This window comes from Triticum urartu, chromosome 6A (genome assembly GCF_056163025.1).
Source record: "Triticum urartu cultivar PI428250 chromosome 6A, HENAU_Tu73, whole genome shotgun sequence".
NCBI classification, from domain to species: Eukaryota; Viridiplantae; Streptophyta; class Magnoliopsida; order Poales; family Poaceae; genus Triticum; species Triticum urartu.
In genome coordinates, this window is record NC_141878.1 from 29,124,783 (window position 1) to 29,196,871 (window position 72,089).

At 43.3% G+C, this 72,089-nt stretch overlaps 1 protein-coding gene, 1 long non-coding RNA gene and 1 pseudogene across 11 annotated transcripts; 2 read left to right on the forward strand and 1 right to left on the reverse strand.

Moving 5' to 3' along the window:
• Positions 1 to 23,828: 23,828 nt before the first annotated feature.
• LOC125513893 (uncharacterized) lies at positions 23,829 to 36,434 on the reverse strand (annotated as a pseudogene). Its single transcript, XR_007286219.2, has 3 exons — positions 35,875 to 36,434; positions 35,556 to 35,619; positions 23,829 to 35,454 (listed from the first exon to the last, which is right to left on the reverse strand). The product of XR_007286219.2 is annotated as an uncharacterized LOC125513893 (transcript).
• Positions 36,435 to 40,561: 4,127 nt separating this feature from the next.
• Positions 40,562 to 53,598, forward strand: LOC125516128 (uncharacterized). Of its 9 annotated transcripts, none has more exons than XR_015608928.1 (14): positions 40,562 to 40,865; positions 41,438 to 41,988; positions 42,467 to 42,652; positions 43,071 to 43,216; positions 43,333 to 43,437; positions 44,450 to 44,537; positions 44,622 to 44,728; positions 49,261 to 49,344; positions 49,481 to 51,112; positions 51,202 to 51,260; positions 51,337 to 51,701; positions 51,806 to 52,194; positions 52,420 to 52,529; positions 52,661 to 53,598. It is a non-coding gene; the product is annotated as an uncharacterized LOC125516128 (long non-coding RNA). The 9 variants fall into 9 exon arrangements; XR_015608930.1 differs by adding an exon at positions 41,211 to 41,265 and having other exon boundaries at positions 41,438 to 42,652; positions 52,661 to 53,595; XR_007287244.2 differs by having other exon boundaries at positions 41,438 to 41,480; positions 41,565 to 42,652; positions 52,661 to 53,595.
• Positions 53,599 to 54,860: 1,262 nt separating this feature from the next.
• On the forward strand, positions 54,861 to 56,540 carry LOC125531990 (uncharacterized). The gene has a single exon (XM_087529407.1). The coding sequence runs from the start codon at positions 54,874 to 54,876 to the stop codon at positions 55,684 to 55,686; it is 813 nt and encodes a 270-aa protein (XP_087385533.1). The 5' UTR covers positions 54,861 to 54,873; the 3' UTR covers positions 55,687 to 56,540.
• The last annotated feature ends 15,549 nt before the right edge of the window (positions 56,541 to 72,089 follow it).

The following is a 72,089-nucleotide window of genomic DNA, read 5'->3' on the forward strand; positions in this document are numbered from 1 at the left end:
GTCAGATCAGCGTTCCACTTGCCTTTGCCAAAGGCAGCAAATTCTTCCTTGGCAGAATGTTTGGATAAAGTGACAGGATTGCTTGGCTCAGTATGGCCAGTGCCAGTAATGACAACCTCATCATCCTGGGTACCGCCGGTTTGCACTGGGGCTGTTGGCTTGTTAGTAGGTTTTGCTGGACCGGTGGAGCTTTCAATCCGGATGGAACCTGTGGGCTGATTGACAGGACCTGAGGCGTCAGTAGGTCTCTCTTCAGCAATAAGATCATCGTCTTGCTGCGGTGGATCGTTGGGTATATCCTCAGGAATAGCCGTTTCAAGATTGGGTGTCTTGCCTGGTTCAAGAACGACATCTTCTTCGGCCGCTTTGTCCAGGCGGGCCTTCTTGCTTGGCCTAGGTTTGGCCCTGAGAAGAATAACAAATCAAGTACAACATATGTTCTAAGGCGATGTACTACAAACATCACAATAAGTATAGCTTACCCAAGCACCGTTTTGATCGGTGGGAGCTGAGTAGCCGATGACTCGCCAGAAGATGAGTGGGAAGTAACCTGGTAATCAGAGTCAGACGGATTAAGAGGTTGACGAAAGCAGCCCGCTTTAGGACAAGCACTGACAAGCAAATTAGAGACCTCTGAATGGCGTTTCCGAACCGGACTGTTTGGTAAACCGGCGGAGGTAACTACCTGGCCGCTGTGCCGGGTTGTGCGATGAGCTTCGTGTTGTTGGGTCTTCATAAGAAATTTAGGATCCAAATAAGCAAGAGGATGAGAAAATTTAACTTCCCGGTTTGCCTGACGGATTTTTTGTGAAGGCAAAGTTTTTGAATCGGAAGAGAGAATAATTACCTCTGCAACATCCGCGTGGCTGGCTTCGGCATCATCCTGACAAATATCATCATCAATAAGACGCATGAAAAATAAACCAAGTGAGTCAAGCTCTACCTCAAAGTCCGGATTATCCACATCATCATCAGGGGCCGGATTAGAAGATGCAGTGGTTCTTTTCCTGTGGGCAGTCTTCTTCACAGCTTTAGTCTTTTGCCGAGTTGCTCTTTCCAGTTTGTCTGGTTTTTCTGGTTTCTCATGCGGCAGTTTCTTGCTCCAAAACGGATCATTGCCCTGATTACACAGACACTGATATTAAACAAAGACCAGATATATCATTAACAGATTCAGCAAAAAGAAAAATCAAAGTCTTACAGCTGGCGGTTTGTTGGTGGCACAGAAGGGAAGCAGGCCGTTTCTAGCACAGGCGTGTTCCGGTTCATTCAGCATCTTATTCACAGCCTCTGTGATTTCTTCATCGGCGAGCTGGATTTTGGAATGTCGCAGTGGGTCATCAACACTGCCAGTATACTCGCACATCAAACCAGAGCGTTGACTAAGGGGCAGTATGCTCCATGATATCCAACAGCGAGCGAGATCAACCCCTGTTAAACCGTTGGCCATAAAGGCTCTGAGCTTTGACAGTTGAGGAGCATATTTACTTCTCTCCTGTGCAGTCAATCTTTGTGGAAAAGCGTGTGTATTGCTGAGCCGCTCCGGACGAAAGCCAGGCAAGGGATTCTCACCAGCAGGGGAGGTGTCTTTGCAGTAGAACCATGTCTGATTCCATTCTTTGGGGTGGCTATGCAGTTTGGCGTGAGGGTACGTGACCTCTTTTCTTTTCTGAATCGCCACGCCACCCAACTCCGTATTGGAGCCGTCAGTAAACTCAGTATGGCGGTTTAGATGGAAAAGGTCTCTGAACAATTCCACTATGGGCTCCTCTTGAAAGAACGCTTCACAGAGCACTTGGAAGTGACACATATTTGTAACAGAGTTGGGGCCAATATCTTGTGGATGGAGCTGGAAATCGGCTAAAACATCCCGGTAAAATTTAGAACCGGGCGGCTTAAAGCCCCGGGCTAAGTGATCTACGAAAACAACAACCTCTCCTTCTCGAGGTGTGGGAGGGCATTCTTTGCCAGGAGCCCTCCAATGGATGGTATCTTTGCTGCCTAAAGCGCCAATTAGGACTAAATCGTCCAGTTCAGCCTCTGTGACGCGAGAAGGAACCCAATTGCACTCATACACTTGCTTGGCCATGATGGAATCTACAAGGTAGAAGATCCCGGTTCAAAAATGCAGTTGATCAAGATACATTGGTATGGGCACTGTTAAACCAGAGACAGAACTATCTGAACCGGAGTTTTATGAAGCAACAAGCATCTGGCGGTTCAATAAGGGGACTAATGGCATATACCGGTTTGGAATTTTTTTCTATAAGGTTAACCCGCCTAATCTAAGCATTGTGGATGGACAAGTATGCAGAAACAGGTTTCACAAGATTTCCTTATAGCATTGGATCTCAAGCAAGTTCAGAAAAAGAGATAAACACTTAGAGGTTCAAAGGAGCAGTACCGAACCAATGAGCAAAACGTTCATATAGATCTATGGTCTGAGATGCATAAGTGAAGGCGAAGGTCAAACAACTATCATTGCACAGAGTAAAGATTTGTGGATTCATCTAAAGATCTATCATATGAGCAAGAGGCAGACGATGAACACCGAAGAACTGCGAAACCCTAGGTCAGATCTGCGGGGGAAAGGATAGAAGATTTACCGGAGCTGAGGAAGATGCGGAAGGTTGCCGTGATGTTCTGGTGCGCTCTGGTTGATGCAGCGGCCAAGGATGAGGCAGAGGTCGACGACGGCGGCGGAGCTCTGAGGCTGGCGACGCGAGGAAGACGAAGAAGGCACGGAAGGAGAAAAGAAATGACCCTTCGGTCCTATTTATAAGGCGAAAGAACATGAGTCAGGCGCGACAATCAAGGGGCCACAAAACGAAGCTGTCGCCTCAATTTCCACCGATCTATTAAACAAAGAAGCATAATGGATAGCTTCGTTATGACAGGTGACGTCACTCCGGTTTACAGCAATCAGAGAAGATGACATCATGGCAGTTTACCAATTTATAAGAAGATGTTGAAGATGAAGGTTTTATTAAAGAATTGACATGAACCCGTTCAAATCAATCTGGGGCCTAATGTTGGGGATATTACTACTGGGCGTAAACCGGCCTATCTGGGCCGGGTTAACTTCGTCAGTAGTTAAGTATGTTAAAGCCCAAGAACACAGAGGAAGGCTCAAGGCCCATGGTCGGTTCAAGGCCTGTAGCCGTAAACCGGCGTTGGTAGTTAACTTGTATTGTAAGTTAGGAATAAATAGAGACCAAACCGGACACATCTATGAGCCGGTATTGGGACTCCGTAAGCCGACGGGAGTCACCCGTGTATATAAGGGGACGACCCGGCGGCGGTTCAAGGACAACAGACAACAACTCGAGACATAGGCGAAGCTTGTTTGCTCCCTAGTCATTGAAACCCCATCAATTCCAACACAACTAGACGTAGGCTTTTACCTTCATTGAAGGGGCCAAACTAGTATAAACTCTCTTGCGTCCCTGTGTCTGCTTTAACCCCTTCAAGCTAACCCGTCGCGATGGCTCCACGACTAAGTCCTTTCTCTAGGACATCTGCCGTGACAAAACCATGACACTTAGCGACAAGCCGAGCTTTATAGATGGTCACATTTCCATCCGCGTCTGTCTTCTTCTTAAAGATCCATTTATTTTCTATGGCTCGCCGCTCAACGGGCAAGTCAGTCAAAGTCCATACTTCGTTTTCATACATGGATCCTTTCTCGGATTTCATGGCTTCCAGCCATTTGTCGGAATCCGGGCCCTCCATCGCTTCTTCATAGTTCGAAGGTTCACCGTTGTCTAACAACATGATTTCCAAGACAGGGTTGCCGTACCACTCTGGTGCGGAACGTGTCCTTGTGGACCTACGAAGTTCAGTAGCAACTTGATCTGAAGTTTCATGATCATCATCATTAACTTCCTCTCTAGTCGGTGCAGGCACCTCAGGAACATTTTCTTGAGTTGCGCCACTTTCCGGTTCAAGAGGTAATACTTCATCAAGTTCTACTTTCCTCCCACTTACTTCTTTCGAGAGAAACTCCTTCTCTAGAAAGGATCCATTCTTGGCAACAAAGATCTTGCCTTCGGATCTGAGGTAGAAGGTATACCCAATAGTTTCTTTAGGGTATCCTATGAAGACGCATTTTTCTGACTTGGGTTCGAGCTTTTCAGGTTGAGTTTCTTGACATAAGCATCGCATCCCCAAACTTTTAGAAACGGCAGCTTAGGTTTCTTCCCAAACCATAATTCATACGGTGTCGTCTCAACGGATTTCGACGGAGCCCTATTTAAAGTGAATGCGGCAATCTCAAAGCATAGCCCTAAAATGATAGCGGTAAATCGGTAAGAGACATCATGGATCGCACCATATCTAATAGAGTGCGATTACGACGTTCGAACACACCATTACCCTGAGGTGTTCCAGGCGGCATGAGTTGTGAAACTATTCCACATTTTCTTAAGTGTGTGCCAAATTCGTGACTCAAGTATTCTCCCCCACGATCTGATCGCAAGAACTTGATTTTCCTGTCACGTTGATTCTCAACCTCACTCTGAAATTCCTTGAACTTTTCAAAGGTCTCAGACTTGTGTTTCATTAAATAGACATACCCATATCTACTCAAGTCATCAGTGAGGGTGAGAACATAACGATAGCCACCGCGAGCCTCAACACTCATTGGACCGCACACATCAGTATGTATGATTTCCAATAAGTTGGTTGCTCGCTCCATTGTTCCTGAGAATGGAGTCTTGGTCATTTTACCCATGAGGCATGGTTCGCACGTGTCAAATGATTCGTAATCAAGAGACTCTAAAAGTCCATCTGTATGGAGCTTCTTCATGCGTTTGACACCTATGTGACCAAGGCGGCAGTGCCACAAGTATGTGGGACTATCATTATCAACCTTACATCTTTTGGTATTCACACTATGAATATGTGTAGCATTACGCTTGAGATTCATTAAGAATAAACCATTCACCATCGGAGCATGACCATAAAACATATCTCTCATATAAATAGAACAACCATTATTCTCGAATTTAAATGAGTAACCATCTCGAATTAAACGAGATCCTGATACAATGTTCATGCTCAAAGCTGGCACTAAATAACAATTATTGAGGTTTAAAACTAATCCCGTAGGTAAATGTAGAGGTAGCGTGCCGACGGGGATCACATCGACCTTGGAACCATTCCCGACGCGCATCGTCACCTCGTCCTTCGCCAGTCTCCGCTTATTCCGCAACTCCTGCTTTGAGTTACAAATGTGAGCAACTACACCGGTATCAAATACCCAGGAGCTACCACGAGTACTGGTAAGGTACACATCAATTACATGTATATCACATATACCTTTTGTGATGCCGGCCTTCTTGTCCGCTAAGTATTTGGGGCAGTTCCGCTTCCAGTGACCACTTCCCTTGCAATAAAAGCACTCAGTCTCGGGCTTGGGTCCATTCTTTGGCTTCTTCCCGGCAGCTTGCTTACCAGGCGCGGCAACTCCCTCGCCGTCCTTCTTGAAGTTCTTCTTACCCTTGCCTTTCCTGAACTTAGTGGTTTTATTCACCATCAACACTTGATGTTCCTTTTTGACTTCTACCTCTGCTGATTTCAGCATTGCAAATACTTCAGGAATGGTCTTTTCCATCCCCTGCATATTGAAGTTCATCACAAAGCTCTTGTAGCTCGGTGGAAGCGACTGAAGGATTCTGTCAATGACCGCATCATCCGGGAGATTAACTCCCAGCTGAGTCAAGCGGTTACGTAACCCAGACATAGTGAGTATGTGCTCACTGACAGAACTGTTTTCCTCCATCTTACAGTTGAAGAACTTGTCGGAGACTTCATATCTCTCGACCCGGGCATGAGCTTGAAAAACCATTTTCAGCTCTTCGAACATCTCATATGCTCCGTGTCTCTCAAAACGCTTTTGGAGCCCCGGCTCTAAGCTGTAAAGCATGCCGCACTGAACGAGGGAGTAATCATCGGTACGTGTCTGCCAAGCGTTCATAACGTCTTGTTCTGCAGGGAGAGCAGGTGCTTCACCTAGCGGTGCTTGTAGGACATAATCTTTCTTGGCAGCTATGAGGATGATCCTCAGGTTTCGAACCCAGTCCGGATAGTTGCTGCCATCGTCTTTCAGCTTGGTTTTCTCTAGGAATGCGTTGAAGTTGGGGACAACGTTGGCCATTTGATCTACAATACATGTTGTAAAGATTTCAGACTAAGTTCATGATAATTAAGTTCATCTAATCAAATTATTCAATGAACTCCCACTAGATAGACATCCCTCCAGTCATCTAAGTATAACATGATCCGAGTTGAATAGGCCGTGTCCGATCATCACGTGAGACGGACTAGTCAACATCGGTGAACATCTTCATGTTGATCGTATCTTCTATACGACTCATGCTCGACCTTTCGGTCTTCTGTGTTCCGAAGCCATGTCTGTACATGCTAGGCTCGTCAAGTCAACCTAAGTGTTTGCATGTGTAAATCTGTCTTACACCCGTTGTATGTGAACGTTGGAATCTATCACACCCGATCATCACGTGGTGCTTCGAAACAACGAACTGTCGCAACGGCGCACAGTTAGGGGAAACACTTTCTTGAAATTATTATGAGGGATGATCTTATTTACTACCGTCGTTCTAAGTAAACAAGATGCAAAAACATGATAAACATCTCATGCAATCAAATAATAGTGACATGATATGGCCAATATCATATAGCTCCTGTGATCTGCATCTTGGGGCTCCATGATCATCTTGTCACCGGCATGACACCATGATCTCCATCATCGTGTCTCCATGAAGTTGCTCGCCAACTATTACTACTACTACTATGGCTAACACGTTTAGCAATAAGTAAAGTAATTTACATGGCGTTTCTCAATGACATGCAGGTCATACAAAAAATAAAGACAACTCCTATGGCTCCTGCCGGTTGTCATACTCATCAACATGCAAGTCGTGATTCCTATTACAAGAACATGATCTCATACATCACATATATCATTCATCATTCATCACAACTTTGGCCATATCACATCACAAAACACTTGCTGCAAAAACAAGTTAGACGTCCTCTAATTGTTGTTGCAAGTTTTACGTGGCTGCAAGAGGGTTCTAGCAAGAACGTTTTCTTACCTACGTTAAAGCCACAACGTGATTTGTCAAATTCTATTTACCCTTCATAAGGACCCTTTTCGTCGAATCCGCTCCAACTAAAGTGGGAGAGACAGACACCCGCCAGCCACCTTATGCAACTAGTGCATGTCAGTCGGTGGAACCGGTCTCACGTAAGCGTACGTGTAAGGTTGGTCCGGGCTGCTTCATCCCACAATACCGCTGAAGCAAAATAAGACTAGTAGCGGCAAGAAAGTTTACAACATCTACGCCCACAACAAATTGTGTTCTACTCGTGCAAAGAGAACTATGCATAAACCTGGCTCATGATGCCACTGTTGCGGAACGTTGCAGAAAACAAAAAAATTTCCTACGTTTTCACCAAGATCCATCTATGAGTTCATCTAGCAACGAGTGATCGGATGCATCTACATACCTTTGTAGATCGCGAGAGGAAGCGTTCAAAGAACGGGGATGAGGGAGTCGTACTCGTCGTGATCCAAATCACCGGAGATCCTAGCGCCGAACGGACGGCACCTCCGCGTTCAACACACGTACGGTCAGCGTGACGTCTCCTCCTTCTTGATCCAGCAAGGGGGAAGGAGAGGTTGATGAAGACCCAGCAGCACGACGGCGTGGTGGTGGATGCAGCAGTCACCGCAGCAGAGCTTCGCCGTTCTTCTGCAAGAGGGAGAGGTGTAGCAGGGGAGAGGGAGGCGCCAAGACTTCAGGGTGCGGCTGCCCTCCCTCCCCCCTTTATATAGGCCCCCTAGGGGGGTGCGCTGGCCCTAGGAGATGGGATCTCCTAGGGGGGGCGGCGGCCAAGGGGTGGAGTGCCCCCCAAGGCAAGTGGAGGCGCCCCCTCCCCTAGGGTTCCCAACCCTAGGCGCATGGGGGGCCCAAGGGGGGGCGTACCAGCCCACTATGGGCTGGTTACCTCCCCACTTCAGCCCATGGGGCCCTCTGGGATGGGTGGCCCCACCCCGTGGACCCCCGGGACCCTTCCGGTGGTCCCGGTACAATACCGGTGACCTGAAACTTTCCCGATGGCCGAAATAACACTTCCTATATATAATTCTTCACCTCCGGACCATTTCGAAACTTCTCGTGACGTCCAGGATCTCATCCGGGACTCCGAACAACTTTCGGATTACTGCATACTCATATCTATACAACCCTAGCGTCACCGAACCTTAAGTGTGTAGACCCTACGGGTTCGGGAGACATGTAGACATGACCGAGACGACTCTCCGGTCAATAACCAACAGCGGGATCTGGATACCCATGTTGGCTCCCACATGCTCCTCGATGATCTCATCGGATGAACCACGATGTCGAGGATTCAAGCAACCCCGTATACAATTCCCTTTGTCAATCAGTATTTTACTTGCCCGAGATTCGATCATCGGTATCCCAATACCTCGTTCAATCTCGTTACCGGCAAGTCACTTTACTCGTACCGTAATGCATGATCCCGTGACCAGACACTTGGTCACTTTGAGCTCATTATGATGATGCATTACCGAGTGGGCCCAGAGATACCTCTCCGTCATATGGAGTGACAAATCCCAGTCTTGATCCGTGTCAACCCAACAGATACTTTCGGAGATACCTGTAGTATACCTTTATAGTCACCCAGTTACGTTGTGACGTTTGGTACACCCAAAGCACTCCTACGGTATCCGGGAGTTGCACGATCTCATGGTCTAAGGAAAAGATACTTGACATTGGAAAAACTCTAGCAAACGAACTATACGATCTTGTGCTATGTTTAGGATTGGGTCTTGTGCATCACATGATTCTCCTAATGATGTGATCCCGTTATCAATGACATCCAATGTCCATAGTCAGGAAACCATGACTATCTGTTGATCAACGAGCTAGTCAACTAGAGGCTTACTAGGGACATGTTTGGTGTCTATGTATTCACACATGTATTACGATTTCCGGATAACACAATTATAGCATGAATAAAAGACAATTATCATGAACAAGGAAATATAGTAATAATCCTTTTATTATTGCCTCTAGGGCATATTTCCACCACTGGGAGCTTGACTACTCTGGACTGCACAACACGACGATGTTCCGTGTTAGATGGGCTAAGAATGTCGAAAGAGAAAACCGGAATTCCACTACCATGACTATACCCGACGCCAAGAGCGCTACCGTGAACGCTATCGCAAAAAATGAGCCATGGGTACACGCTAAGCACGTGACACGATACTTCTTCATAACCGACCCGCGCAATCGTAACCGTGTTGTCGTGAGGAGAGGCAAAAGGAACATCATTGGAATGGATGGAGTCGCCAACGAGGAAGACTACGATCAGTACGGCAACCCAATGAGGAAAGATGATGATGATGATGATGATGATGATGATGAGGCTCAATTATCCTTCAACGAACAAGAAGGGAAAGAAGCTGACTCAAAAACGAAAACGTCAACGCTGAGGAACCGTATGTTATCGGTCAAATGATGTAATATATATGTTCCTTTTTTGTATACACACTTAGCCATTATTATGCATGGGTCCAATGATGTAATATATATGTTCCTATTTTGTATACATATTTAACCGTCAAATGATGCAATATATATATCGCCTTCAATTCCCTTTGTTAACTGCTCTTGGGAAAAAAACTGAGAGAAAATAAAGGAAAAGAATATAGAAGGAAACAAACAGGAAAAATGTTATATAGGTACTGGTTATAGTAGCAGCGCTTTAGTCAAGGTAGCAGTAACGGTTTCTACACGAAACCACTATAGCTACCTGGAGTAGCTATAGCGCGTTTTGCCTAAACGCGCTACTCTATGCCCACTTAACCCCGAAAATCCCCACTCCTCTCTTCATACCGCCTCTATTCCCCCAAATCCCCACACTCTCTCTTCCCCCGTCGCGCCGCCGGAGCCCTCGCCGCGCCTCTGCGCTCGCCCCCGACCCCGACGCCGACCGACCCCGGCGCCGGCTCCGGCCTCCGACCCCGACCCCGGCTTCGGCCCCGGCGCTCGCCCACGGCCCCGGCCCCGGCCCCGACCCCGACCCCGGCGCTCGACCCCGACCCCGACCCCTCCCAACCTCGGCCGTCGTCGTGCCTGCGCCCTCTGTAAGCCCCCACCTCTCCTCCTCTCTCTAGTAGCTAGGTTTTTGGTTAATTTAGTTAGGTTTTAGTTAGGGCAGATGGTTAATTAGGTTATATATTTAGTTATGAATTTAGCTAGGTTTTTTCTTCAAATTCTATATTTTTCTTCCTTTTATATGCAAATTTGAAGTGGACATGTGATGTTTTGGACATGTGATGTTTTGGACATGTCATATTTGGAAATTTGGACATGTCATTTGGACATGATGATTATGTGAAGAGTAAATGATCCGAGTGGCCTATGTTACGCCAGATTGTTGATTCACTTCCGTTCCGGTGAATTTCAGGCGCTCGATATGTCCATTTTTTAGCAAAGGTCATGCCAAAATTTTCCATGAATTTTGGCATGATTTGTGCTAGATAGTAGGCATATCGAGTGCTGGGAAACGACATTCTGGCAAACATAGATTTCTTTTTTATGTCATTTCTCATTTTTCATAGTTTTAGAATTAAACAAGGAGACTTAATCATAGGAAACATGTCGAACAACGAAGAAACTGGGCCTTCTGACCAAGATGCAGACGAGATGGATTATGAGGGTGAACAAGAGTACCTCGACTATTTGACTGCTAAGAAAATGCAAAGTCAAAGTTTGCAGGTGATACGTCTCCAACGTATCTATAATTTTTTATTGTTCCATGCTATATTATATTGTGTTTTGGACATTATTGGGCTTTATTATACACTTTTATATTATTATTGGGACTAACCTATTAACCGGAGGCCCAACCCAGAATTGCTGTTTTTTTGCCTATTTTAGGGTTTCGCAGAAAAAGAATATCAAATGGAGTCCAAACGGAATGAAACCATCGGGACGTGATTTTCGGAACGGACATGATCCAGAGGACTTGGACCCTACGTCAAGCAATCAACGAGGAAGGAACGAGGTAGGGGGGGTAGCCCAGGCGCGCCCTCCACCCTCGTGGGCCCCCTGTTGCTCCACCGACGTACTCCTTCCTCCTATATATACCTACGTACCCCCAAACTACTAGATACGGAGCCAAAACCCTAATTCCATTGCCGTAACTTTCTATATCCGCGAGATCCCATCTTGGGGCCTTTTCCGGAGCTTCGCCGGAGGGCGCATCGATCACGGAGGGCTTCTACATCAACACCATAGCCCCTCCGATGAAGTGTGAGTAGTTTACTTCAGACCTACGGGTCCATAGTTATTAGCTAGATGACTTCTTCTCTCTTTTTGGATCTCAATACAAAGTTCTCCCCCTCTCTTGTGGAGATCTATTCGATGTAATCTTCTTTTGCGGTGTGTTTGTTGAGACCGATGAATTGTGAGTTTATGATCAAGTTTATCTATGAACAATATTTGAATCTTCTCTGAATTCTTTTATGTATGATTGGTTATCTTTGCACGTCTCTTCGAATTATCAGTTTGGTTTGGCCTACTAGATTGATCTTTCTTGCAATGGGAGAAGTGCTTAGCTTTGGGTTCAATCTTGCGGTGTCCTTTCCCAGTGACAGTAGGGGCAGCAAGTCACGTATTGTATTGTTGCCATCGAGGATAACAAGATGGGGTTTATATCATATTGCATGAGTTTATCCCTCTACATCATGTCATCTTGGTTAAAGCGTTACTCTGTTCTCTTGAACTTAATACTGTAGATGCATGCTGGATAGCGGTCGATGTGTGGAGTAATAGTAGTAGATGCAGGCAGGAGTCGGTCTACATGTCTCGGACGTGATGCCTATATACATGATCATACCTAGATATTCTCATAACTATGCTCAATTCTGTCAATTGCTCAACAATAATTTGTTCACCCACCAAAAATACTTATGCTCTTGAGAGAAGCGACTAGTGAAACCTATGGCCCCCGGGTCTATCTTCCATCATATTAATCTTCCAATACTTAGTTATTTCCTTTGCCATTTATTTTACTTTGCATCTTTTATTTCTCTTTATCATAAAAATACCAAAAATATTATCCTATCATTTCTATCAGATCTCACTCTCGTAAGTGACCGTGTAGGGATTGACAACGCCTTATCGCGTTGGTTGCGAGGATTTATTTGTTTGTGTAGGTGTGATGGACTCGTGCGCGGCCTCCTACTGGATTGATACCTTGGTTCTCAAAAACTGAGGGAAATACTTACGCTACTTTGCTGCATCACCCTTTCCTCTTCAAGGGAAAACCAACGCAGTGCTCAAGAGGTAGCAAGAAGGATTTCTGGCACCGTTGCCGGGGAGGTTCGCGCAAGACAAGTCAAGATTTGACTCCCGACAACGAGTCACTTGTGGTGCCGTTGCAAGTCAAGACATACCAAGTACCCATCACAAACCCTTATCTCCCGCATTACATTATTTGCCATTTTTCTCTCGTTTTCCTCTCCCCCACTTCATCCTTGCCTTTTTATTCGCCCTCTCTCTCTCCGCCCTCCCTCTGTTTCTCTATTTGCCTCTTTTGCCCCTTGCACTTTTTGCCGTTATGTCTGAAATCGGGGAAATTATTGTCGATATGGGCAATAATAAGATCATGAAAAATTCCAATGCTCCTGCTGAAGAACCCCCTATCTTACATACAAAAAAATTCCGTATTGGTAGTGGTAATATTATTGGAAAAGGAGTTATCCATGATTTCTTTACTTGTGCCGGTGCTTTGCCTTCTATGGGTAGTTCTATCCTTCATAGAACTAGTAGTCTTGCGGACGCAATCACCTTGCTTGTAGTTGCATTTGAGAGACAATTTATGCACATGCATCCTTGCATACAAAGGATTTTCTTAGAATTTTCTAATATTGAGCATTCTTCTGCTAAGCGTGCCACTACTATCTTTTTGGCTCATGAGTTTAGATTCATAATAAAAGAGGCCAAAGAAATCTTTGCGCATTATAGGGTGGACGCTTGCCGTCCTCCCATAGAGGCTATCCTTTTTGATCAAGAAGAAATAATGTGTTTTCAATCTCTAGACTATGTTGCTTTCAATGAAAATCTTAGAAAAAGGGTTCCTACCAATGTTCTAGTTGATAGAATTTCTGAACTTAATGATGATTTGGCTATTCGAAATAATAAACCAGGACATTCTCTTGAGTATAGGCTCACAAAGTTCTGTCAAAAGAATGCTTACAATGATGAATTGGTTGTGCAATACGAAGGGCCAAAAGAGGAACCTATACCTCCCAAAGTTGATATTGGGGACTTTTGTCCCATTAAATTTAGCTCTTTTGATTACTTTTGCTTGCCTCAAAGAAAACTTGCTGCCGAACGTAGAGAATATGAAATGAGTTTTAATGATCTATCTTATTATTATGGCAATACCTAGATCTATCCTTGCTTTTATGCCTAGCTAGGGGCGTTAAACGATAGCTTGTTGGGAGGCAACCCAATTTTATTTCTATTCCTTGCTTTTTTCTCCTGTTTAGTAATAAATAATTTATCTAGCCTCTGTTTTTGTTTTGTTTTTTTGTTTAATTAGTGTTTGTGCCAAGTAGAACCATTGAGAAGACTTGGGGAAAGTCTTTTTAATCTTGCTGTAAAAAACAGAAACTTTAGCGCTCACGAGAATTGCTGCCATTTTTATTTCGAAAGTGCTATTTAGTTAATTATTTTTAAATATGATTAATAGATAAATTCCTCACGTCCAGCAATTTATTTTAGAATTTTCGGGGTTCCAGATCTTGCGTTAGCTACAAATTACTACAGACTGTTCTGTTTTTGACAGATTCTGTTTTTCATGTGTTGTTTGCTTATTTTGATGAACCTATGGCTAGTAAAATAGTTTATAAACCATAAAGAAGTTGGAATACAGTAGGTTTAACACCAATGTAAATAAAGAATGAGTTCATTACAGTAACTTGAAGTGGTGTTTTGTTTTCTTTCGCTAACGGAGCTCGCGAGATTTTCTACTTTAAGTTTTGTGTTGTGAAGTTTTCAAGTTTTGGATAAAAAATTTGATGGATTATGGAACAAGGAGTGGAAAGAGTCTAAGCTTGGGGATGTCCATGGCACCCCAAGATAATCTAAGGACACCTAAAAGCTAAAGCTTGGGGATGCCTCGGAAGGCATCCCCTCTTTCGTCTACTTCCAACGGTAACTTTACTTGAAGCTATATTTTTATTTACCACATGATATGTGTTTTATTTGGAGCGTCTTGTATTATTTGAGTCTTTATTTGTTAGTTTTTCACAATCATCCTTGCTATACACACCTTTTGAGAGAGACACACATGATTCGGAAATTGTTAGAATACTCTATGTGTTTCACTTATATCTTTTGAGTTATATAGTTTTTGCTCTAGTGCTTCACTTATATCTTTTAGAGCACGTCGGTGGATTTGTTTTATAGAAACTATTATTCTCTCATGCTTCACTTAGATTATTTTGACAGTCCTACAAAACAGCATGGTAATTTGCTTTAATTATGTTAGGCATTTAAGATTAATAAAAAATTTCTTATGAGTGTGTTGAATACTATGAGAAGTTCGATACTTGATAATTGTTTTAAGATATGTAGATTTAGAGTGATTCTGGTTAAGTAGTTACAGGAAATACTGTAGCATCAAAAGGGTGCGGAATGACAGAAGGGAGCTGAGCACAGAAAGTGCACGAGTGCAGCGGCCTACCAAAGCACAACCCATGTGCTAGTTTAAATAATTAATAAAGGAGCCCATGGCTGTGCATAGTGGTCAATCCAAAGCCCAGCTATCGAGGCAAACATCAGCATGCGTGTGATTGTTTTGAATTTTTTGTAGGAGCATGCCCTTGTTTCTCATAACGAGGACATTCAAATAAGATGCATTTGGAATACGTTTTGATAAATTTTGAAAAAATATGTTAAATTTCAACCCTTGAAATTTAGTACCAGAAATATGACTTTAGTACTTGCGACTAACAAAAAAAAACTTAAAGTTTCGACTCTGAAACTTGATACTCGCGAACGAGAAAATTGGAATTTTCAGATGCATTGTAAAAAAATAATTACCACAGTCAAGATTGATTTACATATAATCAGAATGGCAGCTTCGGGTTTCGTTGCCGTTGCCCTCTTGCTTGTGTCGGCACCGTCTGCCATCGTTGATAGGTGGCTAGAGGAGCTCAGTCTAGGGCAAGATTCCCATCCGGATGGATGTGCATGCTCTCCGTATAAATTAGCTAAATCAACGACCATATACGAGCCAGTCCAACGGCTTTTCCCTTGTTAGTAGCTGAGTGAAACGGTTTTCACCTATGTACACTATATGTATAAAACCACCACAAGGCACTAAAATCAACTTTTTTCTGTTGTGTGGCCTAAATCCTCAAAACGATGATCTTGACATTTACACCTAAGATAAAGAAAAATATGATCTTGTCATTTACAGATAAGATTAAGACAAGACGATCTTGTCATTTAAACCTAAGATTAAGAAAACAATGATCTTTTCATTTACAGCTAACATTAAGAAAATGATGATCATGTCACCTATTTTCAATGAATCAAGTGGATAAAATGAATGATTTTCTGCATTCACTGTTTAAGAGAGAGAGGGATTGGCTCTCGCATTGCTAAACGGAGGATCATGTCTTTGTGTCTGCCATGAATACGCATGGTAACAAACTAGATCGATGTGACCACTACTAATAAAGAGCCAAGCTTGAGCAATTCAAAGATTTCAGTTCGCGCTACCCGTTCATCTTCATCCTCGGTTGTGTTCCGCGCATCGGCACAACACAAGGCCACTAATAGAAAGGGGCCAAACAGGCAATATGCGCATTATCGAATTCATCCATCAGCCAGCCATTCCAAAAGTCAGAATTAATGGAAAGAGGTGTGTAATATATTTAAACACTTCCCCTCAAGTCTAGGGTTATCTATTCCTTAAACATGGGATCAACATAGGCCGCGGAATCTTTTTTTAATACTGCGCTAGCAGGGTCTTGAGCACAAGACCTCTTGTCTCTGTTACCATATTGAATTCATGCATTCATGCATTACTTAGTTATTCCACAATTATGAACTGATGAAGAAAGACGTTCAATATATTTCAACACGTACCGCGCCCCGCAGCGATGGTTTCAAGTTGCAAGTGCAGATTTCATCCGGGATGTAGAGTTCTTCTCATGAAGGCAGAGCAGCGAATAGTGAAGCTCGTAATCTTGTAAAATGTGTGCTTTCTCCCGAACGTGGTCGCTATGCTTCAACCACGGGATGCTACTATTGTACCTTTACGTACTGAGCAATTGTAGAGACCACATATTTTTCTAGGAACATGCAAATTCAACAACAACTATACTACCTCTCCTGCAGAAAACAGATTGAGCTGCTGCTTGCTTTCCATACTGCTAAATGATATCTTTACAGCAGAGGAACAAGCCAATATATTTGTTCGTAAGTTGAGTCATGTTCATGGAAATTGAAAGGAATTTTTTACGGTACATCGTGGTACACACTAGAATGCGTTGTATTAAGTTGATCTTTTTTTTGCGGGTGACTGTATTAAGTTGATCTAATGGTTAACAGAGGTTGGTCAGATTTTGACTGAAGGATATATTGGTAATTCCTGGTTTTTTCAGTAAAGGGTGGATTTTATTAACTCAAGATGAAGCATCAAGAGGATACAAACACAATGAGCATACACCCGGCCTCTGCATAGTTAAGATGCACACAGGCAACACTAACACACGCACACAAAACCTCGTCGGCGAATAGCAAAGTCATGTAAGACCAAAGCTATGGATGGGCAAGGAAAAGATGAAAAAGAACCCCAAAGCGATACAAACCGTGATCGACCAAAGACCATATCCACATCGACCATCACTTGACACCACAAAGACGATGAAATTCTACAACGGCAACGCCTTTAAGAAGGGAGTGGCACTCAATCGCCGCCATCACCGGATCCAACCATCGATGGCCAGAATCTAGGTTTTCATCCTGAAGAATCAGTCCGAGCATATCCAAGCAATGCCTTCAACAAGGTAACGGCGTAAAAACCTCGCCATTGCTAGGTATAATTGACAGAAGGTCAGACCTAGGCTTTCACCCCAGATCTCGAGACTGGGTGCTCGAATAGCACCGTCATCAACGTCACTTGCGTGTTGTCACCATCTCTTTTCCACGACCCAACAGGTACATACGATGTGCGACCGCTGTCACTGCACAACCATCCTTTGCGTCAAGTCGTCACCCGTAATTTGCAACTCCGTGCCGAAGACAACCACCGAATCTAGGGAGAGGACCCTCGCAAAGACCATTCGATGGACGCCGCAATCCGCAGAAGGTCCGCCATCGCAGACCCGAGTGGCATAGATTATGGAGCCGCCAAATCTGCTACCAAGGCCATGGCGGCGCCGACAAGACAACCCAGCCACCTCGTATCTTTGCGGACACGGCGACTACTGCCCATCCGGCGCCAGCTCCGATGGACGGCCAGATCAAGCAGTGCGCATCAAGATCACACGCCATACGCAGCTCCGGCGCAGCCTCCATCATGCCGCCCGCCCCCTCTTCCTCCAACAGGGCCTAGCCCACACTAGCACATGAAGTCGTTACTAGCCAACTGCACACCTGCCGTACTTGTACAAGACACGATCTGAGCGTGGGGAGCAGGCCCAACGACGGCCGCCAAGGTGTGACGCCCCGAGACCGATGCTCTAGTTGCCTTCCATTTATTTTCCGTTATCGTCGTGTGTTTCAATTGTTTGCTGCCATGAACATGTTGAGTGCTTTGTCATATCTTTGCTTCTTGCACCATGCTCATCTCACTTGTTATGGTGCATTCTGCCTTTGTCATTTTTTTGTTGCGTTGCATCATGATCATCATTGTAGTGTGCATAGTTGTTGTGAGCTTGTTATCTTCGTGAACTACTTCTCCTCATCTTATTTGTGTTGGGGAACGTAGTAATTTCAAAAAAATTCCTACGCACACGCAAGATCATGGTGATGCATAGCAACGAGAGGGGAGAGTGTGATCTACGTACCCTCGTAGACCGACAGCGGAAGCGTTATGACAACGCGGTTGATGTAGTCGTACATCTTCACGGCCCGACCTATCAAGCACCGAAACTACGGCACCTCCGAGTTCTAGCACACGTTCAGCTCGATGACGATCCCCGGACTCCGATCCAGCAAAGTGTCGGGGAAGAGTTCCGTCAGCACGACGGCGTGGTGACGATCTTGATGTTCTACTGTCGCAGGGCTTCGCCTAAGCACCACTACAATATTATCGAGGACTATGGTGGAAGGGGGCACCACACACGACTAAGAGAACGATCTTAGAGATCAACTTGTGTGTCTAGGGGTGCCCCCTGCCCCCGTATATAAAGGAGCCAAGGGGGGGTGCGGCCGGCCCTAGGAGGAGGCGCGCAGGAGGAGTCCTACTCCTACCGGGAGTAGGACTCCCCCCTTTCCCTAGTTGGATTAGGACTTGGGGAAGAAGGAAGAGAGGGAAGAAAGGAAAGGGGGGGCGCCCCCCCCCCTCCTTGTCCAATTCGGACTTGGGGGGGGAGGGGCGCGCAGCAGCCCCTAGGCCTCCTCTCCTCTTCCTCCACTAGGCCCATTAAGGCCCATTAGGTTACCGGGGGGTTCCGGTAACCTCCCGGTACTCCGGTAAAATGCCGATTTCACCGGAACACTTCCGATGTCCAAACATAGGCTTCCAATATATCAATATTTATGTCTCCACCATTTCGAGACTCCTCGTCATGTCCGTGATCACATCCAGGACTCCGAACTAACTTCGGTACATGAAAATATATAAACTCATAATGAAACTGTCATCGTAACGTTAAGTGTGCGGACCCTACGGGTTCGAGAATAATGTAGACATGACCGAGACATGTCTCCGGTCAATAAACAATAGCGGAACCTGGATGCTCATATTGTCTCCCACATATTCTACGAAGATCTTTTACCGGTCAGACCGCATAACAACATACTTTGTTCCCTTTGTCATCGGTATGTTACTTGCCCGAGATTCGATCGTCGGTATCTCGATACCTAGTTCAATCTCGTTACCGGCAAGTCTCTTTACTCGTTTTGTAATACATCATCTCACAACTAACTCATTAGTTACAATGCTTGCAAGGCTTATGTGATGTGCATTACCGAGAGGGCCCAGAGATACCTCTCCGACAATCGGAGTGACAAATCCTAATCTCGAAATACGCCAATCCAACATGTACCTTTGGAGACACCTGTAGAGCTCCTTTATAATCACCCAGTTACGTTGTGACGTTTGGTAGCACACAAAGTGTTCCTCCGGCAAACGGGAGTTGCATAATCTCATAGTCATAGGAACATGTATAAGTCATGAAGAAAGCAATAGCAACATACTAAACGATCGGGTGCTAAGCTAATGGAATGGGTCATGTCAATCACATCATTCTCCTAATAATGTGATCCCGTTAATCAAATGACAACACATGTCTATGGTTAGGAAACATAACCATCTTTGATTTAATGAGCTAGTCAAGTAGAGGCATACTAGTGACGTTTAGTTTGTCTATGTATTCACACAAGTATTATGTTTCCGGATAATACAATTCTAGCATGAACAATAAACATTTATCATGATATAAGGAAATAAAATAATAACTTTATTATTGCCTCTAGGGCATATTTCCTTCAGTCTCCCACTTGCACTAGAGTCAATAATCTAGATTACACAGTAATGATTCTAACACCCATGGAGCTTTGGTGCTGATCATGTTTTGCTCGTGGAAGAGGCTTAGTCAATGGGTCTGCTACATTCAGATCCATATGTATCTTGCAAATCTCTATGTCTCCCACCTAGACTAGATCCAGGATGGAATTGAAGCGTCTCTTGATGTGCTTGGTTCTCTTGTGAAATCTGGATTCCTTTGCCAAGGCAATTGCACCAGTATTGTCACAAAAGATTTTCATTGGACCCGATGCACTAGGTATGACACCTAGATCGTATATGAACTCCTTCATCCAGACTCCTTCATTTGCTGCTTCCGGAGCAGCTATGTACTCCGCTTCACATGTAGATCCCGTCACAACGCTTTGTTTAGAACTGCACCAACTGACAGCTCCACCGTTTAATGTAAACACGTATCCGGTTTGCGATTTAGAATCATCCGGATCAGTGTCAAAGCTTACATCAACGTAACCATTTACGATGAGCTCTTTGTCACCTCCATATATGAGAAACATATCCTTAGTCCTTTTCAGGTATTTCAGGATGTTCTTGACCGCTGTCCAGTGATCCACTCCTGGATTACTTTGGTACCTCCCTGCTAGACTTATAGCAAGACATACATCAGGTCTGGTACACAGCATTGCATACATGATAGAGCCTATGGCTGAAGCATAGGGAAAATCTTTCATTTTCTCTCTATCTTCTGCATTGGTCGGGCATTGAGTCTTACTCAATTTCACACCTTGTAACACAGGCAAGAATCCTTTCTTTGCTTGATCCATTTTGAACTTCTTCAAAACTTTGTCAAGGTATGTGCTTTGTGAAAGTCCAATTAAGCGTTTTGATCTATCTCTATAGATCTTAATGCCCAATATGTAAGCAGCTTCACCGAGGTCTTTCATTGAAAAACTCTTATTCAAGTATCCCTTTATGCTATCCAGAAATTCTATATCATTTCCGATTAGTAATATGTCATATAGATATAATATCAGAAACGCTACAGAGCTCCCACTCACTTTCTTGTAAATACAGGCTTCTCCAAAAGTCTGTACAAAACCAAATGCTTTGATCACACTATCAAAGCGTTTGTTCCAACTCCGAGAGGCTTGCACCAGTCCATAAATGGATCGCTGGAGCTTGCACACTTTGTTAGCTCTCTTTGGATCGACAAAACCTTCCGGCTGCATCATATACAACTCTTCTTCCAGAAATCCATTCAGGAATGCAGTTTTAACATCCATCTGCCAAATTTCATAATCATAAAATGCGGCAATTGCTAACATGATTCGGACAGACTTAAGCATCGCTACGGGTGAGAAGGTCTCATCGTAGTCAATCCCTTGAACTTGTTGAAAACCTTTTGCGACAAGTCGAGCTTTGTAGACAGTAACATTACCGTCAGCGTCAGTCTTCTTCTTAAAGATCCATTTATTCTCAATTGCTTGCCGATCTTTTGGCAAGTCAACCAAAGTCCACACTTTGTTCTCATACATGGATCTCATCTCAGATTTCATGGCTTCAAGCCATTTTGCGGAATCTGGGCTCACCATCGCTTCTCCATAGTTCGTAGGTTCATCATGATCTAGTAGCATGACTTCCAGAACAAGATTACTATACCACTCTGGTGCGGATCTTACTCTGGTTGATCTACGAGGTTCAGTAGTATCTTGTTTTGAAGTTTCATGATCATCATCATTAGCTTCCTCAATAATTGGTGTAGGTGTCACAGAAACCGGTTTCTGTGATGACTACTTTCCAATAAGGGAGCATGTACAGTTACCTCATCAAGTTCTACTTTCCTCCCACTCACTTCTTTCGAGAGAAACTCCTTCTCTAGAAAGTTTCCGAATTTAGCAACAAAAGTTTTGCCTTCGGATCTGTGATAGAAGGTGTATCCAATAGTTTCCTTTGGATATCCTATGAAGACACATTTCTCCGATTTGGGTTCGAGCTTATCAGGTTGAAGCTTTTTCACATAAGCATCGCAGCCCCAAACTTTCAGAAACGACAACTTTGGTTTCTTGCCAAATCACAGTTCATAAGGCGTCGTCTCAACGGATTTTGATGGTGCCCTATTTAACATGAATGCGGCTGTCTCTAAAGCTCCCCAAAACGATAGCGGTAAATCAGTAAGAGACATCATAGACCGCACCATATCTAGTAAAGTACGATTACGACGTTCGGACACACCATTACGCTGTGGTGTTCCGAGTGGCGTGAGTTGCGAAACTATTCTGCATTGTTTCAAATGTACACCAAACTCATAACTCAAATATTCTCCTCCACGATCAGATCGTAGGAATTTTATTTTCTTGTTACGATAATTTTCAACTTCACTCTGAAATTCTTTAAACTTTTCAAATATTTCAGACTTATGTTTCATTAAGTAGATATACCCATATCTGCTTAAGTCATCTGTGAAGGTGAGAAAATAACAATATCCGCCATGAGCCTCAACATTCATCGGACCACATACATCTGTATGTATGATTTCCAACAAATGTGTTGCTCTCTCCGTAGTACCGGAGAACGGTGTTTTTGTCATCTTACCCATAAGGCACGGTTCGCAAGTACCAAGTGATTCATAATCAAGTGGTTCCAAAAGCCCATCAGTATGGAGTTTCTTCATGCGCTTTATACCAATATGACCTAAACGGCAGTGCCACAAATAAGTTGCACTATCATTATCAACTCTGCATCTTTTGGCTTCAACACTATGAATGTGTGTGTCACTACTATCGAGATTCAATAAGAATAGACCACTCTTTAAGGGTGCATGACCATAAAAGATATTACTCATATAAATAGAACAACCATTATTCTCAGATTTAAATGAATAACCGTCTCGCATCAAACAAGATCCAGATATAATGTTCATGCTTAATGCTGGCACCAAATAACAATTATTTAGGTCTAATATTAATCCCGAAGGTAGATGTAGAGGTAGCGTGCCGACTGCGATCACATCGACTTTGGAACCGTTTCCCACGCGCATCGTCACCTCGTCCTTAGCCAATCTTCGCTTAATCAGTAGTCCCTGTTTCGAGTTGCAAATATTAGCAACAGAACCAGTATCAAATACCCAGGTGCTACTGCGAGCATTAGTAAGGTACACATCAATAACATGTATATCACATATACCTTTGTTCACCTTGCCATCCTTCTTATCCGCCAAATACTTGAGGCAGTTCCGCTTCCAGTGACCAGTCTGCTTGCAGTAGAAGCACTCAGTTTCAGGCTTAGGTCCAGTTTTGGGTTTCTTCTCTTGAGTAGCAACTTGCTTGCCGTTCTTTTTGAAGTTCCCCTTCTTCTTCCCTTTGCCCTTTTTCTTGAAACTAGTGGTCTTGTTGACCATCAACACTTGATGCTCCTTCTTGATTTCTACCTCCGCAGCTTTCAGCATTGCGAAGAGCTCAGGAATAGTCTGATTCATCCCTTGCATATTATAGTTCATCACGAAGCTCTTGTAGCTAGGTGGCAGTGATGGGAGAATTCTGTCAATGACGTAATCACCTAGAAGATTAACTCCCAATTGAATCAAGTGATTACTATACCCAGACATTTCGAGTATATGCTCACTGACAGAATTGTTCTTCTCCATCTTGCAGCTATAGAACTTATTGGAGACTTTATATCTCTCAATCCGGGCATTTGCTTGAAATATTAAATTCAACTCCTGGAACATCTCATATGATCCATGATGTTCAAAACATCGTTGAAGTCCCGATTCTAAGTCGTAAAGCATGGCACACTGAACTATCGAGTAGTCATCAGCTTTGCTCTGCCAGACGTTCATAACATCTGGTGTTGCTCCAGCAGCAGGCCTAGCACCCAGCGGTGCTTCCAGGACGTAATTCTTCTGTGCAGCAATGAGGATAATCCTCAAGTTACGGACCCAGTCCGTGTAATTGCTACCATCATCTTTCAACTTTGCTTTCTCAAGGAACGCATTAAAATTCAACGGAACAACAGCACGGGCCATCTATCTACAATCAAACATAAACAAGCAAGATACTATCAGGTACTAAGTTCATGATAAATTTAAGTTCAATTAATCATATTACTAAAGAACTCGCACTTAGATAGACATCCCTCTAATCCTTTAAGTGATCACGTGATCCAAATCAACTAAATCATGTCCGATCATCACGTGAGATGGAGTAGTTTCATTGGTGAACATCACTATGTTGATCATATCTACTATATGATTCACGCTCGACCTTTCGGTCTCCGTGTTCCGATGCCATATCTGTATATGCTTGGCTCGTCAAGTATAACCTGAGTATTCCGCGTGTGCAACTGTTTTGCACCCGTTGTATTTGAACGTAGAGCCTATCACACCCGATCATCACGTGGTGTCTCAGCACGAAGAACTTTCGCAACAGTGCATACTCATGGAGAACACTTCTTGATAATTAGTGAGAGATCATCTTAAAATGCTACCGACAATCAAAGCAAGATAAGATGTATAAAAGATAAACATCACATGCAATCAATATAAGTGATATGATATGGCCATCATCTTGTGCTTGTGATCTCCATCTTCGAAGCACTGTCATGATCACCATCGTCACCGGCGCGACACCTTGATCATCATCATAGCATCGTTGTCGTCTTGCCAATCTTATGCCTCCACGACTATCGCTATCGCTTAGTGATAAAGTAAAGCATTACAGCGCAATTGCATTGCATACAATAAAGCGACAACTATATGGCTCCTGCCAGTTGCCGATAACTTAGTTACAAAACATGATCATCTCATACAATAAAATTTAGCATCATGTCTTGACCATATCACATCACAACATGCCCTGCAAAAACAAGTTAGACGTCCTCTACTTTGTTGTTGCAAGTTTTACGTGGCTGCTACGGGCTTAGCAAGAACCGTTCTTACCTACACATCAAAACCACAACGATAGTTTGTCAAGTTGGTGTTGTTTTAACCTTCGCAAGGACCGGGCGTAGCCACACTTGGTTCAACTAAAGTTGGAGAAACTGACACCCGCTAGCCACCTTTGTGCAAAGCACGTCGGGAGAACCGGTCTCACGTAAGCGTACGCGTAATGTCAGTCCGGGCCGCTTCGTCCAACAATACCTCCGAACCAAAGTATGACATGCTGGTAAGCAGTATGACTTATATCGCCCACAACTCACTTGTGTTCTATTCGTGCATATAACATCAACGGATAAAACCTAGGCTCGGATGCCACTGTTGGGGAACGTAGTAATTTCAAAAAAATTTCCTACGCACACGCAAGATCATGGTGATGCATAGCAACGAGAGGGGAGAGTGTGATCTACGTACCCTCGTAGACCGACAGCGGAAGCGTTATGACAATGCGGTTGATGTAGTCGTACGTCTTCACGGCCCGACCTATCAAGCACCGAAACTACGGCACCTCCGAGTTCTAACACACGTTCAGCTCGATGATGATCCCCGGACTCCGATCCAGCAAAGTGTCGGGGAAGAGTTCCGCCAGCACGACGGCGTGGTGACGATCTTGATGTTCTACTGTCGCAGGGCTTCGCCTAAGCACCACTACAATATTATCGAGGACTATGGTGGAAGGGGGCACCGCACACGGCTAAGAGAATGATCTTAGAGATCAACTTGTGTGTCTAGGGGTGCCCCCTGCCCCTGTATATAAAGGAGCCAAGGGGGGTGTGGCCGGCCCTAGGAGAAGGCGCGCAGGAGGAGTCCTACTCCTACCGGGAGTAGGACTCCCCCCTTTCCCTAGTTGGATTAGGACTTGGGGAAGAAGGAAGAGAGGGAAGAAAGGAAAGGGGGGGGGGGCGCCGGCCCCCCTCCTTGTCCAATTCGGATTTGGGGGGGAGGTGCGCGCGGCAGCCCCTAGGCCTCCTCTCCTCTTCCTCCACTAGGCACATTAAGGCCCATTAGGTTACCGGGGGGTTCCGGTAACCTCCCGGTACTCCGGTAAAATGCCGATTTCACCCGGAACACTTCCGATGTCCAAGCATAGGCTTCCAATATATCAATTTTTATGTCTCGACCATTTCGAGACTCCTCGTCATGTCCGTGATCACATCCGGGACTCCGAACTAACTTCGGTACATCAAAATATATAAACTCATAATGAAACTGTCATCGTAACGTTAAGCGTGCAGACCCTACGGGTTCGAGAATAATGTAGACATGACCGAGACATGTCTCCGGTCAATAACCAATAGCGGAACCTGGATGCTCATATTGTCTCCCACATATTCTACGAAGATCTTTTATCGGTCAGACCGCATAACAACATACTTTGTTCCCTTTGTCATCGGTATGTTACTTGCCCGAGATTCGATCGTCGGTATCTCGATACCTAGTTCAATCTCGTTACCGGCAAGTCTCTTTACTCGTTTCGTAATACATCATCTCACAACTAACTCATTATTTGCAATGCTTGCAAGGCTTATAGTGATGTGCATTACCGAGTGGGCCCAGAGATACCTCTCCGACAATCGGAGTGACAAATCCTAATCTCAAAATACGTCAACCCAACATGTACTTTTGGAGACACCTGTAGAGCACCTTTATAATCACCCAGTTACGTTGGGACGTTTGGTAGCACACAAAGTGTTCCTCCGGCAAACGGGAGTTGCATAATCTCATAGTCATAGGAACATGTATAAGTCATGAAGAAAGCAATAGCAACAAAATAAACGATCAAGTGCTATGCTAACGGAATGGGTCAAGTCAATCACATCATTCTTCTAATGATGTGATCCCGTTAATCAAATGACAACTCATGTCTATGGCTAGAAAACATAACCATCTTTGATGTAACGAGCTAGTCAAGTAGAGGCATACTAGTGACGTTTAGTTTGTCTATGTATTCACACAAGTATTATGTTTCCGGATAATACAATTCTAGCATGAACAATAAACATTTATCATGATATAAGGAAATAAAATAATAACTTTATTATTGCTTCTAGGGCATATTTCCTTCAATTTGTTGTTTCATCTTGCCCTTTCCATCTACCATCATCAAGTGCAACACCCCATCTCTAGCTTCTTCCTTTCAATTCTCACCCATTTATTCAAGTGACATTATTTTTGTTCTGTATAATGTTCATTCTTTTCCTATAAAATTCTTAACCATGCCTTCAACCTCTCTGCCGAATTTCAGATCCTTTGAAGATGTTTTGGTTGGGTTCAAAAATGGCTCAAGTGATTATTTTTCTACCTCTAAAAAATCCAACTCAATTTATTCGAATACTATATAAATTCTGGAGTCCAGGGGTATATTCATTTCTTCACCACCAATCTCCTACCTCCCTGGATTTTTCCTTGTCTACAGCTGTGAATTTAAATTCACAGAACTAAGTAAAAGGGGAAGCCCTCCTGGTGCAGCAACTTGGGCCTTTTTCCCTCTCCCGCAGCCCAACAGAGCACATCATCGCAGCCCAGTCAGCCCCACGCATACAGGAGTGTCCTCCTGTACGGCAGTGCATCCAGCGTGTCCACGTCGGACATGGGCGTGATTTGACGGCCGTCCGGCGTCCCTAGCCCCTATATATCATGTCACTGGCTCCCTAGGGTTCCTCCTCGACCGATCCCTCTCCTCTCCTTCCCTCGCCGCCGCCAGGTAAGGCTAGCCACGCCACGTCGTCGCCCTGCCCACCATGCTCCGGCCGAGCTTGAGCTCGAGCTCGGAGTAGCTCGTCGCCGCGCCTCCGACCCCTCAGCCACTCTGGAGAGGAACGCCAAGTACCTCTCCGTCCCCTGACTCCACGCACGCGACCACACGGCCTCGGGTTCGACCTCCACGACGCTATTTCCATTCTCTCTTCCCGAACAACACCTTCGCCAAGTTCAGAGCTCACCCCGGTCGCCTCCGACGAGTATCCGTCAACCTCTCCGTGTCCTAGGGTGAGCTGGGTAACGCCTCTCCCGCTCCTTTTTTTCCATGGCCTGTAGAACCCCATAGCACTCGCCCGATCAATGTCTTCGCCGCGCTCGCAGTGCTCCGGCGATCTCTGAAGTTTTAGTTGCGCATGTTTTGCTGCTGCACGTGCACATGCGCACTCGCGCTCTCCCCTGTTCCCACATGCTCGTGCACGCTCGCTCGCCGCGCCCGTAGCCCTGCATGCATCTGCACGCGCGCGTCCGCACTTACACCCCCCTGCTGAACACGCATGCCCGCGCCTGCTCAGCCGCCCTCGCTGCCGTCGCGTTTGCTCGCCCGCAACCTCGTGTCGTTGCTCCACCACACGCACCCTGGCACATTTCTGCACCCCCGCCGGTGACCCGCTGCACTTGTAGCCGCTGCTTTGCTCGTCGTCGTCGCCGGCAAGTTGTTGTGCGTCCATGGATCCAAGACCGGGCGTGTGTCCTCTTTAACTAGAGCTATGCACCTTACCAATCACAAGCACCCAACCAGCTCGACTGGTTAGCACGCAACACACACACAAGGAGGTTCTTGGTTCGAGCCCCGGGCGCTCTAATTTTTGCCCTGTTTCCTTTTATTTTGCTCCCACACACTCAGCCGTTGGACCTCAAATCCTCTTGGGCCTCATTCACTCTCGGGCCGCTGCACTATATTGCTTCTGGCCCGCATATGTGTTTTTTTTCCTCTGCTCTGTGATATTTTGCATTTTCCAGTGCATGCATATTTACAGGAAATGCCACTGTTTTGTTAATAACTAAATATCCATGCATTGAAATTAAACAAACTATATATGTAAAATGCTTAGAATTTTGCATAGTTTCATAATATGCCACTCTCATCCATGTTTAAAAATATTTAAACTTGCTGTTTGTCTAATTTTGCATAAATGCCATGTTAAAATGATTTATTTCATAACTAAATAACCGGAGCTCCGAATTTAATAAACTTTATATGTAAATAGGGTGAAAAAATGTCTACATTAACTTGGTGCACTTTGTTTGATAACATTTAATTTTGTTGGGTACATAAACGAGAGAGAGCTAAATAATTGGTGTGGTGTTTCCTCAATATATGCAACTAGGGCTGCAAGAAAAGCTCGAGGCTCGTGAGCCGCCCGAGATCGACTTGTTTTTTGACTTGACTCGAGATCGACTCGAAAAGAAACAAGCTGAGTTTGAACACTTTATGTAGCTCAACCGAGAAACGAGCCGATCTTGAGCCAATGTTGGCTCGCTCGATTTTAGCTTGATAGCTCGACATAATATCATTATATTAAATAATCATGCCTTATATTAAATGGAAATACGATAATTTATTATCATCTATGTTGTCCATAATTTTTCTCCATTTTATTTACCAACGAACATGGAAACTTAACTAAGTGCAGAGAAGATTTATGCCTCATTATGGCACGTGGTCAACTATGTGTTAAATAACCTATATTTTTGGCAAAGTTCCCAGCATATTCACCTTAATTTTGTAGTTTTTCATCCATGGATTCATATTTTTTACCATCTCATTTAGCTCAAAACTAGCTCGAGATCGACTCGAGATCGTTACAAGCTAAGCACGAGTCATGTTCTATAGCTCGATCATGAGCTTCACTCAGTTTAAGCTCACTCGAATTTTCATATAAGTTGAGTTGAGCCAACTCCAACTCACTTGAGCTCGACTCGTTTGCAGCCCTATATGCAACTCGTTGCATATAGAGCTCCACTTAATTTGTAGCATTGTTTGTGCACTTTGCCATGCCATGCCTCATTAAACCGGACATGCATCATACTTGATTGTGCATCATGTCATGTTTATGTGTTGGTTGTTTACTATGTTGTTTGCTTCTTTCCGGTGTTGCTTCTTCGGGTTGGTTCCGATAATGTCGCGTTTGTGAGGATCCGTTCGACTACGTCCGTTTGTCTTCTTCATGGACTCGTTCTTCTTCCTTGCGGGATTTCAGGCAAGATGACCATACCCTCGAAATCACTTCTATCTTTGCTTGCTAGTTGCTCGCTCTATTGCTATGCCGCGATACCTACCAGTTGCTTTATCATGCCTCCCATATTGCCATGTCAAGCCTCTAACCCATCTTTCCTAGCAAACCGTTGTTTGGCTATGTTACCGCTTTGCTCAGCCCCTCTTATACCGTTGCTAGTTGCAGGTGAAGATGAAGTTTGTTCCATATTGAAACATGGATATGTTGGGATATCACAATATCTCTTATTTAATTAATGCGTCTATATACTTGGTAAAGGGTGGAAGGCTCGACCTTATGCCTGGTGTTTTGTTCCACTCTTGCCGCCCTAGTTTCCGTCATACCGGTGTTATGTTCCTTGATTTTGCGTTCCTTACGCGGTTGGGTTATAATGGGAACCCCTTGACAGTTCGCCTTGAAAAAAACTCCTCCAGCAAGGCCCAACCTTGGTTTTACCATTTGCCACCTAAGCCTTTTTTTCCCTCGGGTTTCCGGAGCTCGAGGGTCATCTTTATTTTAACCCCCGCGGGCCAGTGCTCCTCTTAGTGTTGGTCCAAACTAGAGCCCCTTGCAGCGCCACCTCAGGGAAACTTGAGGGTTGGTTTTAGTTGTACGGACTGCTCATCCGATGTGCCCTGAGAACGAGATATGTGCAGCTCCTATCGGGATTTGTCGGCACATTCGGGCGGCTTTGCTGGTCTTATTTTACCATTATCGAAATGTCTTGTAACCGGGATTCCGAGTCTGATCGGGTCCTCCTGGGAGAAGGAATATCTTTCGTTGACCGTGAGAGTTTGTGATAGGCTAAGTTAGGACACCCCTGCAGGGTTTTGAACTTTCAAAAGTCGTGCCCGCAGTTATGGGCAGATGGAAATTTGTTAATATCTGGTTGTAGAGAACCTGACACTTAACTTAACTAAAATACAGCAACCGCGTGTTTAGCCGTGATGGTCTCTTTCCGAAGGAGTCCGGGAAATGAATACGGTTTTGGAGTTATGTTTGAATGTAAGTAGTTTTAGGATCACTTCTTGATCATTATAGTTTCTCGACCGTGCTTTGCTTCTCTTCTCGCTCTCATTTGCGTAAGTTAGCAACCATATATGCTAGTGCTTGCTGCAGCTCCACCTCATTACCATTTTTCCTACCCATAAGCTTAAATAGTCTTGATCTCGCGGGTGTGAGATTGTTGAGTCCCCGTGGCTCACAGATACTTCCAAAACAGTTGCAGGTGCCGATGATGCCTATACAGATGACGCAACTGAGCTCAAGTGGGAGCTCGATGAACATCGTGTTCATTGTGTTGTTTCGTTTTCAGTTGATCAGTAGTGGAGCCCAGTCGGGGCGATCGGGGATCTAGCATTAGGGGTGGTCTTCTTTTATTTTGGTTCCGTAGTCAGACCTTGATTGTATTCTGGAGTGGCGATTGTAAGCCAACTCTTTATCCCTTTCATATTCAGTACATGGGATGTATAAAGATTACCCCTCTTGCGACATGCCTACTATGCGGTTATGCCTCTAAGTCGTGCTCCGACACGTGGGAGATATAGCCGCATCGTGGGTGTTACAAGTTGGTATCAGAGCCATCCCCGACTTAGGAGCCCCTGCTCGATCGAATCGCTGATGTTGTTGAGTCTAGAACAAAAATGTTTTGAGTCTTAGGATTATATATATCGGAGAGTAGGATTCTTTTTACTCCTCAGTCCCTTCGTCGCTCTAGTGAGGCCTCCTGACGTAGATGTTTTGTCTTTCCTCTCCTCAAATTTCACTAAAAAAATTTAGTATCACGCGAGTATCTTGGGATCGTTCCGATATTCTTGTGATGAGAACATTGTTCTTGGTGCCTCTTGGCATTTAGGGGTTGTGGCAGTGTCCCGGGGAGTTGAGCTCCAAGGTGTTGTCGTCACAATTTTATCGTTGCAGTTCTGGAATACCTGAGTTCGCCGACATCGAAAATCTTTTTATGCAGTTGTTGGTGAGATAACCTCGACGCCACCCAGTACTGGGGCGGGAGTTCGGGAGTATTGCCATAACTCGTATAACGGATGCTTTTCAAAGATTGAGGTAAATGATTTTCGAAGGTTTCTTGGTTATGTGTTGAAGGATGGATACAACTGGATGTAGGATTTGTTAGTTTGGGTGAGATATTAGGCTTCCCCTGTATTCCCAACACCTGATTGCATAACCAGAAAGTTTCTGGAGTTTATAAGTGGGAAATCAAGTAGCTCCTAGAATATCTTTCCGACAGACACATGATACGATATGGGATCTATCATATGTTTGTTTCCGGCTTATTCTGCAAACCAATCCTTTGTTTTGTTTTCAGTTGTGGTATTCGAGTTGCTTCAATGTCAAGTGTTGATTCCATACCTTCCCTAAGTGGTGTTCTCATACTCCTATGTGAATACAAATCCTTCATGATAATCAAGATTGTCATGTCAATCCTTTTCAACTGACGTGCTTCCCTTCAAGTAGATCTGATCATTTTCAACATCCGCAAGATCAACTCAAAGTTTTCGCAACGGTGTTTGTTTCATCCATCCCAAATTGCTTTTGTTTTCCCGCCCTCCCATCCTTTTTCTTCAAGGACTCAGATTTTCGTAATCATGTATCCATCTTATTGATGTGAAGTCTCTCCATTCTTTTCCTTCATGTTCTTACCCGGTGTTTCTCATGAAGATGCTCTACTCGTTCATCATTCTCCATTTTTTTTCTTCTTCGGTGGATTTAAGTCAAGCTTTGTCGATCATATCCTTTTCCTCATTTTAAATGTTTTCTCATGTCGGTGCTCCTCTTAAATTGTTCACCTCTCTCTATCATTTGTTCCGGAGTGCGAAGATATCTCAGAAGATGTTATCTCATTCAACCCGTTCAAGCTATCTCGAGGTTGTTATGTCATTCAAGCCGTTTAATTCAACCGGTGCAATCTCCTTCTCAAGTAAATCGTTCAATGTTGTTTCTTTTGAGTGGGCCCTAACCCACAGGTCTTTTCCCAGGATCTTACTTAACTCTTCTAATCTTCCCGGAATTACTCTCAAATTATTTTCCAAGTTTGACGTAAGAATGAATTATCATCAGTCATATGTATTCTTCCAGATCTTTCAATTCTTTCATCGTTGGTTCAACCTTTCTAATTATCATTCCGAAGTGCCTCATCAATTCATGGTGGTGTTTGTTCGTCGTCATTCTCGGATTTGAAGACTGAAGAAGATTTTTCTCTCAATCTTGGTCCGTTCTCTAGAAGATGCGTAGTTCAAGCTTGATGCCATCCTCTCATAATTGTTTTTGATTGTGATAATTCTTCTCACCTATCCGGAGCAATTCAAGATTCTTTTCAATTTGATTCTCCGAAGGCCACCATTTCGGGTTTATTCATACTCAGCTTTAAGCTTTTGTTCTCCAAATCTTACCGGTGCATCATGCAAATATTCTCTAATCAGCTCGTGATCTATTTGTTCTCATGTATCTAAATTCCTTCAAGTATTTTCATTCGTTTTCCAATTCTTCCCGGTGAATTTGTGCTTTTGCTATTTTCATGTTCAATTCTTACGGTGGTTCGTTCAAGAGTTCTCTTGGTTATTATATCAATTTATTCGATGTTTCAATCCTACCGGTGGTTCGTCGAAGACCTTCTCAAGTTGGTGCTATGTCTATCCTAATCCTTTCTACGAGAATAAGTGGTATGTCAAATCCATTGCTTGTCAGCAATTTAAATTGGTGAAGGATACGCATAACGTAATTCTTATTCTTATTCCATCCAAGTGTTTAATTCCTTCCTTCGGAGTTCATTCGTGGTATCAATTCTCGATTCAAGTTGTCCATCTTTCTTTTCCGGAGCACCAAGTTTTTTTCAAGTATATCATTTCGAAGCTCCATCTAATCATTGCAAGGCGTCGATCTTATTCTCTTCATCCTTCACTTATTTTGATCATTCTTTTATTACCGGAGTTCTTCATGGAGGCTACATGGTGGTTCATCAAGGATTCTTTTCATTCTTCAATTGTTCTTCAAGATATCTCTCGAAGATATGATCCGCCAAGCTATTCTCCAAGTATTCTTCATCTTGCATTCCGAAGTGCAATTCTTTCTATGTTATCTTTTGAGGTGGTGTTATGTCATTGTTGATAATTTCCCTTTGTGTTTCATGATTCACAAGTTTTCAAGGGTGACATATCTAAAATGCATCATTTTTCTCTTCGCTCAAGACATCTTTTCAATCCATCAATCTCTTCTTTGAAATTATCTTGGGTTATATTATTGGTGTTCTTTTCCATATGTTTTGGTGTTTCCTACTTGGGCTCTCATTTGGGTTTCTACTTTACCATTCAAATGCCTAGGTGGTTCATCTAATATTATTGTGTCTTTCCGAAATGCTTCAGCTTGGGTTCTAAACTCATGGTATATCGGAAGAAACCTCCTATGAAAATCAAACTAGCAAGCCTTTCCACCATTTTCTAACCGGAATGCTTTGGTGTCACTCATACAATCATAACAACAAAACTTTCCATGGGTGCTCCACCCAGCTACCATTCCAAAGGCTAGAAAATCATGGACTGACCATAGATAGGCTGCCTTCATCAGGAAGTTTTCCTTCCCATATGCATCCCATGTTTGAACACCACCACACAACTCGGTCAATTCATCAACCAAAGGTTGCATAAGGACATTGAGTTTTGCTCCAGGATGTTCAGGACCAGGGATAACAAGAGTAAGAAATATGTACTCAGAATGAATTATGACTTCAGGAGGCAGATTTAAAGGAACCACAAACACTGGCCAGCATGAATAAGAAGCAGCAGACAAACTATAAGGAGTGAAACCATCCGTGGATACAACTACTCGTTGATTCCTAGGATCTAATGCAAAGTCTGGGTAATCCCTATCAAATTGTTGCCATGCTTCACCATCACGTGGGTGCACCATTTTACCAGGAGTTTCTTTGTGTGATCATAACATTTTTGCGGTCTCCTCATGTGCAAACAATCGTTGCAACCTATCTTTTATAGGCAAGTGCCGCAACACCTTACGTGGGATCTTTTTTGAACCGGCCTTATACCTAGGGGGTCTTACAAAAATCACGGTTTTGCTTATTCTTATTGTCCTTGTAATACAACATGCAATTTTTGGGACAAACATGAATTTTATGATATGGCATACCAAGACCCTCTAGCAATTTCTTTGACCTATAGAAGTCCTTTGGCAGTGAGGAATTGTTAGGCAGCAGCTCATGGATCAGTTGTAGTGTATCATTATAACAAGATTCAGGTTGATTGTGTTGTGACTTTATTGTCAACAACCGTGCTATGGCAGACATAGTTGAGTGGCTTGTATTATCATGCACCAACTCTTTTACACTATCAATCATTCTATAGAAAGCTTGGGCTGAAGCTATTGGTTGTTGTTCAATTGGGGGGGGGGGGGGGGCGCAGCTAGATCATTCAACATAGTGTCCATCCGATCAGCCTCCACAGCATCTACATAGTCTGTAATTTCAACATGCCCTTCACCATGTGCAGTCCAAACAGTATAATTCCGCTTGAAACCAAAATGACACAGATCTAACTCTACATCATCCCTGTTCTTGCTCTCATAGTTTCGACATTTAGCACACGGACACTTAATCTTTCCATTCTGGACTACAGTTGGCATAGAGAACGCAAAATCTATGAATTCTTTTGTCTTATTATACCACTCATCAGTTGATTTACTATGAGTCCAACCACTATACATCCACCCACGCTCCGCCATTCAATAATGCTGTTTTGCACGATTTGGAATATATAACAGTTAATGATGTAATATGGCAATGAAGCAATTGCATTAAAAAACTAAGACATGTGGAAGAGTGGACATTGTACCTGTCAATGGAGAGGATTGTGCTCTGCGACACCACCACTTCTCAAACTTGGCCTTCACAACACACTACATAGACAGATGTCAACTAAAATATGAATTCCTTTGCACTGGGATCATAAAACAAAATATCTAGAACTGAATCATATAGTAATCACAATCTCCAGGGCTGCTGCACTCCAATCTTTGCAAAAGAACAGAAAATAACATTGTTTTAACCTAAACAGAAATGCCAAATACTAAACAATGACCATTGTTGTTATACTAGTGAACTATCTGCTAGAGATTCTACATCCGTACTGAAAGCAATATACCAGCTGCTACCTTTTTGGTGGTTTCGAGGCGCTGGACTAGAGGGAAGCAGGAGGACGAGGCAGGGAGGCGGATCTGCAAGACGAGTGCGCGTCGGTCGATGGGGAGGCACTGGAGTGGCTGGACGTCGAGGTGGGCTGCTGGACGTCAACAGGGTGGCGCTCGACTGCGAGGGAGGCGCCGGTCGATGGCGATGGAGTCGGCGCTGGACAGCAAGGGGGCGTCGGTCGATGGGGATGAGATGGCGTCGGATTGGCTGGACGTCGACGATGCGGATCTCCCTGGTAAGGGAGGCGCCGGTCGATTTGTGGATGTGGGCGGCGCGCTGGAGTGGATGTACAGCGAGGAGGATGGAGACGCCGCTAGAGGAGTGGGAGAGGCAGCGTGTGTGAGGTCAAGTGTTGGGTGCGGGGTGCGGCGGCGGCGCCGCCGGACGGGAGGCGGCGTCCATGGCGGGATTGGGAGGAGTGGCGGCGAGATGCAAGTGAGATGAGATGGGGACGACGGAGAAGACTAGTATTTAGGGATTTTGACCCGATCGTTCCTGACGTTGGGCCCATCCACGTCAGGAACGACCCACAATCCGCGCGAAACTTCTTGTGTAGTGGTAAAATCGCGCGCCTTATTCTCTCGTAGGCGAAAAGTTGGGCTGATATTTTTGCATACACGTTCCTGAAGGCTGGTGCACCGTCACGTACGTGCGCATCGAGGCATTCGCGAAGTGGATTGGCACCCTTCACGAGCGTGGCACACCTTCCTGACGGTTACGTCAATTCATGAACGTGATTATCGGGCCCTTCAGGATTGGGCTTATCTTTTCGCGTCGGGTGGCTCGTCCACGTCGGGAACCACTTTCATTCCTGAAGGAGGCCTCGGGCCCTTCACAGATGTAGTGGGCCGTCACGAAAAAGTCAGATTCTGGTAGTGGCAGGGCTGTGATTCCTACAGGAAAAAAAAAGAGGGTGAAATTGATTACTTGATGAACTGAACTGCTCACGGGCCAATTTGACAGCCATCAAGCAAACTTGAATTAAGACTCGACAGCTACCTGCTGAGCAATATCTGCTCGTAGGAGGCATGAATGCGGAGGCAGTAGCCAAGAAACGCTGTGGACGCTAGAAGACAGAGCCATAGCACAGTCACTGCGATGAGCTCGCCCACAAAAATTAAGGAGCAGAAAAAAAGCGTAGTCACAATGACCAAGCAGAAAAAAACTATAGAGGAACTCTCATCCGAGTTAAGAGATCCGTTCAACCAACGAATCACACAGGAAATGTGCAGCCACAGAAAGATAGCGCGGCCTGCGGACATAATTTCTGCGACGCCGATTGGGGAATAGTCTGCGATGGAGAGCATCATCCACAACAGGCAAGCAGCGGTGCCCAGGGCGATGACGCCTAGGAAGAAGTATAGTGGAGCATTGTCCTGCTTCTCGGCGGCAGGGGAGTTAGCCACGAAAAGGCTGTCCCCGTTAACCTGCCTATGCTGGGCGAGAGTGCTGCCGAAGACACCAGCAGCCAGCATAGAGTCAAGGTACATGATGACCATGCCGAGCACACCGCTCACAAGATTACCGGCAAAGTAAGCGAGAAGGCCACCGTATGAGAGGGCAACGAAGATTAAGGTCAACTGAGTAGCCGCGGTGGAGAAGCCACAGGTGAAGCAAAACAGGCAGAGGACGAGGAAAAGCGAGAGGCTCCAGCCGGCGAGTACTGGCTCGCCGCCGGAGCACCTGAGCAGGACAGGGATCGTCACCGCAAGCACCAGTGAGAGGAAGAGCAGCTTGTGCAAGTCGCCACGGACGGCGGGCGTCTGGTGCCCGGTGGAACCTTTGGCCACTGGATCAGCGATGACGGCGTCCGACAAGATCTCATTCTGCTCCTCCGCGGAGAGGATCTCCTTATTTGCACTCCGGTGCGACGGAACTTCGCCCATCTGAGTGGCAGGTTAAGCAATGGCCGCCGAGGCGACGGCGGAGAGGGAAGCTAGCTAGGGTTTGGGGAGGGATTTCAGGGTCGGGGCGGCGGCTTGGAGAGAGATGGGTCGGGCTACTCGGGCCGAGACGCCCGCATGATTTATTGGGCGGACGTACCCCTTGTGTTCTCGCGACTTGTCCCTCGTAATTGCTTCACGTTCCACGTATTTTCTGGCCTTTGCATCCGAAACTACGACTCTGCTTATTTAATCGTAGGGTGATGGGCAAGCAAGCATCGTAAGAGAAATTATATCGAACCTATAGCACAACTTCTTAGGACAATAAATTGGGCTATTTCTCCGCCCTTCAAACATCCTTACTCGTCAGCCGTTTTTTGTGTTTGGGGCATTCACGGTCGTCCGATGTTATTTCAAGTCGCCAAGTGGGCCAACTTTCTAATGAGTTGCTATTCCCATGGAATTTTTGGAAGTGTGTGGTTAATCTGGGTTTGTGGGTTTATTGTGGACCAATTAAACATGTCTAAGCGAGGACCTCGCGACTCGTACCCAGCTATCCCATTCGTATATAGAAGACGAATCTCCTCGCTCTCACCCGCTCTAGTGGTTGTGCCACCACTAGCACGCCCACAACTTCTCCCTTCACCCGCTCCCTCACCCCTGCCTACGTGGCCATGTCGTTATCACCTTCTATCCTTCTTGCCGACTCGCCAATCCTCTTATCTCCTCCTTTCCATGTTATTCACTTCATTCTATAGCGGCAACACCCTCAGAACCCCACCCGTGGCGGCATGAAGTGAAACTGACGGGCCCTCTTCTTGTGGTGATGTAAAGTTACGATAAGTTGTGGTCTAAGGTGATGGCCACGCGTCATGGCGACTCCTCCTCACCTGCCAGCATGAGACGATGTTGAATGCTCATGGTAGTGCGAGGCGACGATGATGCTCACTAGGACCCCTCCTCTTGTGGCTGCTTGAGGTGATATCAATGGCTCAAGGCGGCCTGAGACAAACACAAAAACTATAGTAGATTCCCATCCCTTTCTCCAATTATCTCTTCCCTCTAGGTTTTCCTTAAGTATAACCATGGGAGTTTAGTCTTAAGCACAACTAGAAAGACTATCTCAAATTTGTCGTTAGATGCCATTTTCTATTTAGTTGTACCCTTCACTTAGCACGGTATTAAGTTGCACTTCGCAATGCAGGTTCTTGTTGTTTGCCATGTGATAGATGGGACCATGGGAACGCATTATCTATGCAATTTTATTCGAATGAAAGTGAATATCTTACTCCTTTCTCTAAGAAAAATCTCCATACTAATACAAATGCATTTATGTTAGTTATTCCAAGTCTGCTTGCTCATACCATAATTTGTTGTCATGTCCCGATGTATAATTTATTACTTTAGTTAAAGGGTTAAAAAGAAGGAGAGTATTCGTGAAATTCCTTCTAGCTCGGAGGATTCGGGGAACTCTTCCAGGTCGGATTGGACCTGTTGTGTCTTCATACGACATCTAAATATCAAATTACGAGGATCAAACGAATAAAAGAATCTCTAGAAATTAGATATAAGATTCTTCAAACCCTTGAAGGTATATTTTCTTGGCTAGTATGAGTATTAGCATTCTTCTGAAAAAATAATACCTGACATGCATGCACATGTGCCAAACTAGCTCCAACCATAAATTGTGTAGAGGAATATTGGCAATGCAAAAACAATATCAACTTTTTTCTTATGAAATTGCGCAAGGTTAAACATGGTTTTTCTATTCTTTATACTCCTTCCTTCCCAAAGTATAGCTCATATTATTTCAGCTGGCATACCAAGGAGGTATTAAGAGAGGTCATTTTGGCTTCATGCATTGGCTCGTCGAGTTGTTGTCCCTAAATGATCCTACAAGCGTTGTGTTGCTGCACTTACGTATCCTGATACAAGGTATAATATGGGAAAATGTAAGTAAAAAACTAACAAGCATTTTTTTTTGGGATGCAGGGAATACAACTACGAAGTGAAAACACGCTGAAAGTGATACATCGACGAATATAAATAGTAGAATATGCCTTATGTAAGTATCTTAAAAGAGGTAGTACCTCTACATAGATTTGTTAAGCGTCTTAAAAGTGCTCGTCCATAAAAGTTGTGGTGCAAAATGTGTTCTCATTCCTAGTACCCCGGCCCTACGCTGCCCTAGCCAGAAAAGACTAGCAAGGCCATTCAACTAGCATGCTAACACAAGCCAACAACCTCTTGTCCCATCCTTTACTGAGCCACAATGTTCAACCGTAAAAGTGATGATATGAAGTTTGTCATCACTGTGCATGGATCCTATATTGAACCCTTTAACAGTCGCGGCATGGGCGCCCGCTCACTGAGTGCCACGTCCGCAGGTTTTACTGTCGCGTTTTAGACTAGCCACAGTAGGAGTAACTTCAGCAGTAACTTCAAGTCCAACTAAGCAAATTTGTCTATGTGACAATGAGTTAATGAAGAGAACGGTAGTTCTAGTAACTTAGCTAGTTACCGTAACATCACATGTCTCAATGCAGTATGAGTCTATAACATAATAAATGGAGCTTTGCATGACGCCACACCTATGTTACTACCCACTATGAAGGTAGTAACATAATTTAGAAATATGTGTATGTTACTAGTGTATGTTACTCTTCATTGTGGCTAGTCTTACTGTGCGAGAGGGAGCGATGCGGCTGGATCGTTGTGGTTGGGCCCACACCTCTTGATGAGGAGTAGCTTTCTCAGATACATCGCACCTCGCTTCTTTTCCTCGTTTCCTCTACCGCCACGGCACGCAACCTCTCCTCGTCTTCCTCGCTCACGCGGACATCCACTCCTCGCTCTCGTCGCGCCGCCCCACCCATCCTCCGGTGCGGAGGAAGATAGCCATAGATTCGTGAGTAGAATGAGGAGGGGAACCATATTGGACCAGCAACGGCCGGATCCCCAAGGAGAATATGGCAGTGGGATGCAAGACGAAGCTAATCGGCGGCCGTGGCCGGTGGATGAGGCGGAGGGAGGCGACGGCGACGAGAAAAATCGGTCAATGATAGATAAAGGTAAGTACCAGCGCCGTTTTATCCCTATCCTCTTCTCCTCATTTGCGCCTTCTCCTATACCTATAGTCGCGGCGGCGCCCGGCGGTGGACGAGGCCTACACTGCGTGGTTCCCGTTCTCTCTCTTCCTGCCTGACCCTTTATTTAGGGATTATTTATGCTCGTTCTCCCCTATCCTCTCTCTCGGTTGCCTGCCTACCCCTGTTTCACCTCCAGATCTACTCATCGGGAGATTGATTCCGTGCGTTGAGAGGCTGGTAGGGGTGCTCGTTTAGCACATGATTTTTTTCTCACTTTTGATTCTTATAAGCCTTTTGGACTTAGGTAATCATTGGTACATGATGCAGGTTTGACGCTCTTGTTGATAATCATCCATACGTATTCTGGATGAAGTACACACATGTACACTCAGCTTTTTTTTATCCTTTGCATATGAAAGCATGAGTACATATATCACAGTCGTCTGTAAATACCTAAAGTTCTTTGCTTCGTAAGAAATTGACCATTGCTAATTTGTGTTCACTTTTTACTTGTATGTGTGCGAATTTATGACTTGAATATTTTTTCCTACTAGGCTTCATTCAGACGATGGATTGTCTTGCTCTACTTCCAAACAGGTAAGTCGTGTCCTTTTTGGGTTTTAACCAACTGAAATGAAACCAAGATACAGTTGCTGCTGCACTTATGAGGAAATTGTACAGGGGAGAGACAGGCGGCTGTTGCAGAACAAGGGAAGGAGTAGCAGCAATCTGCTGTTTCAGTTGTATATGTCCGTTGAAGATAGTTCATACCCGTATCCTGAAGAAAGAAGGCAAAATAATCCATAACTATTTCTTGATAATAAAGTACATAGACATAGATATATAGCTCATTGGCTCCATGACGTTAGTTTGCAAAATAATCCATAATCATATATTGTTGTGGATAATTTTGCTATTAACAGTTATATGGATTCTTGCTGACTCAAGATAGATTCCAGATATACCTGGAATATGTTCATCCGGGTTCAGTTAATAAGTGCATTAGTCAACATTGTGTGCAATGATAGAATACGCTGTCCACAACTTCACCTCTCATATCCTTAAGGGTCTTGATTTCCTTCAGAGCCAAAAAAATTATGCATAGGTAATGTTTCCTTTTTGTTGTTCAATTTTTTATCTGATAATGATTTCTCGTTCGCTGTTTCCTTACTTTCTGAACCTAACCTTTTTGTTCTGTTGTTTACATTACCTCTTTTTTTTTCTTGTACAAATTGTCAGATTGCTTTGTCCTATTTTGCCCATACAAATGGACAAATGGTTAAGAACTTAGCAAGTACTTCCCTTTTATATGATGTAGATGTTAAGAATCCGCTCTTCAGTTTTGTAACAAAAATAGTACCCATAGTTTATAGATCTTTATTTCTTCTTGTCGATGACTGATTTCTGCACATATATTTACTGCCTATCTGCAAATGGATTTAAAGGAAAGATTTAGAAGGTGAAGGAACTGATGCAGGGCATTCTATATTCTCACTTTCCTAATCATTCTCCATGTACAGTGCAATACATGTATAGCTTTGGTGCTTTTTGTGCTGACAAGAATTCTCTCGGTGCTTTCATAGGCTTGCTGAACCATATTCTCTTTACTGAACTTGGCTTCATTCGAGAGATAATATGGAGTGAATTATTTGGACAATAAAACCTTCAGATTTCTGAAAAGTGAAGGTACTTTCCAACTACAATTGTAGGCAAGCACGGCTCTTATCATGTTTAAGAAGGGAGATCAATTCGGTTTGGCGTAGATGATGGTATGATCCTTTTTTATTGATTTATTATATGCCTTCATGACTTGTTTCATTCACTTTTCTGCTTTGTTTAGACCATACTTCAGTCTTCAGCCATACAAGATCATTTTATACTACTGTACTAGCATATGAACCATTCTTAGCTGAATCCTTTTTTCAAAAGCTTGCCAGTGGTCACTTTGACATTATCTCTGCAGTTTAGTTAATTACAAATTATCTGAATGGCTGATTTTAGCATGAACATGCAGTGTGCATAATCTATTTTTTTTCATCATGTTCCATGGTGAGGGTCTATACTAAACAGGAGGAAATATGTGTATATTTTTGTTTTCAAGAAGATAAATCATACCTGCTGTGTGCATATTTGGCGAGGCAAATTCAAGAGTGTTTTTTGAACTAATTATGTTTGATATTTGTGTAGGTTTTAGAGTTGTGCAGATATATGTGATGGAATGTTGATATGTAGCATGACTTATGTCCAGGAATGCACCAAGAAAATAATGCAGTACACCTTAACGTTTGAAGTTTAGCAACGTGGATATGATGTTCATGATGAAACATTTCACGGTTAGTCCATGGTTACGATTATACAGGGCATCGACTTGTGCCTTCATTTCCATACTGGTGGTCTGGACAATACTATGACCTGATGATTTTGTTGACGACCAAATGTTGCTGGACAGTTTCATGAGTGGGCATCCGCACACACTACTCACGAGTGCTTTCAGCCACATCGATGTCCAGCACCTCTTCAACAATATGGTGGCCTCTACATCATCGGCTCAAGCGTAAGACCTTGTGTTCAGTCTTCTCATCTGTTGACGATGTAGAAATTAAACATATTTGTTTGTCAGGCATGCTTAGCTTCAGTGGAAAGGACTGATTAGTGAATTAACTGGTGTTGTTTCGGTTGTATTTGTATCACCTTGATGTAGTTGCATAATTCAGGAACTGAAACTAATTCAATCATTTTTCAAATTAAGGAATAAAGGAAGCTAACTTAGTGCTTTTTCAGACAAGGAAAGCTAATTCAGTCCGTTCCTGTATTGGTTATCTTGCCTGTATTGGCAGTTTGGCACTCAAACCAACATCATAATCTATGAGTTGCTGAAGTAGTATACGCTTTTGAAAAAATGCCTCTTTTTGGACTGGAAATATGTTATCAACACTTTCAAGCAAGTGTGTAGTACCACTCGTTCCAAAAATATATGCGGTCATGTTTAAGAAATAATATTATATTTGATAGGAGTGAATTGGCTCTAGTATGCTTTTATCCTTTGTTTTTCTTTACGCAGTGATAATAAAGATTACTCTAATTAAATTACTCTATTCACAGTAAAATCTTTTATATGAAGCAATGATGTCCTCTGGAAGAGACTATGATGTAACACATACATATAGCTATACAGACGGTAATAGTAAGAGCATATAGCTATACAAGTGACGGTTACAAGTTCGATAAAGCATGGGTGATCAGACGCACAAAGTAGTAAATGAATGAATGATTGATCATGTGGGTTATATTGTAATCGATTCCAGTGTGCGAGACAATAACCAAGAGTAGTCTACTTTATCATTTAAAAAATACCACTTACACCAAACGCCAGTGTAGTATCATGTTCATGTCAGAATCTAAGAGACTAAGGAACATAGGGAGTAGATGGTAATTATAGACATCAGAGAGGAATAAATTCAATCACATGTACTACTATATAGGGACTTTTGTAGATGCATGCTGCAGAAGCACATCCCTGTATGGAAAAAATTCACTTTATTAGAGTACCGACATGAATATGACAGTGCAGTGCAAGACGGTGTTGATCAACAGTGGTGGCCAAGGTGGCGTGAGACGATGATGACGAATGATATAGTGGTCAGTAGATAAAACGTAAGTGATACAGCGTTTGGTCTCTCCTCTCTTGCTCGCTTCTGCCTCTTCCTATATTCATGTTTCTTGTTCTTGCCTCGTCAGATGCCGTTCATCTTCATTGCTCACCAGGGGCCTCTTCGGCGGCTGATGTAGCATTAGTCAGCATAGGAGGAGAAATGGCTCTCACTGATTAGGATGTTGCACATCAGGTGAGCCGGTTGACGGGCCGTTCAATGCGTTGATCTTACTGATTTGTTTTTGACATATCCTCTGTGCTGCTGTATTTTCTGAATCAGTTGGTGGTTTATATTAGCAACTACTATTATTCTGTCACTTTTGAATCACCGGTACTGTATGTAGTTAGTCCTCTAAACTATAACACTATTGCCTTTGTGTTCGTATAAGCCTCTTAATATCTATGATATCACTTTTTATTGATATACTAAGTCTACTGCAATAACACTAAGTATAAATAGGTGACTGAAAGGGGTGCCTCCCGCCAGGCACCGCCCCAACTTCTTTTCAGGCGGCGCCACCAGGTGGCGCCCCAACCACTAGTATATATATAGGGTCGCGCTATTCGTCACCCTGGGTAAGGAATAGTTATTTTTCACCCCCCTCTATTTTATCATCAATGCACCATAATTTTACGTTCCGTAAGTTTTTTATTTTTTCCGACACAAAAAGAGACCGTAAGAAAATATATAATCATCGTAAATTTTTTTTATGTTATGTAAAATTACAAACGTAAAAACATAGTCTAAAATACACATAAACTGTAAATTTTCTTGTCTTATGACCTATATTTTTATTTTCTTATGTCAAATTTTACGTAGTGAATCAATAGGAATGTAACTATTTGAATTCCAAACCTAATTTAATTATGAAATGATCGTAAGATTATCTCAGATAAAGAATAACTTATTCTGCACCCTGAATGATGAATAGTAACTTATTCTGTACGACAATTTGGGACACCTAGGTGCCCATGCTCCTTGCCTAGATGCCGTTGGATCTACTAGCTTTCGCTGATAAGATGTGCTTAAATTTGGCATGCATACCTGTATTATTACTTTCCTATTTTTTGCATGGCGTTACTGCTATGGAAAGTAATAACGTTGTCTAATTAATACATATCATTATTTGTCCCTTTGTAATAGGAAATTGTAATTAATTAATTATCATACTTTTTGGCATGTATGGTAAATGCAAGATAATTAATTAATAAAAGACCATGTAATATTTTTAGCATGTATACATTTTCATCGGGTATAACGCCAACACGTACATATTTTCATTGGGTATAACATCAACACGTGCATATTTTTATTAGGTATAATACTCACTAACCGGTATCACGGTTTAATAAAATACATGTGGGTATCTCGGGTACATGTACCACTTATTAAAAGGTGTGCAATTTATGGATATATACAAATAAAATCCGCATCAAGTTATATATATTTATGTAAATATTTTCATCGGGTATAACACGGACGTGTAGATATTCATGTGTATACCAACATCGAGGTATATATATCCATGTTTATATTCACATCGAGGTATGTATATTTATGTGTATATTTTTATTGGGTATAACACTAACGCGTAGATATTCATGTGTATACTAACATTGAGTTATGTTTATTCATGTGTATATTCACATCAAGGTATGTATATTTATGTGTATATTTCTATTGGGTATAACACCAATATAATACTCACTAAAAGGTATGACATTTATGTGTATATTTTCATTGAGTATAAAACAACACGTACATATTTTAGTTAGGTATAATACCCACTAACTGGTATCATGGTCAAATAACATGTACATGTGGTTATATCTTGGGTACATGTACGTATATACCCACCCAAGTACGAATGTTCAGATTATTTGTGTTTTGAAAAAAAACATTGACCATTTAGGATACTAATGCATGCAAACAAAATATGGAAAGCCATCATTTTGTCAATTGTATGACATGCACTAACTAATATGACTTGCCATAACAGCCCTAGGTGTCCAGGCACCTAGGTGCCCCAAACAATTTACCTATATATATATATATATATATATATATATATATATATATATAGTTCAATCTTTGACCAAGTAGAATCACAGCTTGCTCGATATCAGTTGGAGAAAGGCAACAAAGCTTGTGGCTGAGAGCAATGAGGTCCAGAAGGGAGAACATCATGTGGAGAAATCAAAATGGAAACTGGAGGCACTGGGAAGGAGAGCAATGTTGTTTAGTACACCTTGTATCGCTTAGTATTCGCAAAGGGCATAACGCACAGAGATGGATCCGCGTGTTTGGTTAGATTTCCTTGCGAATGCCAGTTGCCACGCGAGACATGGTTCCACCCACACAATGACCATTCACCATTTCTCTAGAACCTCCCGATTAATTCATTCTATACATATTTTTTCTTTTAAACATGAAGTAAAAAGTGACTTATATTATGGAGTGCCGCCAAATATGTACTCGTGGGTAAAAACTGACTTATATAAATATGTAAGGTGGGTATCTTAAAAGGGCTAGTCAATCCCAACAAAAAATAAAGAGCTCGTTAGTAAAGTCATCAGTCCATCATATGTATTTCCACTTCTGTTTAGGTACACCCCCCTCCCACCATCATAACACACCAACGGAAGAGATCTCTCCACATCTTACAAAGACGTGCAGTAGCTCGTTATCTATCGAGCGCACAAAGAGCCCGGATGCATTATCAAATTATGATGTCCTCCCTTCATAAAGAAATATAAAAGCGTTTAGATCACTAAGACGCTTTTATATTTCCTTACGGAGGGAGAGCTAACAACACTGAATATGGACAGCTAGCAATGGTAGGTGAAGTCAAGGATGCTGCTAGCGATGTGTGTCACTCAGGGACAGCAACGGGGTGGATAGCCATAGTGTTTTCCCGATGACCACATGCTTCCTCCACCAACATCTTTTGAGGCATATCCGCTTCCGCTTGTTCTTCCACGTGTATTTTGTTACCCCGAGACCTACCATTCCCAAACAATCCTCTGAACAAGCTATATGTGTTATTACCTCGACCATCTAACAAGTTGGTGGATTTAAATAGGGAAGCTTTTAAAAATAGAATGATAAACGAATTCAACAAGCTATTGAAAGTAGTGGAGAGGACCAAGGTCTTTGAGAGGGACCATGTGACCAATTTTTGTACAAATATAGAAAAGTGCATACGAGGCGCAATGAGATGCTACATCGGGACCTCAAGTCAAAAGCCACACAAGGAGCTCCGCTGAGAATCTCATCGTCTCACATACAAAAAAAACCCACAAAAAACCACACAAAAAAAAACCACAAGGACCTCAAGGATGCTGCATCTACTATCACTATAAAAGAAAAAGAGGGCGGAGAACCAGATCATCCTATCCATCGAAACCTGCAATCTGATGGTCTACATCCCTCCAGCATACTAAACGCGTTTTACGCTTTAATTACCCACCATGCCATCTACTATCTACTACCACTATAAAAGAATGAGAGGGACAAATCTAAACAATCGCACCCATCCATCATCAAGATCTAATGGTCCACGGTCTCTCTATGTTTAACACTAGCAAGCCACTAATCACACAATAAATGAAACGACCCAGACAAACGGCCCGCACCACCAATCCTCGCCATCCCTTCGTCCTGAGCAAAACTGCTCGCACAAATGCCACGACCTTCGCTACTCCCCCTCTACTGCCCACGTCTCCCGCAGATCCTTCGCTCGGCCGCCCCCCGCAGATCCTTCGCTCGGCCGCCCCGAGCCGACAATCCTCTGCTGCCCGCGGATTGCCGCCGCCGATGAGCCCATCTGATGGCGGCGCGGACCCATGTCCTGGCGCTGGATCCGGTGACCTCTGGCAGAGGCGCGCCCGGCCGTGCCTCCCCCGGCACAGTGGCCCGGCTGGCAACGCCGCTCCCATCCGCCGCAGCCGCCGGACGGCGAGGGCACAAGCGGTGCCGACCTGCACGCGCAAGGGGAGGCGGCAGGAGCAGTCATGCAAGAATAGGACCAGCCGTCCGGTCAATCGAGCGATCCTTCTTCGTCTCGGCCGCCACGTGCCCCACCCTCGACGACGCCCGCTGTGGCGATCTCCGCACGGGTGACCAGCTCTGTGCCGTTTCATGGTGCGCTGGATGGAGGGGTCGCACTGCGGTTGCCGGGACAAGGTGGGCGTCCATGTGGTCTGCTGCGTGCCAGACTCACCAATCCAAGATTCGGCGCTGAGCAAGTTCCTGGACAATGTGACAAAGAGGTTCGGCGAGGACCAAGGGACGGCGACAGCAGCGTCTCAGCAGGCATCCCCGAGCGGCGAGCGCTGGTACAGTCTCGTGTTCCTTTTTTAATGGAGGGATTTCTCCCCTGAAGAAGTTGCATCCTCTCAACTGAAGAAGCTGCGTCAAAGATTGTTAAAGAAACCATTATCTTTGATGTACTACGTCTTCTTGTTATACTTGTAATATATTTGTAAAAGAAACCATTATCTTCATTCTCTGTATCAACCAAGAGTGTTAACAAATACCAGTGTACTACTGAATAAATTAGTTGTTCTTGTGACATAGCAGGTTCATCATTACTACTGAATTACCTTGTAATTGATTTTGATGACGAGCATAGTTACACATTGATGGATCGATACATGTGTGATGGTGTTCGCCTCTTCCTCTGCTCGCTGACAAAGGGTCCTCTTCGTGCCCTCCCTCAACAGCTCTTTACAGTAGGCAGGTCGCCACACATGACATCTCGCCAAGTCGCCTGATTAGAGGAGAGGAGGAATTGGCATGCTGTCTCGGTAAGTGCAGGATGTTTTTTTAGGGAGTAAGTGCAGCATGCTGGTGACGAGTTCAGCATTGATTTTGGCTTTTGTTGATTTTCTCCTTGTTGCGAGTAAATTTCTCACTGATTTTCTTATTGCAACTCATTTCCAGGAACTTGAGCCTAAATTTGAACCTGAGCCTGAAGGATATATCTGAGAGGTATATGTACAGGTCTACGAACTCATCTCCAAGTTATGTTTGAGGAGAGGTGTATCATTTTGTCCAGTCCATCATGCAAGCTTTTTCAGTTTGTTGATTTTTTCTCTGAATAGCGTTGATTGGCTGAAAGCATTGTTGTTCGGCACTCCTGCAGCTGTACATTTGGTATGGGTTTTCTCCTGCTGCATGATGTGCTGATGATGTTTTTAAGATTAGACAATATTTGGGAGAAGAGGGGGTTTGCTTAATTGGAACCGGAGTAAGAACGAGAAGGAGCTTAAGTAGGGCCATGGCAGGGCGACCTGGAAGGGTGGAATTTTACTTGTGATATGTGATAGGAGATGGTCACCGTAAAACAAGGCGCTAAAGACCTACCAAACTAAAACAATTTCTAGAAAGGTTACTATTCTTTTTTACTGTGTAGGTCTAATTTAATTTGTCTATGTTGAGCGCATGAACGAAGCAATGAATTTCTGAATTACAAACAACGTACAGATTTTCTGAATCCAAACCAAAATCAAGCATATACTGTAGGTTGTTGTATTGTTGATCCAGCAACATGCTCTGTTTCTGCATGCCATGGAAGCTTTGCTGCAGTTAATATGTCAAGTTTATTTGGATTGCTCTTAGATAATTAGGTGCATGAATCATATAGCTTGTATATATTGCTTTAAAATACTGTCATGGTGTTTGTCATGGTCATGTTTTACTGCATCCACCCTACAATAAATCTAAAAACATTCTAACCCAGCATCTTGGTCTCCTGTGGACCAGTTTTGTAAGCCAGATTGATGTCATGTGTAAACAAAGGCTTACATTCATTCTCCTTTTTTCATACTTTACTAGATTACTTCGTATCTTTTGTAGATTAGTGGTAAAGAGTTAGTTAAGCCAACATTCCAAATTACTTTACTAGATTAGTCGTGTCTTTTGTAGAAGTTGAATATTTACTTTGTTTTTCATATGGCATGTTTAAGATTTCCAGTTCAATCTGCTTCTGCTGGTACCTAAAAGTTTATCCAACTATTTTATTTTCCTTGATGCAACACAATGACCATCATCGCAGAAGCATAGGTGGTAGACGGTAAGCTTTTTGGAGGAAGCGGAGACGGAGATTTCTATTCACCAAAAGATGGATACGGAGATTTCTATTCACCAAAAAGATGGAGCCGCCATCTAGAAGCACTGACGAGCAGCTTAGTCTCAGCCGACGCATCGACGGGCTGAGGCGGGCTTCCAATAGAGGTCAAAAATAGGGAATGGCCTTTTGAGCTGATGGAGGGATCACTGGACGTGGTGTGAATGTTTGTGTTGGCTTACATGCATAAATAAGGAGTATAGTAAGACTTTTCCAATAGTTCTCTTGGAGGTCATGTCTATGCCATTCAAGGATTTTGATATCTGAATGTTATGACAATATATAGATAGGGAAGATAGCCCTCCGCGTCCTGGTGGCCACTGTATGCTGCAGCGAAGAGCACATTTCAATTAGTGATCAGGCAGATGCGGCGATCCCAGATGTGCTTTGACATTGTGATTTGTAGTTGTCAAGGACATCATTACCCAGTCCGTTCCTATGCTTTGGTGAGTGGTACTTCTCTCCCACCACACAGATTACACTAATTTATTTGATTATAGTTGAGTGGTATGATCTAATTAATTTGTACACTTAGACACACAACCAAGGAATGAAAAACCTGCTCCAAAGATCTTCAAAATAGTACAATATCAGGTATTGTAGAGTACAATTTGTTTAAGCTAAAATTTTCTTTTGCATGGAAGCTAATTTTATATTTGAGGTGTAATAGATACACATGCCTTGGATACACTCCGTTCTGATGGTAATACTTTCAGTCACTCACAAACAATAAGCTTCAGCATACAAGGCAGCGTTCAATGCTATTGGACTCAGGTGTTGGTATACAATTTCTTGTACATTTTACTTCAGCTTACAAGGCAGAATTCAATGCTACTAAGTCTGTTCTTAGTGTATTGACAAAGCCAATTATGGGGCCACTGTTAGAGGTTCTTGAATGTACCATGCTACTATAGAACGTGTGTGCAGAAACAGTTGAATATCTCAGTTCAGCTGCAATGGTAGCGATGGAGACATCATGCAGTGTGGTTATCATTTGGCCATTTTGGTTCATCTTCAGTACGATATTTAATATTGGTATGGTTACTGTAGTCTCCCAAATGATTTGTTTCTTTTTCCCTTTGCTTTTTTATTATTCTGATGACTTACTAATATTTTTATTTGCATTTTATTTACTGCAGCCAATTCAGTCTTGTACCCTGTAATTTGGTTCGTCGGAGAGATACTAGCCGCACCTTTCCGACTTGTCACTGCACTAGCAAGTTTTGTAGCACACTTCTTTGATGATATTGTTGATGTTTTAGACAAACCTGGTCAGCATTAAGTTTGTTATATCATGTTGGTTCTGCATCCAGTGCACCTGCACTTATATCTGAAACTACCATTTGGGGATTACACTGGAAAGATCTTCTGTACCATGTAACATAAATTTGTTTGCATGCCTACTATTTTTTTCAATTAGTATATTATGCAACTTACATCGGCTCTTGTTTTAGATTTTCCATGCAGCCCGGAGAATTTTCTACTGTTTTGTTGCCTTCTTTTCAATGTGCAATAGGCATCAGCTAAGGTAATTTTTCTTTTGGCTTGTATGCGGAGGTAGTATTTGCAAATCAGACAGACAATTAGTCAAAAATCTGAATGATGAGAACATCTGTGTTTTTTTGTTAAGAGTTCAAACTTCTTCAAACCGGCTTGTTTGGTGTGTCTAGCCAAGGAAATTTGAAAATTATGTAGTGTACCTCACATTATGCCTCCATGAGTGCTATGTGTTAATTGCGACTACATGCTGCAGCATTTACAATCACATAGAAGTTCTTCTCTGACGCCTATCCTACCTTAAATGGCACGCAACATACTTCCTCTTGTGAAGGAGCTTGGAAGTACAGTAATCAAGATCATCCTGTAAGTACTTGCATTTTATACTTATGGTTGACGCTTGTGTTCATTCAATCGTGTTTCGGAAACGAAATACCTCTCTAGGGAAAGAAAAACCCCGAGAACTGATATTATTTATTTTATTATGATACTCCTAGACATGTGAATACATATTCATTCCAAAACAGCCCATCTACCGTGGACTGGACACTGAGAGTGTAAAGAGTGATGGTGATGATTCTGGAGATTGTGTTAGGGTGTCGTCAAGTTTCACAAGCTCATCATACACCCCACCAGCCACCACCTTGCTCTGGACCTAACAAGAGAAGAAGGATAACAAGATCTGATGCTGGATGCCAGGAAGTGATATATCTAAAGAACCATACTCAGAATTTGTGACCTCACCAAGATATTCATCTTCATCATGTTGGTGGAGCCTAGCACATACAAGGATGTGTTGATCTTGTTCTGATTCAACGATCATGATCTGCCGTTCAGACTAAAGGAAGTTATACTGTCTGATCGTTCTTGATCCCTTCCTTCGCATTCACGACCATCGAGATGACTCCATTAACGAGACGTTCTCCGGCATTGACCACCGCCCCTGCACGATGTTTAGACTCTAGGCTGTAGTGTGTTAAGCGGACGAGAAATCTGAGCATCTCCACTTGTCCAGGTTTCTCCACTGCATATTCTGCATGCCCCTGCACCTACTGCCTTCCATATCTATGCTAACCTACACCCCCTTTGTCAGTGCTTTTGTTTATATATTGTCCTTCTGTTCTTGATGTGGATGGGTGGAAGCATGTATTTCTGATACATGTATACGTTTTAAGAAGGGATGTTGATAGAAGACTCCTATTATGCATGTACCTATTTTCTTAAAAGCATCCAATGTCTGTCATGTCAATTATGTTGACTGACCAAGATGATTGTCTTTTATAGCTTATATATACTATGCATTTTTTCTTTCATTTTTTTGCTTGTGTTCATTGGATTATTTTATGAGCTGTGATATTCACTTCTTAAATAATAAGGAATTCCATGCAAAATTCCGCGGAGCATAATCTTGATTGCCCATTGAGGAAGAAATTTAAGTTAACGGCACTACTAATGGGTGGCACTGATGGAAGAAATTTAAGCATATATTTGTGTACATGACCGATGATGATGTTGTTGTAGCGTCTTGGGTGCATATAACCCTTGAGCTAGGCAATCAGATGGATGTCCTGGATTTATGATATTTTTTGTCAGCATTTATTTTTATTGACAATAACAGTTGTAATATACACTCTCTGCTTTACGGAAAACATTTTGATGTTAAGATTTCACTTTTGAATGTTGGTTAAATGGCATTGATATTTGTGTGTGATTTATTCCATTTTAGTAGTCATTAGGGTGAGTATCTGCAGTACATAATCAAGTCTTAGAAATTCCATAATACCTTATCAACACCATTAGCATCTTTACGCAAGCCTTTGGTTAGCAACCTCATCTGTGAATCATCCGTTGATTTAACTATTTCTTGATTTAATTTTTCTCAGCCTTGAGTTGTCGATTGATCATACCATGATATTGACTGTATCCATTGATTACTTTTTTCCATCTTTAGTTATCACCTGTTTACATCATGATATTAAGAACAATTTTAGGATTGCATGTCCATGGACCGACACAATTCAATGATGCTTTTCAATTATAACTAGATTTAATCTGTTCTTTTTACATCCTATGAAAATAGTGAACGAATGAAATAATGTATATATTGTTTGTATGACCACAATACTCCCACTTTTCAAAGTACAACTTGGGCAACATCACAACACTGTGTATCCATTTAATTTATATATTTTGAAACATTTTTATGCATTTAATTTATATTTTTCAAACATTTATTATTAAATGCATTTAATACATATATATTTTGAACCATTTGTATGTATATTGGTTTGAATTTTGATTGAACAATGTTTGAGACGTGCATTGCACATGCAAGCTTACTAGTATAAAGATCTGTTCTGCAATCTAACCACCAATCAATTCTTCAGCTTCTCTCTTATGTCGTAACATTCTTAAGTGTATGCCCGCACGAAGGGCAGGTATTTGGAACGATTTCGGAGGAAACTGTTGACAACGAAACTGCAGAATTAGGGGGATCGTGGACTTTCCGTTATATTACGGGCTGTTAGAAGTTAGAACCGGGAAATGTGGATCACCAAAACAGATCACAGTTTATGGAAACCTCTACGTGCGAACCACCAAAACAGATACTATTCCTATGATACACGTCTATGATCTGGGCTAATTATACCGCATCGATCGGGACGCGATCGGATCTCGCCCGGTACTGGGCTCCCTCGTAGAGCCACCCATGGAGGCATCGACCATGGTAGGCGGCGGCGGCGACGCCAGGTCGCGGACGCAAGCTGCAAGAGGGCGGAGGCAGAAGGCAGCGTCGCTGCCGTTGGACGTGCTGGTGGACATTGCGGCGCGCACCGACCCGGCCACCTTCGTGCGCTGCGCCGCCACGTGCGTGGACATGCGCTGCCGCGTCAAGGAATACATCAGCCTCCATGGCCCCCTCCACCTCCGGCACGGCGACCGCTTCGTGCTCCCCCTCCTGCGCGGCCACCTGATCTACCGGCAGCGTGACTGGTCAATGCCAAAGGAGGAGTTATTTCTGGTGGACACCACCGTGCCGGATGCCACCAAGCTGCGCATGGCCACTGGCGGTGGCATTCCCCTATCGTCCCGCGATGGCCTCGTCCTCGCCCGTGTGGGCGTGGCCAAAGAGCTCCGCGTGTGCGACCCGGCGACCGGCAGGAGCCTGACCCTGCCGTCTGAACCGACGTTTCGTTGGGTGTCTCGGATAAATTATGTCTTGATCGTCGGCGACCATGATGAGGGTGTGACTCCCGTTGGTCGGCATTTCCATGTAGTCATGGCATACCTAGATACGTCACAGTACCGCCCTCACCTGAAGCTCCGCACCTACTCGTCGGAGCACGGAGTGTGGGGATGCTACACTGAGATTCAGGTCCCTAGCCTGCAAGGCAGCCGCTTGCAGGGACGCCTCAACAAGCCTCTGGTTGTCGGGGGCGCTGTGCACTGGTTTTGCCTGACCGACACCGGTACCTATGTCCTGAAGCTCAATGTCAGAGCGGTAAAGGTGATGGTTACGTAGCTCCCAAAGAGCTTCCCACACCATGGGCGGCACCCAAAACTTCTGGCAACATCATCGATGGACGGGAATGTGCTCTTGCTCGTCGCCAACGGCGACAATATGTCAGCTTGGGCACAGTCAAAGCATACAGCCTTGTGGCAGCAACGACCATATGTGGTGATCAACATGACGGAGACAATTTTGCGTTTCCTTGACAAGGTAGGCGGGAGCTGCATTCCACCGACGAAGCCAGTCCAATTCAACCTAGTGTGGTTCACCGAGAGGAGCGGCACTGTGCTCATCAACGCATGCGACGGTTTCTTCTGGCTCGACCTGCAGTCCATGGAGATTGTGAGGTGGTTCTCGGATCGTAGGGTCCAATACATGACCGAGAATAATATCCCCTATGAGATGAGTTTGACAGCTTGGGTTCCAACATTCAGTAGCACTTTCTGATTAATTCTTTCCATTTCCGATTCCAGTCTCAACTTCATCAACAACTGTAGAAGCATGCATCTACGACTTTGTTGGAAAAAATAATTTAATTTCACAAATTCTATTCGCCCCTTCAAGATAAAATTGTTGTCCTGTGATAGTCCTAATGGTTTTGCTAGTTTACTCTGTGCTTGTGCAGGCATTTTGTTTTCTTTCATGTGAATTGAGATGCCCTCCCATTTTACTTTGAACTACAACATGCTGAAAGATTCATGAAATGTACGATGTAGACACGTAACGATTTTGCATAATTCCTAGACGACAGGTTGCCTAGGAAGGTAAATGACTGACCGCAAGCTGCTGCATTAAGTCACTGCTGGTCAAGATCTCCAGGTATGGAGCAAGCATACTTCATTGCTGATTCTGGCGGTAATGCTGTGGTCTTTATAGGGTTATTTATCAAACTCGTGCTGGTTTATGATGATGATTCCATGTTTAATTCTAGGATTTGGTTGGTTTTTGGTAAGGAAGTGATGATTCGTAATTTCTTAGACACACACATTTCGCAATCAACATCAGGGTCAGGTGTATGCCTAACCCACCCATTGGGTCAGAATATATCATTGGGCTGCAACCTTAAGTTATGGCTTCAGACATATTTTTGTTGTGTACCGTAAAATCATATATTTGATATGGTGAATCATCCATTTTTTTCAAAAGAAATGGCATTTGCGTTTGTGTGGTTCAAAGTTACTGAGCAGAGCAAATATAATGCTTCTGGAACCTGCTGTTGCCCCCAAGTCTCTTAATACCAGTTTGTGATGGTACTGAAATATGATTATTTTTTTCTTAGCATGGACCTCACATTCTGTTATATCATTGTTCTCTGAACTATCAGCGCAAAACATAAATTGAGCCCACAAAGGTATAAAACATCAAGTGGTGAACTAAGAGCGGGAAGAAGTGTAGCCTTGTTATCATGCTGACAACAATATTTTCTTTGTCTTAAAACAAATTCGTTCCATCAAGCTTCGAATTTAGCTTCCTATTTCATAAATATAATCATTGTGTAATTTTTTACTGCCTAGTTTTTAGCTGTGAACCCCAAGTACTTGTCTTTTCTTCCCAAATGTTGCTTGGCGGATCATATATATTTTCTGGAACGCTAGAGGATCAAACGTTCATGTGGGTAAACTTGAGCTTATGCAGAGATTTTTGATTCAGATATATAACAGTCAAAAATTCCTTTGTAGGCAAGTTGCTAGTCCACGCTAATAATGGGTACTTTGTGTTTGTGTGGCATTTTTCCTTATATGATCAGAGTTCTAATGTCCTGGAATGCAGATTATAAATTGCAGATCTGTTTGGGATATGGTGCCATTTAACATGTAATGGTGTAGCATTTTTGGATGGAAACACAAGCAAACTATATGGCTGTAGCAGATTCATTATTTGGTTTCTGAGCACGTGATTTTAGTATAGTTGTACGGTCCACTTATCTCGTTAGTTCATTTATAAATTTTTATGCATAACGTGGCAGAAAACTAGAATGATGCTAAATTACCTTCATACTGTTTCTCCCTCTGTTTTCTCTGACGCCGCCATGCCATGTGAAGGTGGAGGATATAAGCAGAGATGGTGGGTGACAACGGAGAGCAGAGATTTGCATTTCCTAGATTATATTAACAATTCTAACCATCTTCGTTATATAAGTTGTAGTGGATTAATTAGGATGCTATGACAGGGGATGGTTCTCCTATGGTGTGGTACCATGACTTTTTGCGACTGGAGTCTTTCTTTTCAGACAAGAGTCCCGTTGTTATGCATTTTTATAGTAGCTGTCCCGTCTAGTTTCTACTTGTATTACTGCTTTTTGGTTGCTCTGCTTGCTTGTGGTGAATGGTATTTGAAGAAGTATTTGATACCCTCATGTCCTGGTGCCTTTGTATGGCCTTTGACAAGTCTAATGGACATTTGGATGGTGCATTTGATCGTAGACGGTGTCTATGGAACAGGCCTAGGAAGCCGGTTATCAGGCTTGTTGTGAGAACCATTCTAAGTTCATATTCCTTTGGTATATATTATTTGCCTAATCATTACAACCATTCAATTTTGTGTTGGATCGATCATGGATGTCAATTGGCAAGGACGGGATTGTCTTTGTCCCTCCCTTGTCGTTTGCGAGATGTTTGATTGTTGGTAAGTAGTAAGAAGACCTCTAATCTGCCTGAGTCATGACATATGTGTTGCTTGTTACTCATGCAAAGTGTAGGGGTCGTCTCATCCAAGCTCGGGTGCTGCTGCTGCAACACTGCATGATGGTTGCCACCTCCCGAAGATTATCCAAAGCTGAACATTGACCGTGATTTCATGAAGGATACCAGCTCCGGAGGTTGGTTTGGATTTTGTGTTAGAGATGACTTAGGCATTGTCTTTGGAGCTGGGATGGTACATGCTCACCATCTTGGTCCAATGAATTTCAAGACAATCGCCTATCAGGGCTTGAATTTGCTTCGAAGCTGCTCGGCTAAATAGCCTCTAGCTATTAGCTTTTCTGGATTTCAAAGTGTTTGCTCGTAAGCATATGAGTGTAACCTTGAAGCTCGTATCCTGGCCACTCATGATGCCATACAGCCCAGGGTACCTCAGACCCGCAGTTGCTTGAGGAACTCGGTTTTAGAGAAGCTCTTGCTTTGTCTGCCGATTTGCCGATTAACGGAGTGTTGATTGCCGGCAATTGTCTGGAGGTCATCAATGGGATGAAGAGCGTGAGCTGTGGACATCTCAGTCACGTTTCAGAGGACATCAAGGAGCGCATAGCCTAGCTCGCAGTTCTACTGCTCGTGATTTTAGCGGCCATGTTGTGTGGTTCTCCTTGAACCCTAGTCGGGTTTTGTATACCCATGAGCATTATCTAGTAATAGAGCAAGCTTTTCTAAGAAAAAAACCTTTGGCTTTTCAATATCCAGCAACCCCCATCCAATTGAAACATGATCTTCACATATTGAAATTCCAAAACCAGTGATGATCGCTAACTGTGACGTATTTGGGGGATGCATGCCGGTGCACATGCTGGTTAATAGGCAAATAAATTTTTGAGGGGCAATGCTCTTCGACGGTCTACCAGCGCTTGCACCCGATCGGTCGGCACAGTTTAGTACTGTTTGATTAACATAACACGTTGTTCGATCGCGTACCTTATTCCCTTGTACATTTTGTGTGGTCTTTCCTTGCAAAAGCCAACCAACAAACACAACTTCTCTCGACCACCCCATAGCGGAAATAAACCCTCAACCCCCCAAGCAGTAGCACCATCCGCTCGCAACAACCCCTTGGTCCCCCGTTATAGCAGCGCTTGCGGCATCCATAGAGAGGGAGAGGGAGAGGGAGAGGGAGAGAGAGAGAGAGAGAGAGAGAGAGAGAGAGAGAGAGAGATGCGGGCAGCCTGCAGCGCCACCACTGGCCTCACCGCATCTCTTGCTCGGCGCACGCCAGCCATCCTCGCTTCACTGACGCTGACATGCTTGTAGAATTGGTTGCCCGTCATAGCGTTGCCCAACAAGGGTCGTCGCAGCCCCTGATAGCTGGTTGCAGCACATCGTGGTGCCCATCGTTGTAATCCCGGTGGTCGGTTCCAGCATCCTGGACTATCCATCTTCTCAGCCAATGACAACGGGCCCTTGCCATATTGGCAGGCCACGCGTGCACAGGATACAACCGGATATGGTAGAACCCACCGTATTGTACGTTGGCGGAAATGTCTTACCCGATCGAGGGCGACGTGCTGCGTGTTAAATAGGCAGGGTGCGAGCTTGGTATACGCGTACAAGAGTTTGTTAGGGTTACATTTTGGAGAGGAAGAAATACAAGAGATAAGAGAGATAAGCTAGCAAGAGGTTGCAATAGATTATATCCTATGTGCCTACTCAATATCCCAATAACTGAATGATCCTCTCAACCACCTGTACGTATCACATAACCATGTGTTTAACACCCTTCCTTAATCACATCTTGATCAAGTTGAGATTATGTTTGAAGTCTTCAAAGCTTCGTACAGGTGATCCCTTTGTAAATCCTTCTACAACTTGATCTCTGGAGTGCACAAAACGAATGTCATGTTGCTTCTAAGCCACTCTTTCCGGAGTGCACAAAACAAATGTCAAGAGTGTCCCTCTGGAGTGCAGAAAACGAATGTCAAGAGTGTCCCTTCTGTGAGAGATATTTTTTCTAAGCTGGATAGTGGAGTAGGTGAAGGTTTACAATCTTTCAAACCAGCTTTCTTTACCAGATCAGTTGCATACTTTTCTTGAGAGAGATGAAGTCCATCTTTGTTTCTTTTTACCTCAATCGCAAGAAAGAAGTGCAAGTCTCCAAGATCCTTCAAGGCAAAATCTGCACCCAAGTCCTTTAAGAGCCCTGTGATCGCTTCATCAGATGAGCTTGTCACAATAATGTCATCAACATATATGAGGATAAATATGCATGTGTTGGACTTGTTGTAAATAAACAATGAGGTGTTAGACTTAGAAGGGACAAATCCAAGTGCCCGCATCTTATGATAGAGACGAGAATACCATGCCCTTGGAGCTTGCTTTAACCCATATAGTGCTTTGTCAAGTTTGCACACATGAGAGGGAGCACTTTTACTTACAAACCCAAGAGGTTGCTTCATGTACACTTCCTCTTCCAGAACACCATGGAGGAACGCATTCTATACATCTAGCTGTCTGAGACTCCAGCCCCTAGAAACAACAATAGACAGGACAAGGCGGATGGTAGCGGCTTCTACAACTGGACTAAATGTGTCCTCATAGTCTATGACATACCTTTGTTTAAAGCCTTTGGCAACAAGTATAGCTTTATAACGATCAATGGTTCCATCAGATTTTCTTTTAATCTTGAATACCCACTTGCAGTCAATCAAGTTTTTACCTTACCGTGGAGGAACCAAGTGCAATGTTTTTATTTTTCTTCAATGCCATGTACTCTTCATTCATAGCTTTCTTCCATTGTTCATCACCAAGTGCTTCTTCAACTGTACTTGGCTCACCTGGTTCACCTGTAGAACAAATCATACCATATTTGACTATATGTTTGTAGTTCACAGGTTGCGTTACCCCTTTTTGTAGTCGTGTGTGTTGCGGTGATGACGCAGCCAAGTCCATGGCCACAGAAGATCCAGCCACCTGCACAGGAGTTTCAGCCAAAGCTGATCCCGAGGAGGATCTCGTAGGTGCGGCAGCGCGAGCTGTCTCAGGCGGATCTTCTACGGCTCGTGATGGTACTATTGTACCTGAGGAGGCCGTAGAGAATCTCGGCCTCTGAACCGGCCCATCATTCCCTAATGATGGCGGATCAGCACTAGGCACCACGCCAGGGCCCGCGCCGGTGGAGTGGTCCGGAGCCCGCCGCTTGTAGCATATTGGTTGGCCGCGAACTACTAGGAAAAGGCTTATTAGTGGCGCGCCTATTTTGGCCATTAATGGCGCACTACAGGTGCACCACTATGATCATGCCACTAGTAACATATACTAATGGCGCACCCCTGGTGCGCCATTAGTATACCATACTATAGTGGCGCACCAGGCAGTGCGCCATTAGTAAGTCACACGGTGCGCCATTAGTATGCCTCCCATGGGGCCAAATTTACCTTGTGCTCTGGGTTACTAATGGCGCATTGACAGATAATGCGCCACTAGTATTTTTTATAGCAGTGTGCCACTAGTATGAATATTAGGAATTTTTTTATTTTCTGATATTTGCACAGGTTACAAAATATATTACTGCACAGAATATAGATAGCACAACATATAAACAGCAGATTCATCAAATACAATAGAAGATTAGTCTCCGAATACAATTCATCATATTAGTCTCCGAATTCAAAAGATTGAGCAAAGTTAGAACATTACAAGTCTCGAGACCGCGGGTAGCGAGTTTGTCGAAAGTAATACTGCATTCGGAGATAATTGAGAGATGTGTCCTCTCTTATCTCCGTGCTACTACTACTGCTATGCCGAAACATGACCTAAATACCCTATTTAAGGTAAAATAACATAAAACAAAATAGACCCTGACTCTCCATTATGGAGAATGGAGATCATCCTGTCTCCAATTCTTGCGCTTCTCTTCCTTTTGCTTCCAAGCACCTCCTTACGACTGTCCATACATTTTTTCCATCCTTTGATTTGCATGTCTCCACTTAATTTAGAAATCTGGTATGGACAGTTGAGATTCGTAGGATGACCTGGCTGTATGTTCAAAACATTAAGGCTACCTTTCTGATACATCAAATGAGGCACACAATTCTCTGGGATTATCTGTTGAAGAACATAGTAATAACTTCATAGTTAGCAATGATGTACTAGTTTTAGAAGTATGCAAAAGATGCACGAATGTCATAATAGTAAAAAAATCTTGCCAGGGTATCTCCATGGTAGTTACCGTAGTTCAACACATGCACTAGTGGCACATATTGACCATAATGTTGAGGAGTTTGATTGTAGATATTGTAATTCTCAATGTCAGTCCAAAATCCGACCAGATGATTTTTCTCCTTGTAAGTTAATTCGGAGCCATCGGTGTAGTGGGTTTTGTCTACCATCTCCCGCACATTCTGTGAAGAATGAAAATAAGCTGTCAATGGAAATAAGCTGTCAACTATTTCGAAATGAACAATATAAATTAGTTAATAATTAACTATGTTTGAGAAAATCACATAGCGGTATAACTGGAGGCGTATCAACAAGGACCCAAATGTCCATATTGTCTTGGTCGATGTCAGGATCACCAAGATCCATGGTGACAAGCATACCCTCATCAAAACCATACATCTTGCAAAATGCTTCCCAATTTTTGCAACCAAAATGGGTTATGCTCCCAGAATTATACAGATTTACTTCAAAATCCACATCATGATGAGTCCTTAGGTGAATTTTCTTTGTTTCAAAATTTTCATGGTCTTCAAAATCCATCCTCTCTAAGACATAGCGTCTTGCATGGCATGGGATAAGCTATACTCGAATTATAAAAGATGAAAATTACACGTTGAAATAGTTGAAGTCATGCTTAATTATGAAAACAACACTTGTCGTCGTTGTGTACCATTTGAACTTCGAAGGTCTCCTCGAGCTTAATGCTGAAGCGTCGATCATCGTCCAGGTGAGGCCTGTCGCATAGAACTCGATCGTCGTGGTACCAGCCGCACTCCCCCGGAAGACTTTCGTCGTCCGATGATGACATTTCCTACGTTCATAATTCAAAACTACATCATCTCTTGACATTAGTAATAACTATGAGTTGATATCACACTTCTATATGCAGTTGATCCTACTTAATTAAGTACTAAGATACCCAGGCCCATGCATTAGTCGCAAGTACCCCATATGTCCTATTTTTAGCAAAGTCATGCTAAAATTCACGGAAAATTTCAGCATGACCTTTGCTGAAAATAGGACATATGGCGTACCCGAATTTTCTGGAACGGAAGTTTATCGACATTCCGGCAAACTCAAGGGCATCTCGAGGTACTTGCAAAATTATTATCCCAGGTGGACAAGGCAATGTGCTACTTGCTTAAATCTCTGTCCAATGCTATTTACAAGACAAACAACAGGTGGCAAAGCCCAGTGTTAAAAAAAAGGCCTCCATCACAACATGGAAAATATGTTGTCCTGTGAAGAGGTGAAACAATATATCCATCTCCAGGCAGTATCATTGATACATCTCCAACGTATCTATAATTTTTGATTGCCCAACCCAGAATTGTTGTTTTTTGCCTGTTTTAGGGTTTCTAAGAAAAGGAATATCAAACAGAGTCCAAACGGAATGAAACCTTCGGGAACGTGATTTTCTCACCGAATACAACTCAGGAGACTTGGTGAAGGAAATATGCCCTAGATGCAATAATAAAGTTATTATTTATTTCCTTATATCATGATAAATGTTTATTATTCATGCTAGAATTGTATTAAACGGAAACATAATACATGTGTGAATACATAGACAAACAAAGTGTCACTAGTATGCCTCTACTTGACTAGCTTGTTGATCAAAGATGGTTATGTTTCCTAGCCATAGACATGAGTTGTCATTTGATTAACGGGATCACATCATTAGGAGAATGATGTGATTGACTTGACCCATTCCGTTAGCATAGCACTTGATCGTTTAGTTTGTTGCTATTGCTTTCTTCATGACTTATACATGTTCCTATGACTATGAGATTATGCAACTCCCGTTTACCGGAGGAACACTTTGTGTGCTACCAAATGTGACAACGTAACTGGGTGATTATAAAGGTGCTCTACAGGTGTCTCCAAAGGTACATGTTGGGTTGGCGTATTTCGAGATTAGGATTTGTCACTCCGATTGTCGGAGAGGTATCTCTGGGCCCACTCGGTAATGCACATCACTATAAGCCTTGCAAGCATTGCAACTAATGAGTTAGTTGCGGGATGATGTATTACGAAACGAGTAAAGAGACTTGCCGGTAACGAGATTGAACTAGGTATTGAGATACCGACGATCGAATCTCGGGCAAGTAACATACCGATGACAAAGGGAACAACGTATGTTGTTATGCGGTCTGACCGATAAAGATCTTCATAGAATATGTAGGAGCCAATATGAGAATCCAGGTTCCGCTATTGGTTATTGACCGGAGACGTGTCTCGGTCATGTCTACATAGTTCTCGAACCCGTAGGGTCCGCACGCTTAAAGTTCGGTGACGATCGTAATTAGGGTTTTTGTGTTTTGATGTACCGAAGGTTGTTCGGAGTCCCGGATGTGATCACTAATATGACGAGGAGTCTCGAAATGGTCGAGACATAAAGATTGATATATTGGAAGCCTATATTTGGATATCGGAATCGTTCCGGGTGAAATCGAGATTTTACCGGAGTACCAGGGGGTTACCGGAACCCCCCCCCCCCGGGGGGTTAATGGGCCTACATGGGCCCTAAGGGAGAAGAGGAGGGATGGCCAGGGCAGGCCGCGCGCCCCCTCCCCCCTAGTCCGAATAGGACAAGGAAGGGGGGGGGCGGCGCCCCCCTTTCCTCTTTCCCCCTTCCTCTTTCCTTCTCCAACAAGGCAAGAGGGGGGAGTCCTACTCCCGGTGGGAGTCGGACTCCTCCAGGCGCACCCCTAGGGCCGGCCACACCTCCCCTCTCCCTCCTTTATATACGGGGGCAAGGGGGCACCCCATGACACACAAGTTGATCTTCATGATCGTTCCTTAGCCGTGTGCGGTGCCCCCTTCTACCATATTCCACCTTGGTCATATCGTAGCGGTGCTTAGGCGAAGCCCTGCGTCGGTAGAACATCATCACCGTCATCACACCGTCGTGCTGACGAAACTCTCCCTCAACACTCAGCTGGATCGGAGCTCAAGGGACGTCACCGAGTTGAACGTGTGCAGAACTCGGAGGTGCCATACGTTCGGTACTTGGATCGGTCGGATCGGGAAGATGTACGACTACTTCCTCTATGTTATGTCAATGCTTCCGTTGCCGGTCTACGAGGGTACGTAGACAACACTCTCCCCTCTCGTTTCTATGCATCACCATGATCTTGCGTGTGCGTAGATTTTTTTTTAAATTACTATGTTCCCCAACAGTGGCATCCGAGCCAGGTTTTATGCGTAGATATCATATGCACGAGTAGAACACAAGTGAGTTGTGGGCGATATAAGTCATACTGCTTACCAGCGTGTCATACTTTGGTTTGGCGGTATTCTTGGATGAAGCGGTCCGGACCGACATTACGCGTACGCTTACGCGAGACTGGTTCTACCGACGTGCTTTGCACACAGGTGGCTGGCGGGTGTCAGTTTCTCCAACTTTAGTTGAACCGAGTGTGGTTACGCCTGGTCCTTGCGAAGGTTAAAACAACACCAACTTGAAAAACTATCGTTGTGGTTTTGATGCGTAGGTAAGAACGTTTCTTGCTCAGCCCGTAGCAGCCACATAAAACTTGCAACAACAAAGTAGAGGACGTCTAACTTGTTTTTGCAGGGCATGTTGTGATGTGATATGGTCAAGACGTGATGAGATATAAGTTGTTGTATAAGATGATCATGTTTTTGTTGAAGTTATCGGCAACTGGCAAAAGCCTTATGGTTATCTCTCTATTGCATAAGATGCAAGCGCCAAATAATTGCTTTACTTTATCGCTATGCGATAGCAATAGTTGCAAGAGCAACTGTTGGCGAGACGACCATGTGACGACACATTGTTACAGATCAAGATGATGGAGATCATGGTGTCATGCCGGTGACGATGGAGATCATGACAATGCTTTGGAGATGGAGATCAAAGGCACAAGATAATGATGGCCATATCATGTCACATATTATGATTGCATGTGATGTTTATCTTTTATACATCTTATTTTGCTTAGTTCGACGGTAGCTTTATAAGATGATCTCTCACTAAATTTCAAGATAAAAAGTGTTCTCCCTGAGTATGCACCGTTGCCAAAGTTCGTCATGCCCAGACACCACGTGATGATCGGGTGTGATAAGATCTACGTCCATCTACAACGGGTGCAAGCCAGTTTTGCACACGCAGAATACTCAGGTTAAACTTGACGAGACTAGCATATGCAGATATGGCCTCGGAACACTGGGACCGAAAGGTCGAGCGTGAATCATATAGTAGATATGATCAACATAGTGATGTTCACCATTGAAAACTACTCCATTTCACGTGATGATCGGTTATGGTTTAGTTGATTTGGATCACGTGATCACTTAGAAGATTAGAGGGATGTCTTTCTAAGTGGGAGTTCTTAAGTAATATGATTAATTGAACTTAAATTTATCATGAACTTAGTCCTGGTAGTATTAGCATATCTATGTTGTATATCAATAGCTCGCGTTTAGCTCCACTGTTTTATTTTAGATATGTTCCTAGAGAAAACTAAGTTGAGAGATGATAGTAGCAATGATGTGGACTGGGTCCGTGATCTGAGGTTTATCCTCATTGCTGCACAGAAGAATTATGTCCTTGATGCACCCCTAGGTGACTGACCTATTGCAAAAGCAGATGTAGACGTTATGAACGTTTGGCTAACTCAATATGATGACTACTTGATAGTTTAGTGCACCATGCTTAACGGCTTAGAATCGGGGCTTCAAAGACATTTTGAACGCCATGGAGCATATAAGATGTTCCAAGAGTTGAAATTGGTATTTCATAGTCATGCCCGTGTCGAGAGGTATGAGACCTCTGACAGTACTTTGCCTACAAGATGGAGGAGAATAGCTCAACCAGTGAGCATGTGCTCAGATTGTCTGAGTACTACAATTGCTTGAATCAAGTGGGAGTTAATCTTCCAGATAAGAGAGTAATTGACAAAGTTCTCTAGTCACTATCACCGAGTTACTAGAACTTAGTGATGAACTATAATATGCAAGGGATGACAAAAGTAATTCCAAAGCTCTTCGTGATGCTGAAATCGACGAAGGTAGAAATCAAGAAAAGCATCAAGTGTTAATGGTTGACAAAGACCACTAGTTTCAAAAACGGCAAAGGGAAGAAAGAGAACTTCAAGAAGAACGGCAAGCAAGTTGCTACTCAATTGAAGAAGCCCAAGTCTGTACCTAAGCCTGAGACTAAGTGCTTCTACTGCAAAGGGACTAGTCACTGCAAGCGGAACTGCCCCAAGTATTTGGCGGATAAGAAAGGATGGCAAAGTGAACAAAGGTATATTTGATATACAGATTGTTGATGTGTATTTTACTAGTGTTCGTAGCAACCCCTCGGTATGTGATACTGTTTCAGTTGCTAAGAGTAGTAACTCGAAATGGGAGTTGCAGAATGAACAAAGACTAGTTAAGGGTGAAGTGACGATGTGTATTGGAAATGGTTCCAAGCTTGATATGATCATCATCGCACACTCCCTATACTTTCGAGATTAGTGTTAAACCTAAAATAAATGTTATTTAGTGTTTGCGTTGAGCATAAATATGATTGGATCATGTTTATTGCAATACGGTTATTCATGTAAGTTAGAGAATAATTGTTGTTCTGTTCACATGAATAAAACCTTCTATGGTCATACACCCAATGAAAATGGTTTGTTGGATCTCGATCGTGGTGATACACATTTTCATAATATTGAAGCCAAAAGATGCAAAGTTAATTATGATAGTGCAACTTATTTCTGGCACTGCCGTTTAGGTCATATTGGTGTAAAGCGCATGAAGAAAATCCATGCTGATGGGCTTTTGGAATCACTTGATTATGAATCAGATGATGCTTGCGAACCATGCCTCATGGGCAAGATGACTAAGACTCCGTTCTCCGAAACAATGGAGCGAGCAACAGATTTGTTGGAAATCATACATACTGATGTATGTGGTCTGATAAATATTGAGGCTCGCGGCAGGTATCATTATTTTCTGATCTTTACAGATGATTTGAGCAGATATGAGTATATCTACTTAATGAAACACAAGTCTGAAACATTTGAAAAGTTCAAAGAATTTCAGAGTAAAGTGGAGAATCATCGTAACAAAAATAAAAGTTTCTACGATATGATCATAGAAGTAAAATATTTGAGTTACGAGTTTGGCCTTCAGTTAAAACAATGTGAAATAGTTTCACTACTCACGCCACCTGGAACACCACAGTATAATGGTGTGTCCGAACGTCGTAACCGTACTTTATTAGATATGGTGCGATCTATGATGTCTCTTACGAATTTACCACTATCATTTTGGGGCTATGCATTAGAGTCAGCTACATTCACGTTAAATAGGGCACCATCTAAATCCGTTGAGACGACACCGTATGAACTATGGTTTAGCAAGAAACCTTAGCTGTCGTTTCTTAAAAGTTTGAGGTTGCAATGCTTATGTGAAAAAGTTTCAACCTGATAAGCTCAAACCCAAATCGGAGAAGTGCATCTTCATAGGATACCCAAAAGAAAATGTTGGGTACACCTTCTATCACAGATCCGAAGGCAAGATATTCGTTGCTGAGAATGGATCCTTTCTAGAGAAGGAGTTTCTCTCGAAAGAAGTGAGTGGGAGGAAAGTAGAACTTGATGAGGTAACTGTACCTGCTCCCTTATTGGAAAGTAGTTCATCATAGAAATATGTTCCTGTGACTACTACACCAATTAGTGAGGAAGCTAATGATGATGATCATGTAACTCCAGATCAAGTTTCTACCGAACCTCGTAGGTAAACCAGAGTGAGATCCGCACCAGAGTGGTACGGTAATCCTGTTCTGGAGGTCATGTTACTTGACCATGATGAGCCTACGTACTCTGAGGAAGCGATGATGAGCCCAGATTCCGCGAAATGGCTTGAGGCCATGAAATCTGAGATGAGATCCATGTATGAGAACAAAGTATGGACTTTGATTGACTTGCCCATTGATCGGCGAGCCATTGAGATTAAATGGATCTTCAAGAGGAAGACGGACGCCGATAGTAGTGTTACTATCTATAAAGCTAGAATTGTCGCAAAAAGGTTTTCGACAAGTTCAAGGTGTTGACTACGATGAGAGTTTCTCACTCGTATCTATGCTTAAGTCTGTCCGAATCATGTTAGCAATTGCCGCATTTTATGAAATCTGGCAAATGGATAAACAAAACTGCATTCCTTAATGGATTTATTAAAGAAGAGTTGTATATGATGCAACCAGAAGGTTTTGTTAATCCTAAAGGTACTAACAAAATATGCAAGCTCCAACGATCCATCTATGGACTGGTGCAAGCATCTCGGAGTTGGAATATATGCTTTGATAAGTTGATCAAAGCATATAGTTTTATACAGACTTGCGGTGAAGCCTGTATTTACAAGAAAGTGAGTGGGAGCACTACAACATTTCTGATAAGTATATGTGAATGACATATTGTTGATCGGAGATAATGTAGAATTATTCTGCAAAGCATAAAGGAATGTTTGAAAGGAGTTTTTCAAAGGAAGACCTCGGTGAAGCTGCTTACATATTGAGCATCAAGATCTATAGAGATAGATCAAGACGCTTGATAAGTTTTTCAATGAGTACATACCTTGACAAGATTTTGAAGTATTTCAAAATGGAACAGTCAAAGAAGGAGTTCTTGCATGTGTTACAAGGTGTGATGTCGAGTAAGACTCAAAACCCGACCACGGCGGAAGATAGAGAGAGAATGAAAGTCATTCCCTTATGTTTCTTGATTATCCTTAGTGGAATAAGGATATGTTTCTCGATTATGGAGGTGACAAAAGGTTCGTCGTAAAGGGTTACGTCGATGCAAGTTTTGACACTGATCCAGATGACTCAAAGTCTCAATCTACATACATATTGAAAGTGGGAGCAATTAGCTAGAGTAGCTCCGTGCAGAGCATTGTTGACATAGAAATTTGCAAAATACATACGGATCTGAATGTAGAAGACCCACTGACTAAACTTCCCTCACAAGCAAAACATGATCACACCTTAGTACTGTTTGGGTATTAATCACATAGCGATGTGAACTAGATTATTGACTCTAGTAAACACTTTGAGTGTTGGTCACATGACGATGTGAACTATGGGTGTTAATCACATGGTGATGTGAACTATTGATGTTAAATCACATGGCGATGTGAGCTAGATTATTGACTCTAGTGCAAGTGGGAGATCGAAGGAAATATGCCCTAGAGGCAATAATGAAGTTATTATTTATTTCCTTATATCATGATAAATGTTTATTATTCATGCTAGAATTGTATTAACCGGAAACATAATACATGTGTGAATAGATAGACAAACAAAGTGTCACTAGTATGCCTCTACTTGACTAGCTTGTTGATCAAAGATGGTTATGTTTCCTAGCCATAAACATGAGTTGTCATTTGATTAACGGGATCACATCATTAGGAGAATGATGTGATTGACTTGACCCATTCCATTAGCATAGCACTTGATCGTTTAGTTTGTTGCTATTGCTTTCTTCATGACTTATACATGTTCCTATGACTATGAGATTATGCAACTCCCGTTTACCGGAGGAACACTTTGTGTGCTACCAAATGTGACAACATAACTGGGTGATTATAAAGGAGCTCTACAGGTGTCTCCAAAGGTAAATGTTGGGTTGGCGTATTTCGAGATTAGGATTTGTCACTCCGTTTGTCGGAGAGGTATCTCTAGGCCCTCTCGGTAATGCACATCACATAAGCCTTGCAAGCATTGCAACTAATGAGTTAGTTGCGAGATGATGTATTACGAAATGAGTAAAGAGACTTGCCGGTAAGAACTAGGTATTGAGATACCAACGATCAAATCTCGGGCAAGTAACATACCGATGACAAAGGGAACAACGTATGTTGTTATGCGGTCTGACCGATAAAGATCTTCGTAGAATATGTAGGAGCCAATATGAGCATCCAGGTTCCGCTATTGGTTATTGACCGGAGACGTGTCTCGATCATGTCTACATAGTTCTCGAACCCATAGGGTCCGCACGCTTAAAGTTCGGTGACGATCGTAATTAGGGTTTTTGTGTTTTGATGTACCGAAGGTTGTTAGGAGTCCCGGATGTGATCACGGACATGATGAGGAGTCTCGAAATGGTCGAGACATAAAGATTGATATATTGGAAGCCTATATTTGGATATCGGAATCGTTCCGGGTGAAATCGGGATTTTACCGGAGTACCGGGGGGTTACCGGAACCCCCCTGGGGGTTAATGGGCCTACATGGGCCCTAAGGGAGAAGAGGAGGGCCGGCCAGGGCAGGCCGCGCGCCCCCTCCCCCCTAGTTTGAATAGGACAAGGAAGGGGGGCGCCCCCCTTTCCTCTTTCCCCCTTCCCCTTTCCTTCTCCAACAAGGCAAGAGGGGGGAGTCCTACTCCCGGTGGGAGTAGGACTCCTCCAGGTGCACCCCTAGGGCCGGCCGCACCTCCCCTCTCCCTCCTTTATATATGGGGGAAAGGGGGCACCCCATGACACACAAGTTGATCTTCGTGATCATTCCTTAGCCGTGTGCGGTGCCCCCTTCCACCATAT

Excerpts from the sequence above, each read along its gene's own strand:
- LOC125531990 (XM_087529407.1), top strand. The coding sequence starts at position 54,874 with ATGGAGGCATCGACCATGGTAGGCGGCGGCGGCGACGCCAGGTCGCGG.